This window comes from Neoarius graeffei, chromosome 3 (assembly GCF_027579695.1).
Source record: "Neoarius graeffei isolate fNeoGra1 chromosome 3, fNeoGra1.pri, whole genome shotgun sequence".
Classification (NCBI taxonomy): Eukaryota; Metazoa; Chordata; class Actinopteri; order Siluriformes; family Ariidae; genus Neoarius; species Neoarius graeffei.
In genome coordinates, this window is record NC_083571.1 from 36,951,897 (window position 1) to 37,023,985 (window position 72,089).

The following is a 72,089-nucleotide window of genomic DNA, read 5'->3' on the forward strand; positions in this document are numbered from 1 at the left end:
TAGAGAACTTAGCCTAAAGTAACGTTAGGCAGCTGGGCCATAGAAGGTTCACGCTGCACGCTGCACGTTCACGTGAAGAACCGGACCCTGGGCCATTAAACTTCATGCTTGGATGTTCACGTGTTGCGTCTGTTCTACTTTGACCGAGTAACCAACAATATGGACTCTTCGGATGACGACGATTGCCTCATTCTGCTTTTACTGAGACAGAGGAAGAGAAAAAGGAACAGAATTTGGAGCCGAGAACACTTCCTTCTGAGAGAAACCCGTGGTGAATTTCACCGAACATTCTATAATCTGCTTGACAATCCCGATGAAGAACTATTTTTCAATTATACCATTCAATTATATTTTTTCTGAAGTTTTCCCCTGAAAGCATAGAGTTATCTCCCTAGACCCGTTCTGATTGGCTGGCGCGGCGGTGACCGCATGCATTGACTGGAATTTCCATCTTCACGCCTAGAAAAAAGTGTGCATGTTCATTTCACGCTTCACGCGTGAAGTGTGCAGCGTGCAACGTGAACGCCGTTCTATGGCCCAGAGCAAGTCATGCTACGTTTGTCCACTTTTCTTTACACGCGTGTAGCGTGTAGTGTGCAGCATGCAGCGTGCAGCGTGAACCTTCTATGGCCCAGCTGCCTTAGGCAAGTCACTCCTCCCCGCCCTTCTCGGTGTGTGGGTGTGTGTGTTTATTTTTTAAAGAAGGCTATAGCATTCAGATTGGGCAGAAATACTTGTCCACATGATTGGTGTACTTAGCCGTTTTAATTTAATTTTACAGATAGTGGTGGAGAGACAGACAGTGTTGCGGGGCCAGGAGAAACAGCAGGAGGAGAGACAGAAGGAGGAGAGAGTGAGAGGAGGAAAATAGGGCAAAGAGAGGATCCGAGTTCCGCCGCCGCCACAAAAACCACATCGCCAGGTCTCGCCTCATCTCCATAGCAAACTGCACTGGTGTTTATGCACCTTGAGCCAGCGCTGAGAGAAGTTGCAGAATTCAGCTGGCTATAAACAATCTAAATAAATATTTATAAAAATGTAGAAAAAGTTTATTAATATGACGAAATAAATATGTGCAAATTATTAAGCCTGAATTAAGAGTTTGGTAATACAGCGGCCGTATCCCAAATGACTGCCTACTGAAGCTCGAGTGCACTATATAGAGTTTAAAAATCCATTACTTCCTAGTAACATGTAGTGCACTTATACAGAAATTAGAGAGTCATTTAGGAGTCAACCCTCGTTACCAGGCTACACGTTTTCATTTCAGTTCAGAAACAAAAACACACACGAGACCTCACACTTTAACACTAACCAGATAATTAAACAAACAAAAAAGAAATCATTAAACATGGAGTGCGCTTTTTTTTGTTTACGTATTACGTAGATATGCTTATTACGTGTCAATTTGCGCATACGGGACACTTTTGGGTCGTTTTCCGTTCATATTGGAGATCGCATACAAGTCTCATATAATTGGTAATGTGAACGGCCTAACAAAAAAATCGGATTTCACAACAAATCGGATATGGGTCGTTTCAGGTTGCAGTCTGAACGTAGTGTTATTTAGGGCTTTCACATGAAAGGGGGTTAATACCTATGCACACTCCAGATTTCTGTTTTTTCATCTGAATTATCGTTTGCATCACAATAAAAAACAAAACAAAGAAACAAAAAAAAAACCAATGTGCACCTTTAAAGTGGTAGGCATGTTGTGTAAATCAAATGGTGCTAACCCTCCAAAAATCCATTTTAATTCCAACTTGTAATGCGACAAAACAGGACAAACACCAAGGGGGATGAATACATTTGCAAGACACTACACATTAAACGGTTACTGCAGACGTAATGTAACCCTAACATAAGTAGCTAGCTGGCTAATGTTTGAACATTTATGTAATTATTGTTAATTAACAATTATTTGCTGAAGGTGAAGTGGATATGGGTGAATAATAAACGAGACGAAGTCGAAGTCGAGGTTATTATTCACCCATATTCACTGAGCCTGAGGCGGATAATTGTTTTAGTATAAATATACAGGTGATTATTTAAAAAAAATCATATTTCAAAATCATATTTCAAACTTCAAAAGTGGCATGCAAATGTAATAAAGGTGTGGCACAGACTTGTCACTTATCTATGCCGAGTCACATAAAATACTTTGTTTTGAAATAGATAAAATAAATCACAATTCCACCTGACCTTTGAATAGTTTTAGACCAAACTTCGTAGCATGCTTTTAGGAACAGCATTTTCTTTCATCATTTGTAATTCTTCCTCACTTACGATGACAAAGTGATAGGCCACCATTTTGCCAAGTTGCTCGAGGTGATTATTGAGAAATAGTCTGAGTTTCTCGACCAATCAGCACACACGATTTCCTATCATCACCTGCGTATTTATACTAATAAACTTTTATAAGGAGCCTGGTGATTCAAAACAAACACTAATAAGCTGTGTAATCTGCCATATTTTTGTTGTTTTCTTAAGTGTTATTAGCACTAGCTTGTTTCTTTCAGTGAGATTCAGTCTTAAAGAAGGATGAGTTCATACATCATTCATAAGAGTTTATTAATGCATCAGAAGTCGCCAACAAGAGTCAATAGAATCAAAATCCCATTTAAAGTATGCAAACAGGCACTATATTACAGAGTTCAGAGACTTTTCTTTGGGTATTTGTACATATTCTGTCTCTTGAACTCAAATTTCATCTTTTATTGATGATTTAATTTGTCTTTTGACACTAGAATAATATTGTGAAAGGCTTCTGGTGCATTATTAAGCTCTTATGCAGCGTTTATGGATGTCCACTGCTGAGACTGTATGCAATACTGTATATGTATAATTAGGCCATTAACGTAATATACTACAGAGTCATTATGATATATAATCTTAAACCGTACACTTTCTTTCAAGTCGCAGTGATTCCCTCTCTGTAAATGAGCACAAAAGTCTAATAAGCTAACAGTCATACAAAAACTTAAAAAAAAAAGAAAAAGAAATTCTACAGGATCAGTGTAAAAAAAAGAGAGAGAGAGATTTATCAAAGCAAATAGCATCATTTCCTTCACCCACTGTTCAGCTCGAGTCACATCAGCTTGCTAATTAGCTTAGCTTATTAACTAGCATTCTGCAGAAACAAAATTCCATCATATATAAAGCGATTTTAAATTACTGCTAATCAAAAATAACATTTGTACTGTGTGTGTGTGTGTGTGTGTGTGCGTGTGTGTGTGATATGACCATCAGTCTGAAGAGTGTCCTGCCACTCAGGATGACATCACTCATCTCGCTTCACATTTTATTTTTCTGTGTGTGCAAATTTATCATCGAGCATCAGCACTTCTGTCGTGGTATTTACTGGCTCGTGAAAGACTAGCTCTACACCAGCACTCCACATTTTAAATATAGACCTATAGTTGACCTTTCTTTTTCAATGTGGCTGTGTGTGAGAGCACTGGGCTTTCAAACTGATCTGATTTCTGATTTCAGTTTTATTTTTAAATAAGCTAATCAATCTGATTCATACCACATCTCAAGCTGGACCTAAACATCTTCCATAATTATCTTCCACAGTTAATCGTGCCATTACAAATAAACTTTTACTAGCTCATCAAATATTAATGTTTAGCAAGTTCAGTTAACATGATATTAGCTAGCAAGTAGCCACACTTACTAGCAGGCTAGCTTAATGCTAACAATTACTTTGTGTAGTTAAGCTGAATCACAAGCTAGCTAATTATGTGTAATTACATATATTACAAATATTGTGGACGGCGCGGTGGTGTAGTGGTTAGCGCTGTCGCCTCACAGCAAGAAGGTCCGGGTTCGAGCCCCGTGGCCGGCGAGGGCCTTTCTGTGCGGAGTTTGCATGTTCTCCCCGTGGGTTTCCTCCGGGTGCTCCGGTTTCCCCCACAGTCCAAAGACATACAGGTTAGGTTAACTGGTGACTCTAAATTGACCGTAGGTGTGAATGTGAGTGTGAATGGTTGTCTGTGTCTATGTGTCAGCCCTGTGATGACCTGGCGACTTGTCCAGGGTGTACCCCGCCTTTCGCCCGTAGTCAGCTGGGATAGGCTCCAGCTTGCCTGCGACCGGCCACGGGGCTCGAACCCGGACCTTCTTGCTGTGAGGCGACAGCGCTAACCACTACACCACCGTGCCGCCTAGGCTAGTTGCTATTTTATGTATTTAAAGAATGTGGCTAAGCTCCCTAGCTAATGTTCCCTGAACTGTTAAATTGAGTTATGAACGTCTTTACAATCAGACAGGAAACTGGACAAAAGTTTAAAATCACTCAACATGGTTTTATTTTCATGAAGATTATTTACATCCATACAAAAAAAAGGAAAAAAAAAGATGAAAATACGTTTTCACAATCCGGCTGCACGATATATCGCTGATTAATCGTTATCGCAATCCTGTAATATGCGAATGAGCTTTTTAACAAACCTCAGTGTGTCCCATGTTGTGTGACATTAGATCTGGAGATGTTCTGTTGATATAATCGTAGTTTTTTGTCCGTATCATGCAGCCATATTTCACAAGACACTGTTTTTCAATAAAATGCTAATTTTCCCTCTTTTGCCAACAAAAAAAAAACCTTCATCAACATCTCTGTAAACATCTGGTGTGGTGGAATGGACAGAAAGCGTTTTGTTCCTGAGGAGATCTATAAGCGTCTAGATCAAATAAATAACTCATACCTGTAAATGCGCTATAAGACATTATAAACATAAACACAGTACCACACCAGCTCTGACCACGTTAGCCATTTTTACTAGGTCATGCTAAGTGGCTAACGTGAGATCACACTCGGTGACTGAAGCTATGCTAATTATTAATACGTACCAGTGTAAACTTTGTGGGAAATCCAGGAGGTATAAACATACACTAACTTTTATTACCTTGTCATGAAGATAATTCAGACAAAATCCTGCTAATAGTGTAGCTAAACATAGCATAGCCAGTTGCATCAAAACTTTTGAATTTCCTAGCATTTGTTTATGTTTACACGATTTACATCAACTGACTTGGGTTACATTAGCATTGTTTATGCTAACTTGTACCTTCAACGCTAATTAGCATTGTGTTTTTGAGCTTTTCTACTTTTTTCAAACAGAACACATTCTGCTAATTGTTAGCTTTAGTCTTCCTTTCGCTTTTATTACTCTGATTAGCCAAATTAACTATGTTTTGTTTAATTCTTGTTGAATCTTTTGATTGGTAGTTTTATAAGGTTATGCTGGCTGCTAACTTTTGTCTCTGTTTAGCCTTTAATGCTACTCTCCCCACTGGTATTTTGTGCTAATTATTTAATTGACAGTTAAAGAAAAAAAAAAACATCAAACTTGAGCTAAAGACTCTCATAATAAAGTCCTTACATGCTAAACCCAAAGCCTAGCTTGCTAATAATATTAGCACCCTTGGTTTAACACAATAAAGCTTAATTAAAAAAAAAAAAAATTAGTCACAGGTTTTTGCTTTTCCTTTGGCGGATCGGACCCACACTATTTGCCTTGAGTTTGGTCCTCAGGTCTACCAGCTGTTGTCAAACACTTTCTTACACATATTGGAGTTTTCCTGATGAAGAGGAAACTCGGAGCCGGGGATGAGCTGCTCGCGACTCCTATGCCAGGTGTATGGCTCTCCAGAAGACAACGTCTCCATTTTATACACCGCCTCCCTACAGCACACCACAAGCAACACCACGTTAAACACTAACTCAAGCTAGAAAAAAAGAAAAGGTTTCTGTGAAACAAATGCTAATAATGATATTACATAATTAGCAAGTTGCCAAGCTTCCTTAGCAAACTAGCTATCGTTTGCTACCCAAATTTCACTACCCAGCCAAAGTGAGACAAATTACAAGTGACATGAGGGTGAGGGTGAAGGTACACAGTTTGGGACTGGAGAACCCCGCATGTGGTTTGAGATGTTCACCTGAATGGGAACGTTGATTTATCCATCTGCATGCACACCAGGAAGGGGTACTCTGAGAACTGCACAGTGGTGATGAAGTCAAGCTTCGCCTCTGTCTCAAAGCTCACCTCCATCCCCACGCTCAGAAAGTCTGCATCCACCGTCACGTTGCCCACAACAACCAGAGCACCCCTGAGGGGGAGGTAGAGAACTCAGATAAATACCACAGTTCTCCTGTTCCAGAGTGTTACATAGATCAGGAATGATTTAGAGTACGAGATGAAACCAAAGTTCTCTGTTGGTTCTGCATTGAAATTACTTTATTTCAGCGAAAGTAAGTAGTTATCTATCAAGCTAGCAATTTTACTATTTACATTTAGCTACTGCAGTAGAAAGGAGGTTGAGTTGGGTTGGGAGAGATGGAGGTATGCATTGGAACGAAGAGGAATGAAGGTGAGCAGGAGCAAAACAGAATACATGTGCATCAATGAGAATGGGGATGAGAGTGTAGTGAAGATGCGAGGAGTAGACGTAAAGAAAGTTGGTGAATTCAAGTACCTGGGGACAACTGTGCAGGAAAATGGGGGCTGCGATCATGAGGTGAGAAAGAGAGTGCAGGCAGGGTGGAGCAGTTGGAGAAGGATTTCAGAAGGTCATTTGTGATAGGAAAGTCCCAGCAAAAGTGAAAGGTAAGATGTATAAGACAGTAGTGATGTATGGATTGGAGACCGTACCCTTAACGAAGAGACAAGAGGCAAAGTTGGAGGTGGCGGAGTTGAGGATGTTAAGGTTTGCAATGGGAGTGACAAGGTGGGGCAGGATAAGGAACGAGCACATCAGAGGGACAGCACATGTGGAGAGCTTGGGAATTAAGCTAAAGGCCCGGTCCCACTGGCCGATGGACACAAAACGTATGCAAAAAGGACACAGCGGACGAGCAAAATTTCGGGGGTGGCGCTATCCGTTTTCATCCGCTCCAGAAATGGACAAAATTGGCGAAAATTTGCGAAAACAGAACGGAAAAGAACGGACGTGGGTAGTATATAGCGGGGATGTTAAACGCATGTTCATAGGAAGCCTAGCGGATGAAAGCGGATGGAAGTGGATGACAGCTCCGAAGGGGTTACCGGTGATAACTGAGAAGCGGACGCATAGCAGAAAGAGCGGATGCATAGCGGATGAAGGGGATGCATCACGTACGCCTAACGGAAACAAAGGGGATGTTGCGCGGATGTATATCGGATGCAGACCGTTCACTGCGCATGCGGGGGGTATGAATTGCGTCTGCTCCGCGGATATAAAGGGATGCAGCACGCACGCCGTCAGCATAAAGCGGAAAGACGTGCTGGTGGCTACATCGATACATCTCTACTACTAGATGATTTTCTCCCCCTTTTTATACAAAATATCGATTGTCCGCTAGGTGTCCTTCTACATACTCTAGACATACTCCAGACATCCTAAATATACGAGATACATCCCAGATATAAACGCTTTGTCCGTTTTGAATACTTTATATACGAGATGCATACGCTTACATCCTTTCTATTTCCGTGCTACTAACGATGAATAGACGTTTCATGTACCTTATCTTTCCTCCCTCTTTCCGTTTTCAGCTGCAGCGGATGTGAGTTGCGAGGATGCCCAGAGGATGCAGAGAGGATACAGCAGACGTTTAACGGATGATAACGGACATAGAACGTTTGTTGCTCGTATATGTCGCGGATTTACATCGTACACGGTGGAAAGTTCATCCGTTCTAAAAGTTTTGTGCAGCTCAAAACTTTTTGCGCGGATGAAATCACAGTGGACGGATGCTCGATGGATAGAGCGTATGAAGCACGTATGCAATGAGTACACAACGGATGCATAGCGTTTTCCAATGGATGGCAAAGATTTTTTTACGTTTTACATCCTCTTTGCATCCGTAAGTGCAGTGGGACCGGGCCTTAAGAGAGATGAGACTGGGATGGTATGGGCACATCCTGAGAAGAGATGCAGAGCATGTGGGAAGGAGAATGTTGAGGATGGAGCTGCCAGGCAAACGAAAACGAGGAAGGCCAAAGAGGAGATACATGGATGTGGTGAGAGAGGACATGAAAATGGCAGGTGTGGTAGAGAAGGATGCAGAAGACAGGGAGCAATGGAGACGAAAGATCCGCTGTGGCAACCCCTAATCGGGAGCAGCCAAAAGAAGAAGAAGAAGAAGAAGACACTTAGCTACTGCATTGATGACCTTTTGGTGTAGCATTTGGGACCTAGTTATATTTAGCTACCTTGCTATGTTCATTTATATTTCTACTCTGAAAAATACCTTTTTTTTGTTTTGCTAACTCGCTTATTTATTAGCAAGCTAGCAAAAATCTTAATGAAGTTTTACATTTCGCCTAAAATCTTACATCTTTGTAAGATTTGAGCTCCAACTTCCCAGAGCTTCAGAAGAACTTTGCTGGAAGGTTTCTATCCCAAATCATCTATTTCTCAAGGAACCCTGTGTCCTACAGAATTTTTCCAGCTGCATGTGGCACTTGATTCCAAAGTCGTAAATGGGTTCAGCTTTGGCATGCCGTGCTGTTGGCTGTAGCGATCTGTGGATTTTGTGTCTATACATAGCTCATAGCCTGTTAACGTCTGTGTGTGCTTTTACAAAATAACTGGCACCCAGTTCCCTGAGTCCTACGCCTGTTCATACCTTTAAAAAAAACCCCAGATGATAACTCCATTACTTAGCATAAATTTAAGTCTTAGCATCAAATGCAAGACCATCAAGCAGTGCTAAACATTCAAAATGTTGATATTTTAGGACCAAAACCAATGACCTTCTCCTCTGACGCACAACGGAGGTCTATAATTGGACTCAAAGCCACAACCTGACCTGTCTGCCAGTGCATTTGTTTCCTGGCTAGCACTTAGCCGGCTTAGCCAGCGTTTCCAGGCTAGCAGCCAGAAGCTAAAAGACAAGCACCTGGTGCAGATGCTGCTCATTGGAAGATCTGAAAAGCCAATAATCCTCTTGAAGTATTCTAGTCAATTCAGAGGGTGGCACGCGGGAAAAGAAACACAGAGAGATTTTGGGAATCTGTTGCAAAAGTAGACTGCAGGAAATCGAGCCAGGTGCTGTAAATGTCTGATGATTATTTTTGTACCTGTTGTTGACGCTAGTCTTAGATTCCCGGTACCAAAGGCTAAACTCCATTCCTCCAGAGATATCAATGGCCAAACCGCCCTGGAACTCCACAGTGGCCCGCAGACCAGATTGCAGAGAGATCACCTGAGAGACAGACAGAAAGAGAAATGTGATCACATGGATGCCAACTTTGAGGAGTGGGTGAGAGTGAAATTCTTTAAAGTCCAGAAGGTGGTGCTGATGATGGAAGAATTATTTCAAGCATGATTAGAATGAAAGGCCATGTTTACTTTCATCAAATGATGCAGAGGATGGAAATTATCACGATTGCTAGCTAGTTACCTTTGGTTATGGATTAGAGATTTTGTGATGTGTTCAGAGTTGACTTCAGCATGCAATCAGGAGTTAAAACTAAAATGCTGGTATTCAGGCTTAAGTGCTGTTCAGAAGTTACCAATCAACTGATTGCTAAATGTTGCCATGTCTCACCTGAGAGTGGTCAGTGAGCAGGATGAGACCCTTCACTACGTTTATAGGGTCTCCAGATATAGAGAACATCTTGGACATCAGGTCACTGTAGCCCTTGAAAAAGGTCACGGGCCGAAGCTGAACATCCAGGAGCAGCGCTGACATTCCAGCAAATGACTCCAGGTCCTCCTCACCTTCATCAGCCGTTGCTGCTATCAGAGACTCCAGACCTTGAGCCTCGATGGCCACCTGGAGGAGAGGTGAGGTACAGTTAGTGAAGTTCAGGTAAAAAAAAAGAGTATGATTCTTACAGATGAGAATGTGTACAGGTGGGCAGAGTCATAGGTGAGGTGTTGTACAGGTGGGAGGAGTCATATACAGTTGGATGGAGTCATTTTCATTTTACAGGTGAGGGCATTTTCATGGGGTGGAGTGATACAGTTGAAGGCATATGCAGGTGGGAGGACTGATATTTTCCACTTAAGGTGCAATAATTGTATATTAGGAATGAATGAATGAATGAATGAATGAATGAACCCTTTATTGTCACTAGTCAGTGCCAGCGAAATTAACCATCAACCTGTCCTTACATATATACATACATACAATTGACAGAGGGGGAGTAGACAGGACAGGAAGACAGGGATGAAAAGAAAAAATACATAGTAACATGAGGAGAGGGGAGGAGAAAAAAGCAACCCCCACACTATGCTCCTGTGAGGAGTACAGTGTGGGAACATTAAAAAAAAAAAACACCTCAGCACATAAGCACAAAATAACACAAGTACACTTTACAACATGAAAACTCGGGACTTGGGGGTGGGGGGGGGCGATCAGGGGAGGGGGGGTGGGGGGAGGTAGAGATAACCCAGTGCAAGCAAGCAGCCGTCCGTTCCTGCAGCCATGACGGCGCTGGTTGCGCACCCGCTTGTCACACTGGGGGTAAAAGCGGCGACCGTGGGAATTGGGGGAAGGAATGCAAGAGCATCTCACTGCAGTGACCTTCAGGGGGAGTTGTTGTTCCAGCAACAGCCTTGGCCGAGGCCAGTGCTGTCTGAGGGAGCCGAAAGCAGATAAGATTGGGATTGTTTGGTCTTGGGGCGAGTAGATGCATTATTTTACACGACTACTCTGTTTGTCCATTCTGGTCTCTGAATCAATCCATTTCCTTTTCAAAGCCAAAAGCTTCTTCATGATGTTATCCATGTTGCGGTTCAAGTTCTGAATAGCCACAGTCTGAGTGCCGACAGCTCTGCCCACCACTTCAATCATGTCGGGCAGCTTTATGGGGCTTTGGACAGCTGTCACCGTTTTCTGATTTCCTCGATAAACCAAGGTAATGTTAGGATGGTAGTTATGTTGTGTTGTCTGAGATGTGTGTGTTAAATGTATTGCGTTGTGACCAAATACCAAGAAAAATTCCTAATACATGTAAATGTGTATGGTAAATAAACTGATTCTGATAAAGGTGAAGGTGTGTACAGGTGGGAGGAAACATACAGGCGAGGGCATAGCACATATGCAGGTGGGAGGAGTCATACAGGCGAGGGCGTATGCAGATGGGAGGACTCATACAGGTGAGGGTGCAGCCAGGTGGGAGGAGTCTTACAGGTGAGAGTGTATGCAGGTGGGAGGAGTCATAAAGGTGAGGGTGTATGCAGGCGGGAGGAGTCATACAGGCGAGGGTGTATGCAGGCGGGAGGAGTCATACAGGCAAGGGCATATGCAGCTGGGAGGAGTCATATATCATCTGGCCAGTATTTAGTTCTTTATGATTGAATCTATGATCATTAAGCAATTCTGAGAACTAACTGCATTTATTCTAATATTGGGTTAGAAAAGTGCTACAGACATTATTATTATTATTATTATTATTATTATTATTATTATTATTATTATTATTATGTCTTTGTTCATATCACTTGATCTAAAACCTGCTAGTTGAGTGCCGAAATGAATGAAAAGTTCCTCCATGGCATGGATGTTCCCTCCTCAGCCTCTTGATGTTTCCTGGCTGCTGGAGATCACATACACAATTATCACTTCCATTTTTAAACTTCACTATGTTATGATGTGTAATCAGCTCCACATTTGCTCTCCTGCCAGTCACTGCATGAAATTTAAACCTTTTCTGGCCCGTCCATTTTGGCACTCCAAACCTTCCGTGTTCTCACGTTCATTTATCTTCCTGTACGTGTTAAACGGTTCTGCTGTCGCATATCGTCAACCTTTAGTCCCTTCATCATTCTCAGATGTTCCACTCTCAGGGTTCCTCTTTTTCTCAGTCTTGGTTCCTGATGTTTTTAGGAAGTTAGTTTCTATGAAGCTACATTCTGACCATGTGTTGTAAAAGTTCAACAATCAACAAACTGAAAATTGGAAATGAAATATGGTTTGAAATATATTCAACTCTAACCACCTCAGTGTCACTATTCTGTTGAAGGAAATCGTCAACGTGGTCACTGATGGAGAGTCTCTGGCTGACTGATTAAGATGTCTCATGTTTAGACTGGAGATCTTTGCGTGTGCAGTACCTGAAGGCCGTGCAGGAGGGCGCCGTTGCTCTGGCCGTAAATGTTCATGTTGCTCCTCCTAAGGATTCCTGAACCCGAGTACAGAATGTCCAAGCTGTAGGTGGTGGTCACATCAGCGCCCCCTGCAGGATGACAGTGTAAAACAGCTTTGAGAAATCCAAACTGAACCTAAATAAATAACATTTTGCTAAATCTATGGATCTGGGAAAAATTGCTTTTAAAGGTGCACATACAACAACAAGAACCATCTTAAAGTTTGCATTAATGCTACTCCGTTCACAATTGACTGAAAACTATGCACAGGGTAAAGGTCAGAGGTCAGGACTAGGGGAAGCAGAGGGTCCCTTACGTGTCATGTAGCCGGAGTAGGCGGATGAGGATCCGATCTTTGAGAAACGGTCATAGTTCTGTGTGATCATATCTTTCAGGACTTCCTGTACTATTTTACTGCAGAAAAAAGAAGATCAGAGATAAGCCAAGCTCACCCAAAGCAACAGGTGATACATAATTTTCTATGTCCATATGCACCACAGACCTGCAATTTTATCTAGTCAAGAGCACCTGTGCAGGTAAGGCTCACCTGGAAGGCATGTTGAAGCGCAGGACATCCTCCACTTTGGACAGCATGTATTTGTTCATCTCGTGGGGTAGGTAGCCAATGGAGAGCAGCAGGTTCTTCACCTCCTCGTATGATGGACCACTGCTCAGGATCACATCAGCTGCTGCAGCGCGAACATTCTTCTCATAGACGCGTCGGTTCTGATGGTATACACGATTGAGCGTCTGTTTCACCTGAGAAAACAAAAACAGAGCAAGAGGTGTACTTGAGTCACAGGTCTTTGATATAAACAGCACTTTCTAATTCTTTCCCCATGTGCACTAAATGAGGAAATAATTTGGGACACAGACCTCACGGGTGATGAGCTGAGGCTCGTATCTCTGCAGAGCGGTGATAGCGCTGGTGCTCAGTGCTCCGGTCTCGGACTCGGCGAATCGAGTGAGCAGAGGTATGGCCTCAGGCAGGAGAGCATTCTTCAGTGCCAGTAGGTACATCTGAACCTGGGCCTCATCCTGAGTGCTATCAGGTCCTGCAAGGATCTGCTGCTTCACCTGAACCACAACCTGAAGTCCAAATGGAGAAGTTCATCACTGAAATGACTCTGATTCAAGTGAATCAAACACAAAATCACAGATGAGATGAATCAGCCCAAAGTGATTAGAACAATTACATACTTGATTTGGTTTTATTTGAGTTAATTCAGTATGATTCATCAGTCTGATTCACTTACATTTACTTAAGTTTTAAAAATCTCATGCATTAGATTCTCTTAAATCTGATTCACTTGGAGTTGATTCAACATGATTTGATCCCAGTGTTGATAGAGATGACTCACCGGTAGCTCACATCCTCCTTTCTGACACAATTTTCTCACCAAAGCTCCCATGATGATCACAACTGACTCCTTAATTTCTGTGCTGCCGATCTTCCCGTTCGAGATATCCTACACAGAACACACACTTCAGTGTTCTACTATAGACCCCTTGCACATGACGTCACGCATCACATGATAATTACACCTGGGGGTCAAACAGACACCGTCTTTTGTATAAGCAAGGCTTAATCTGTCTTCAATATGGTTCATGTTTGCGCTGTTTTTGGTTGTTCAAATAGAGAATTAGATAAAAGGTATTACCGTCTCCATACTATCAAGAGAAATGTTGACAAAGAGAAGCAAATGCTTCAAGAACAATGAAGAAATGAGTGGTAAAGAGAATATGATGAAAGGCGCTAAGCCTGAAAACTCCAGAGAAATTTGTGATTGTATTTAAAATGTATTTTTAAAAAAAAATAGAAAGTCGGAAGTGAGTATGGAAGAGTTTGCTTAAGAATCTCGTTTTATTTTTTCTGCTCGCATTCGAGTTAGCATTTGAGTGTTTGATTTTCTTACAGGTGAAGCAGCTTCCTTATTCGACACAGAAAACCCAGATTGGTTTCAAACAACTCGGATATAACTCAGTAAAAACCCAACAAGGAGCAACATGTGCGATATATCCTGAAAGAACAGAAAAGATTAAGAGCAGAGAGCACTGAAGCTTTGTTTCTGTTATCAGAAGAACCCAGTCCTGTGCAAAATATCACCATGGAGCCAGAGTGCAGTAATGAACCTACAGTTCAAAACTGTTCTACACAAACAGACTGAACTTTACAACAGCTGCATGCATGCGAAATGGAAATAAATCGACTAAGGCAGGAAAAGATATCTCATTCTCATCTCCTCTAGCCGCTTTATCCTTCTACAGGGTCACAGGCAAGCTGGAGCCTATCCCAGCTGACTACGGGCGAAAGGCGGGGTACACCCTGGACAAGTCGCCAGGTCATCACAGGGCTGACACATAGACACAGACAACCATTCACACTCACATTCACACCTACGCTCAATTTAGAGTCACCAGTTAACCTAACCTGCATGTCTTTGGACTGTGGGGGAAACCGGAGCACCCGGAGGAAACCCACGCAGACACGGGGAGAACATGCAAACTCCGCACAGAAAGGCCCTCGCCGGCCCCGGGGCTCAAACCCAGGACCTTCTTGCTGTGAGGCGACAGCGCTAACCACTACACCACCGTGCCGCCCCAGGAAAAAATATTTTGGATAAAACTGTTATTGTCCGTTACGCACTTATCAACCTGTGTGACTCAGTCGTGCCTTTTGAATAGAGAATAAATGAAGAGGGAACTAAACATTAACCATTTATTGAAATTATTATTACAAGGGTGATTATAGTTACTATATGACTATAGCTACAACTGGAATGTGCTGATTCTGTTAACGTTTGTAATTATTGTACCGTCCACTATTAGATAAAACTAAAATAAAATTTTAAAATATTGTTTAAAGGTCTAGAGGAAGATATTTTGTTATTTTACAAATAATAACACTTCAGATATTGCTTTAACAATAATAAGTATAAATGTAGGCGGCACGATGGTGTAGTGGTTAGCGCTGTCGCCTCACGGCAAGAAGGTCCGGGTTCGAGCCCCGTGGCCGGCGAGGGCCTTTCTGTGCGGAGTTTGCATGTTCTACCCGTGTCCGCGTGGGTTTCCTCCGGGTGCTCCAGTTTCCCCCACAGTCCAAAGACATGCAGGTTAGGTTAACTGGTGACTCTAAATTGAGCGTAGGTGTGAATGTGAGTGTGAATGGTTGTCTGTGTCTATGTGTCAGCCCTGTGATGACCTGGCGACTTGTCCAGGGTGTACCCCGCCTTTCGCCCGTAGTCAGCTGGGATAGGCTCCAGCTTGCCTGCGACCCTGTAGAACAGGATAAAGCGGCTAGAGATAATGAGATGAGAGGAGAGAAGTATCAATGTATAAATGACAGAGGGCAAATAGCTCTGTAACTAGATGTCCTTGGGGTTGTTGAGACATGGATGGCAGTAATATCATCTAGCCAACAGTTCAGGTCTGTCTATGAAGAAGTCAGGTCACAGTCCTTTGAGAGTAAATGCTTTGGCTTTCGCAGCATTCTGTGCCCAAAAGATGATGCTGGGAAAAAGTCTTGACACAAAGAAGGTTTTCTTGCTTTTGTACTTTTTTAACTGTCCTTCTGTGTCAGGACTCTTCGGGAAAAAGAAAGTATATTTCACCATGTAGCTAATGCTAATGCTAGGCCACAAATCTACACCATCACGCCAGTCATTTTGAGGAATTTTGTATGGCTCATAACTGCTAATACAATCTAATTTCCACGAATATCTATCCTTCGTGGCGGCACGGTGGTGTAGTGGTTAGCGCTGTCACCTCACAGCAAGAAGGTCCGGGTTTGAGCCCCGTGGCTGGTGAGGGCCTTTCTGTGCAGAGTTTGCATGTTCTCCCCTTGTCCGCGTGGGTTTCCTCCGGGTGCTCCGGTTTCCCCCACAGTCCAAAGACATGCAGGTTAGGTTAACTGGTGACTCTAAATTGACTGTAGATGTGAATGTGAGTGTGAATGGTTGTCTGTGTCTATGTGTCAGCCCTGTGATGACCTGGCGACTTGTCCAGGGTGTACCCCGCCTTTCGCCTGTAGTCAGCTGGGATAGGCTCCAGCTTGCCTGCGACCCTGTAGGACAGGATAAAGCGGCTAGAGATAATGAGATGAGATGAGATCTATCCTTCGTCTCTTTCTGACTAAGATTATCCAAGTAATCTGGTAGCAGAACTTTTTTAGCTGTAGTTTTCTTCAGACAACCACGCTGGACATCTTTGCTTGGCTTCAGTATGTGAACAGTATGTAAACAAAGTTCGCTTGTCCCACAGGTACAGGGTAGCGGTGGTTGCTAATGTAAATGTGATGTAGGTGCAAAGGGTCTATACACCTGATACTCCACCACACTATTATTAAACAGACTTATTTAGTGAGAGCTAGTTGGGCTGGGTGAAGTTTAAAGACACAGTTTAGCCAATAATAAAATGTACACAGTGTGTGTGTGAGCGTGTGTGTCTCACCACCAGGGCCTGTAGCATGCTCTCAGTGGGGTGTGAGGCGAAACCACATGCATAGAGGAAACGCTCCTGTAGCAACACACTATCACTTTTTGTTTTACTGAAGTCCAGAAACTCCAAAATGGCTGACAGAGAGGCAGGAGTCTGGGCTGAGGTCACCGCGTCCACCAACTGAGGACTACAGAGAGACAGAGAGACACAAATAAATCAACATAAAATGAATCAGACTAAGATAAATCATATTTGACTCACTGAACTAAACCAAACAAAACTATATCAACATGAATCATTTTCAAATGAATCACATGCGTCTTTCTGCATTGAATCAACCATGATGTGACTCAGATTTAACGAATTAATCAAACGGAATGATGTGAAACATAAAATGGTTCAATTCATGTACTTCAGATTGAATCTAATTAACCGAAAGATGATCTAAATAATTGTACAGAGAATTAGTGGGAGTGTAAATGTAGGGAGCGAGGGAGTGTAAATGTAGGGAGTGAGAGATTGTAAATGTAGGGCATGAGGGATTGTAAATTTAGGGAGTGAGAGATTGTAAATGTAGGGAGCGAGGGAGTCTAAATGTAGGGAGCGAGGGAGTGAAAATGTAGGGAGCAAGGGAGTGAAAATGTAGGGAGTGAAGGAGTGTAAATGTAGGGAGCGAGGGAGTCTAAATGTAGGGAGCGAGGGAGTGAAAATGTAGGGAGCAAGGGAGTGAAAATGTAGGGAGCGAAGGAGTGTAAATGTAGGGAGCGAGGGAGTGTAAATGTAGGGAGCGAGGGAGTGTAAATGTAGGGAGCGAAGGAGTGTAAATGTACAGAGCGAGGGAGTGTAAATGTAGGGAGCGAGGGAGTGTAAATGTAGGGAGCGAGGGAGTGTAAATATAGGGAGTGAAGGAGTGTAAATGTAGGGAACGAGGGAGTGTAAATGTAGGGAGTGAGGGAGTGTAAATGTAGGGAGTGAGGGACTGTAAATGTAGGGAGCAAGGGAGCGTAAATGTAGGGAGTGAAGAAATGTAAATGTAGGGAGTGAAGGAGTGTAAATGTAGGGAGCGAGGGAGTGTAAATGTAGGGAGCGAGGGAGTGTAAATGTAGGGAATGAGGGAGTGTAAATGTAGAAAGTGAGATAGTGTAAATGCAGGGAGCGAGGGAGTGTAAATGTAGGGAGCGAGGGAGTGTAAATGTAGGGAGTGAGGGAGTGTAAATGTAGGGAGCGAAGGAGTGTAAATGTAGGGAGCGAGGGAGTGTAAATGTAGGGAGTGAGGGAGTGTAAATGTAGGGAGCGAGGGAGTGTAAATGTAGGGAGTGAAGGAGTGTAAATGTAGGGAGTGAAGGAGTGAAAATGTAGGGAGCGAGGGAGTGTAAATGTAGGGAGCGAGGGAGTGTAAATGTAGGGAATAAGGGAGTGTAAATGTAGAAAGTGAGGTAGTGTAAATGCAGGGAGCGAGGGAGTGTAAATGTAGGGAACGAGGGAGTGTAAATGTAGAAAGTGAGGTAGTATAAATGTAGGGAGTGAAGAAGTGTAAATGTAGGGAGCGAGGGAGTGTAAATGTAGGGAGCGAGGGAGTGTAAATGTAGGGAGTGAGGGAGTGTAAATGTAGGGAGTGAGGGAGTGTAAATGTAGGGAGCGAGGGAGTGTAAATGTAGGGAGCGAGGGAGTGTAAATGTAGGGAGTGAAGAAGTGTAAATGTAGGGAGTGAAGGAGTGAAAATGTAGGGAGCGAGGGAGTGTAAATGTAGGGAGCAAGGGAGTGTAAATGTAAGGAATGAGGGAGTGTAAATGTAGAAAGTGAGGTAGTGTAAATGCAGGGCGCGAGGGAGTGTAAATGTAGGGAACGAGGGAGTGTAAATGTAGAAAGTGAGGTAGTGTAAATGTAGGGAGTGAAGAAGTGTAAATGTAGGGAGTGAAGGAGTGAAAATGTAGGGAGCGAGGGAGTGTAAATGTAGGGAGCGAGGGAGTGTAAATGTAGGGAATGAGGGAGTGTAAATGTAGGGAATGAGGGAGTGTAAATGTAGAAAGTGAGGTAGTGTAAATGCAGGGAGCGAGGGAGTGTAAATGTAGGGAACGAGGGAGTGTAAATGTAGAAAGTGAGGTAGTGTAAATGTAGGGAGCGAGAGAGTGTAAATGTAGAAAGTGAGGTAGTGTAAATGTAGGGAGTGAGGGAGTGTAAATGCAGGGAGCGAGGGAGTGTAAATGTCGGGAACGAGGCAGTGTAAATGTTGGGAACGAGGGAGCGTAAATGTAGGGAATGAGGTATTGTAAATGTAGGGAGTGAGGGAGTGTAAATGTAGGGATTGAGGGAGTGTAAATGTAGGGAATGAGGGATTGTAAATGTAGGGAATGAGGGATTGTAAATGTTGGGAGAGAGGGAGTGTAAATGTAGGGAATTAGGAAGTGTAAATGTAGGGAACGAGGGAGTGTAAATGTAGGGGATGAGGTATTGTAAATGTAGGGAGTGAGGGATTGTAAATGTAGGGAGTGGAGTGTAAATGTAGAGAATGAGGGAGTGTAAATGTAGGGAGCAAGGGAGTATAAATGTAGAAAGTGAGGTAGTGTAATTGTAGGAAGCGAGGGAGTGTAAATGTAGAAAGTGAGGTTGTGTAATTGTAGGGAGTGAGGGAGTGTAAATGTAGGGAGTGAGGGAGTGTAAATGTAGGGAGCAAGGGAGTGTAAATGTAGGGAGCGAGGGAGTGTAAATGTAGGGAGCGAGGGAGTGTGGGTCTTTTACAGTGCAGTCTTGCTGCAGTTTCGAAGTACGCTCAGGATTTGGTCTTTGCTGGATGAACGCAGGCTGTGGATCAGAGACAGGAAACTGCGAGGAGCCGAAGATTTAGCCAGAGATTGCGGTTCCAACTGAGAACGCACTGCTTTCCACGTGTCCATCAGCTGCACACACACCCACACACACACACACACACACACCAGAATGAATCAGATTTGATTAATTGAACTGAATCAAACACGAAGTGACTATTCCAGGTTTTTATTAATCAGAGAAAGAGCGTACAGTCGGACATGCTTTACAGCGGATCTTGGTTTTCTCCGTTATCACTCCCACAGAGACCAGTTTGGGGTCGAGACTCTTCGCCACGCTCGCTGCATCTTTCCCAGAAACATCTGCAGGTCCGTCTGTCACTGTGAGCAGAGTGAGTGACTGCCTGAGGGACAAACACAGCACTTTAAGAACACACTGAGACTGAAACCGAGACTGAGACTGTACTGCACTGAGGGTGTGTCCTGTCAGACACTCACATCCATATGTAGTGTGTGTGGTCAGTGTGTAGCTAACATAGTATGTAGTTAATTTGCAGTGTCTCTTACTCAGACAGCACTCTGGCAGCTGTGGTGTGACGAGCGTTGACTGACAGGATGTGCATTTCCTTGGTAACAGCAGATTTGATGAAGCTGCCTTGCAGAGTGATGAGTGTCACTGAACTTGACTTCTCACCCACACTCAACACCTGAGAGAGAGCATACACACTGCACTTCACCTGACCTGCTGTGTGTGTGTGTGTGCACACACACGTGTGTGTGTGTGTGTGTGTGTGTGTGTGTGTACCTGGCTGTGTGTGGTGAATCCCGTCTCCTGAGTTTTGCAGCTCTCTGTGTGCTTCATGCGGATCACCTCATCTTTAGAAACCTTGTACTCAACCAGACACTTTCCTGATGCATCAGCCTGAAAACACACACACACACACACACCACACAAAGTGACATTAATGTCTTAGTTTCACACACCACTTCTGCTTATCTCTACAGTTATGTCGTCGTTATCGGCTTTGTCCCAGATCGCACCTTACTGACTACATCGTGCACTATTTCAACAACGTTGCCAGTTTCAAAAGACTAATGATGAAATTTATCCAGTGCACCACAGCAGGTGAATGTAAAAACAGTGCACTTCAGTAGTGTGTAGTTAACAGGGTGTGTGGTTGAGGACACGCCCACACTGGACAGACTGTAACTGTATGATGTAGTGAACCAGATCTAGTGTAGGGAATAGTGAGTAGGTCACAATTTTACCTCCATCATCTTGCCAGACTTGAGCTGCATCATCAGCATACTGGCCACGCCCCTTTTCAGGTTCTTGATGGTCGCAGGTTCCGCCTTGTGTGTGTAAAGACTCCTCACCTGCACAGTGATGATAATCACACAGATAATAATCAGATCAGATAATCAGGAATTTCACCTGAAATCTGAGAAGACATTTCAGAGGCATTTTTAAAGACAGGAAGTGGTGTTTCAGTGACTGAAATTTTGCATCTCACTGACGCACCATTGTAATACAGCAGGGCTATTCAAATACATTTGCAGGGGGGCCAAACTAGAAAATTACAAAATTTGTGAGGGCCAGACAGACAATTGACATAAAATTGATATCAGCTAAAGGCAATTAAAATATACTATACTAAGGTACATAATATATGAAATAAAATAAGGTACATTATTATTTTCCTTTATTATGAAATATAATGAAAAATGGTAGCCTAGTAAACTAGACCCACCCGCCTAGCGGTCAAAAATATTTTTGCCTACGAGTGGGTCTAGCCTCGCACCATATCAACAACACACCCCGGGCATCAAATCGTGCCCGCCAATCACAACGCAAGGTTTTTGTTTGGATTCTTTGGGCGGGCTTTTGTAGGAGTGACGACAAAGCTGCGCGACGCTGGAGAAAGCACAACAGGAAAGATGGCTACGGCTAGTGAACAGCGCGCGTTTGACTCCGCTTTGGAATCAGTTTTAGAAAAATTAGACTTGGAGTTTTCATTGAAACATGAGCAGGAAGAGGCTCTCCGCTCATTCCTTTTCAAGAAGGACGTTTTCGCTGTTTTGCCGACCGGCTATAGCAAAAGTCTGATCTACCAGCTGGCTCCGCTCGTAGCCAAAAGGATGGGGCTAGTTTGTGCAGTACGAAGAATTAATAAACAGCTTTGAAACATTACTTTTTGATTCTTTCTTATTTTCCCATTATTTTAAATTTAAGGGAAATTATTTCACCAAACACCACTAAATAAAAACTCTCAAAAACAGTTTAAGCAAACCCTTGAAAAACACTTGAAAAAAATAAGAGTGTATGTTAAGTATGTGGTACAGACTCCAAACTTGTGGTCATTATCTCCAAACTTCTTAATATCTAGAACCTGTTTATTAATTAATACGCATTTTGAAAAATTATTTATTTCAAGGTCTCCCCCACTGCTTTTTGTCGCTCTGACTACGTCACAGTCACTGTTGCGCTGATTGGTCAGAGCGTTGGCCTATACGCACAGAGACAGTTTGAAAGACAGCGGGTTGTTCCTACCCACACCCTTCGGAAATGTCTACGACCGAGACCAGACTAAATATTCACATTTACTCTGGCTTGCCAGGCTAGAAAAATGGTACTTTTTTTTAATAGATGAGGACACGTTGTCTTTCATTTTTTGGTCAACAATCATTTTATCAACAACCGCCAGCATGCAGTCTTTAATAGTTTCCGACTCGGTGAAGGGTCTTTTTTTTTTTCTTGTCAGTATCCACGCCGCTCGTAGAGATGCAATAAAAGCTCTCTCTTGTTCTGTGCAAAAGCCACCAATTGCACGCTGACTTTGTTCAAAAGAAGTTACCAGTCTGTCTATTCTCCTTCGTCTCTCCTCGGAGCCCTCTCGGTATTGCTCAGAAAATGAAGTATGTTTTGCTGTAAAATGTCTCTTCACGTTGTACTCTTTGGCCACAGCTACAGATTCGTTGCACAATAAGCACACAGGTCTATCGCTTGCAAAGTTGGCAAAGTAAATAAGTACTTTTCAGTCCATTCGCTTTGAAATTTACGGTTTTCTCTGTCAACTTTGCGATGTTGCTTGGACATTGCCATGTTGCCACTGCTGTAGCTGCATGGAGTGTCACATCGTGAGAATCGGCGAGAATGAGTGTTTGTCACCATGGAGACGACCTGTATTCTGGTCTGTGCCAGAGCGGTAGAGAAAACTGTGCACCGCGGCAGATACGCAGATATGTTTTTTGTTTTGTTTTAAAAAATCTGCCGCGGGCCGGATTAAATTTCAATCGGGCCAATTTCGCCCTCGGGCCGCTATTTGAATAGGCCTGTAATACAGTGACTGTAGATCAAATTTCTGGACTTAGAAACTTACAGAAGATGTCTCAACTCCTTTCTCCCAATCTGACCCATCCCTCTATGTTAAAATGACCTACGTCTTTTGAGTTGCCTTTTGCAGAAAAGGGGAGGGGTTGAGAAGGAGATTTCCGGCCCGGAAAAAAGGTAAACAGAAGCTTACTAAATGAAGAAACTCACACGATAATAATGTGAATCTTTTTTTCCAAACTAATTTCTTGAAATGAGATGATTCTTGCAGGTGTAAAAACACTTTTAAACTTTACATACTGCACCTTTTAACAATGTCGTAGTCATTTCCTTATTCTGTACTGTTAATGAATGGTGTGAGTTTTTTTTTTTTTACCTTGCCCATTTTCCAGAGCAACATGAAGGGTCTCTGCAGTGCCTCGTTCTTTTCTCTACCCAGAATTCCCTTTGTGGTGGTGCCGTAGAAGATGTTGTTTTTGCGTGAGCGGTTGGCAACATTTTGGATCTGAACATTAGAAATCTGAGAGAAGGAAAGAGTGAAAGTTCATGAGAAAAAGTTTCAGTGTTCTAATAGGTTATCATTTCTATAGCAACAGCTTGTTTACAGTGACTTGTATAGTGGATGCGCCACAGAAATGGATTAACTTATTAACTTCAACGTTCCACAACAATAAGCATTAAACTGTGAAAAGGATGACGTGTCACTGTTTAATACATAAAATTGTTGGCAACTTGTTGTTGTATAAGAGGAATAAAACTCTTGGAGACATGCTGTCGCTGTGCTCATTCTTCGTTCTTCATTCCTCGTTGTTCTCACCTGGACTCTGAGGAGCTGCTCATCATGGTTCTCCAGGTTCCTCCAGGCCAGACTGATGTCCACATCACTGGAGATCTTAAATCCGACATTTCCTCGACTTGAGCCATTGGGCCGGTTGATGCTGAGCTCTGTTCTGTAGCTGAATTTGTAAAGATGGCTGTTATCGAGCCGCGGGCCTGCACTCGCACCTGAAACAACACACACACACACACACATGCTGAGAACACTGAGTGCTGCTGAGTGACTGCAGGTCTTCTTGTTTATTCAGGATGGACAGGAAATGCCATGATAACTAAATCCTTGTTCTCAAAAAATTCTGAAGGGACAGAATTTATCCCTCAGTGTCCAAAAATAAAAATATCCATCATGAACAAAATACACACATTGTGAAATATTATGATATATCAGATAATTGATTCCCAGGATACACCACACACACACACACACACACACATTCGCTGGATATGAGCAATCACATGCTCTGATTGGCTACTCTACTTCTAGGATATCAGCTCTTATACCATGAGTAGGGAAAAACAAAATGGCAGAGCACATCAAGTCAGATATATCACATTGTTATCAAGTATTTAAAAGAAATAGAAACAGCGAAATAAAAAAAAAAATAGTTGGTTTACCCCCCCCCCATTATCTGCTGATCCACACTCCAGCCCAGTCGGTGGTGGTAATGCAGCTTTAAGTTGGTTTGCCAACCACCAGAAAAAGAAAATGGCGGAACATGTTACTGAACCAACCGAGGATGAAATAAAAACTCTACTCGAAAACAAAAAACCCCAAAATACAAAAAAAAAGCAACAAAATATGGAATGAAAGTATTTGATAGTAACAAAGTATCTTTTTATTTTCAATAATTATTATGATAACATTTTTCATAAATTGCTGCTGTCATTTCGCAGGTTTGTTTACATTCTAAGCAGAAATTATTTTGTCGGATGTTCTGTATAAAGATTTTATTTATCGAATTTGCAAAAAAATAAAATAAAAATGCTCTCTTTCTCAAAATCCAGTGGGTGTAGGTATAATAAAACAGTTATTGTACTCAATCTCGTCATACATGGCGCATAGCCAACTCGGCTCTATGCGCCTTGTCAGCTGTCAGCTCATGTACGACTTGATTTTGTGGAATATATATATATGAGTGATTCCACACTTATGGGTACTGAAATGGGGACATGAACTTATTTTTAAAAATTCACCTAAAACCATTTCTTTTTTTACCATCAGGTCACAAAACATGTAATCTTTAATGAATGATATGTTAAAAGATAACTTTAATTTTCTGAGATGTAATAAAAACATATTTATATGCCAAAGTCAGAACGTAACAGAAGTGTTGTGGACATATATATTCTCAATTTTAACAATGTAGAATTACTTTCTGAAACATAGGAAGGTGATGTTTTAGCAAATATAATTAATAAACATGTGTAGTAGAATAAACATACACATTCTTTCAATAAGATTAACATGGTATATAGCTAGATTGTAATTAATTTGTCACAGACGCGAGATGGACAATCGTAACAGAAGTAATGGAACAGACATCATTTTGGAACTCATAGGCTTGACTTTGGCATATAAATATGTTTTTATTACATCTCAGAAAATTAAAGTTATCTTTTAACGTATCATTCATTAAAGATTACATGTTTTGTGACCTGATGGTAAAAAAAGAAATGGTTTTAGGTGAATTTTTAAAAATAAGTTCATGTCCCCATTTCAGTACCCATAAGCGTGGAATCACACACACACACACACACACACACACACACACATACATATATATATATATATATATATATATATATATATATATATATATATATATATATATATAAACTGATCAGGGCCTTTTTTTTTAAAAAAATAGGGAGTTTCTTTTACTTTTCTTTCTGTGTAAATGTTTGTCACCATCACGAGAAACTTTCTCCTGGAAATGTTCTGTTTTAAGAGTCAAGATTCCAATCAATTTGACTCTCTCTCTCTCTCTCTCTCTCTCTCTCTTTTACCCAGTACAGTTTGACCTCATCTCTATTGACGTGTCCCTCTGACATTTCATCATCACTCACATTCTTGTGCATGACATCATCACATTTTGACACGACTCCTGACCTGTCGTCTGCTCAGATGATTCGGTTCTGTCCTTCAAGTGCACTAGATATGCTGTGAAGTCGTGCACATATGCACAAAAACGTCCTAAAACAGTTCCTTTTAAGAACATAGTAACCTTTTTTTAATATCCTAAGATCTCATTTAGGATTCAGCTCCCTAATCTGTATCTGTAGGCTACACACTAATAGTATCTTCACTCAATAAAGTGCACTGACTATGTAGGGTATTATAAAGTGGCCTAAAGACCCTAAGTAATGCACAAGATGTTCTATAGGGATTCATTAGGATTATGTTGCTGATTCCCTATATCCTTGTGCTATGTAGGATATGTTATAATAGCTTAAGCGCCCTATGTAGTGCACTAGGTGATATATAGGGACAGTGTAGTGTTATGATCGCACCCTGTGTAGTGCATGAGATGTTCCACATAGACTCACTACAAACACATCTGTACAGCATGAAAACCCCTGTCTTACTTCCTGCATAGTGAGCAGAAGGTTATGAGTTCAAATCCCAGTCAGGTTGTACACTCAGGTTTATCTTCTTATTTCTCAACCCGGCTTTTAATCATTAACTCACTGCGGGGAGCGGAATGAATGAACCCTGAGTGTCAGGAACAGATTTACAAAGCAAAATCAGTTTCGATAAATATATTTCTCTCACACTGAGAACATGTTGTCACACCCAAAAACCTCTCAGTATCCTATCAGAGGTCAGAAGAGTTGATATCTTTAATCCTGACAACATGACTCAATCTCTCTCTACTCTCAGCCTTCCTTATTTCTTTATCTTTAGGAGGAATTAAAAGTGTCCTTACCATGACAGGAGGATGTGAGACAGGCAGAGATGCTGAGTAGAAACAATAAAAGTCCTCGCATGGTGAAGGGAAGACAGACAGAAAGAGAGACAGAGGGAGACAGAGAGACAGAGAGAGGACAGTGTCTATGCTTCAGCTCTGTTTATCTGACTGGGGGTCAGACTCCAAACTCCACACTTCTGTACTGAGTACCAAGTACTCCACAGCTACTCATTAACCTGGTTGCCAGATCACATCACAACTTCTAAATGTGGCTTAAATCCCTCCCAAAACAGGACAGATGTGGGGGAATGGGCTTGGCAGGGTCAGGAAACTACTCCTCCCCCTCCTCCTCTTCCCTCTGTATGTCTGAAAGCAGGGATTTAACATCTGTCAATTTAACAGCGGTCAATTATTTCCAATGAATGATCAGTTACTAATGAAAGCTCATTGTTGTGTTTGTTATGAAAACGTTGCCTGGCCATCACTAATGAGCAGAAGATAATTTCACAGTGTTTTATTGATTTACAAGACATTTTACTCTTTTGTCTCTCATCTGTAAGCTAACTTTTATCTTTTTAATGATGTTTTAGCTCAAATCTTCAATCTTAATCCACTAAGTTTGTTTTTAATGTTGTTTCTGTATTTGTTACTTGAGTGCTCGAATCCAAGCGTCACATTTTCATTTTCTAAATGATGTTTGTTTGATTTAGTTAATTTTAAAACTAAGTTATCTAAAGTTAAGGTTTAAAAAAGAAAAATCAACATGGGAAAAGGCAAATCTCTCTCTCTCTCTCTCTCTCTCTCTCTCTCTCTGTTTGTTTTTTGTCTGTTCAAGGATCGTTACTCAACATTTGATGAAAACACTTCAGGCTTTAATCACCACTATGTCTCTGATTAAAAGCCTCTCTCGTTGTTTAATTTACAAAATCTCAGAGTCACCATCATGGCCGTAACTACCATTGAGGACACCGAGGTCATGTCCTCGGTATTTTTTCCAGAAATTTAAAATTGGTCTACGCTGAATTCGAGCAGTGATCAATGTAAAACGCAGTGTCCACATCCACATGTCATCTGTATTTCCCCCCAATAAAATTCACATTTGTCTAATGTCATCTGAAATCTCTCAGCCTCTATCTCTATCGTTGCCGTGTCTAACGCAGCGTCACGCGACGTAGCCTATAGACCCTTTTCAGTCACGTGACCTTCGTAAACGCGACCGCCATTTTGGACATGTAGTGGACTTTGGCTCGAATCAGTTTGAATGCGAGGAAGGCGACAAATGAAAAGCATAAAAGAAAAAGGAGCGAGATGCAGAAAACACCTTCACTATCCAGCGACGTAGGGCATTTACAGGGCGAGCAGAGGGAGAGGTATTTGCAAAAATTGAGGTTAGCAGGCTTAGAGAACGACATTTATCTGCTTCCACCAGGATTGTTCACTGACGTACGGAAGTACACCAAGCCCTCGTCTTTACCTGACTTCGGCCCACATGATCTGTATACCTATGTCGTTAAAAACCCATCGCCATACACAGGTATTGATCTGAAAGCGTATAAGAGTTTGGATGCCTACAAATATTTTGTGTCAGGCTGGGTCACATGCCTACATCAGCGGGTCATCCCTGGAGCCGGTGGTTGCCATCTTATTACAGCTAAGGTTTGTTCACATTTTCATTTACTTTCGGTCCTCAGGATAAACAAAATGTTATTAAATGTCATTGAAATAACTTCTTAGTCTGTTGAGACATGGCCCGTTATAAATTTGCTGTTACCAGGCAATGATGAAGAACTGTATTATTAGGGTCGGTGTCTGTGTTGTAGCAGTGTACTAGCAGCTAGCTGTTAGCACTAGCTAATGTCAACAACATAGTAGCTAGTATGTTACTGTAGCAATGTTTACGTTCAGTCATTTGAATGACTGTTAAAACCTTTCAGTCTCAAGTTTTTCCCTTTACTGTATTTACTAGTTTACTGTAATTATGATCCGGCAGCTATTTACACCGGATCCAGTGTAAATAGCTGCCGGAGCCAACGTCCGAGGTTCCGGAGCGCGCTCCGGCTTGCTCTCCCTCAAATTAAGCCCTGTACAGGTAAATAGCTGCCGGAGCCGACGTCCGAGGTTCCGGAGCGCGCTCTGGCTTGCTCTCCCTCAAATTAAGCCCTGTACAGGTAAATAGCTGCCGGAGCCGACGTCCGAGGTTCCGGAGCGCGCTCCGGAACCTCAGACGTCGGCTCCGGCAGCTATTTACACTGGATCCGGTGTAAATAGCTGCCGGATCATAATTACAGTAAACTAGTAAATACAGTAAAGGAAAAACTTGAGACTGAAAGGTTTTAACATTCATCCAAATGACTGAACGTAAACATTGCTACAGTAACATACTAGCTACTATGTTGTTGACATTAGCTAGTCAACAATAGCTACTACAGAAGAACAAAGAGGTTACAATGGGTTATTTTAGCCTATTTGGTTACACACTCGCCGCCACAGAATGTTAACAGCAATGTAATGCCTTTTCTGGCTAATTTTATTCGTCTTACCTCCAACAAAGTGGTCACTACACAAGCGTTGGTATGCCGAGGGCTGCCAATCTTTCCTGTTAATGGCTGCTATCCATCTTCTCCGTCAGGATCCGATAAAATGATAAACCTTGCCTTGTTTGTTGATGGTTACTACATCCAGGTGCATAACAATATAGTGGCATGATGGAAGTCTTGCTGAAAGTAAAAACTTTCTTTGCTGCCGTTCCTCAATGTTGGCTGTGGTAAACTACTGGTAGTACATGTCCAAAATGGCGGCCACGTTTGTCGTGACGTCACGTGAAAAGGGTCTATACTAGTGTCGGCCGGGGAAGTTGGGTTTTGGATAAAACAGGCAGGGTGTAGTCTACGCTCTATCACATATGCCTACCTAACCTAACGTAAGCTAATAGTCACATAGAGCTTTACCTGAGTGCAAAATGAAAACGTTGCAACAAACTAAATTAAGGTTTGGACAGCCAACAGAAGAGCAGGGAAAGAGAAGGAGGGAAGGTGAGAAAATATTGTCAGTGCAGTGGCAGACCGTTCAGCGGTGTCATGTCAACTTTCCAAGGGGAAACGTTTCATTGTCATTGACTATTACATTTTAGTTAGCATTTCGAATCGAGAAACATTCAAAACTACGTTGTCACAGGCAGCCCTGTGCAGGGCTGAGTAAACGGGCTTGTTCGAGTAACTCTCTCTCTCTCTCTCTCTTTCTCTCATAACTCTCTCTTTCTCTCTCAATCACTCACAGAGACACACACACACACAAATAATACACTCTCACACACTCTCTCTAATACATAGTCTTCACACAGAACTAATAGCCCTACATTCTAATGTAATTTAAGATAATGAAATGTAAATAATGCCAATACTTCAGGTAGCTGAGCAATACACTCAGTTCAGTTCAGTTTTGACTTTTATGTCAGACAAAACTCCACAGTTATGATGGCACAGTTTTAGAATTGTTGAAGTAAATGTGTTATGAGCCAAACTTACAATACAGGCAATGGCGAGAACACTCTGTTTCAGAGAATGCCTGCAAATGGATCTCAGTTCAAGACAGCCAGATAGACTGATGCCTTTACATTACTGCTCAGAATGTCTCTGTTAGGTTTATATAAGTATTATTCTTGACCACGAAGGCAGTAATTTATTAAAATGGTGACAAAATTAAGGATTAACTTAAGGTCCAGATAAAAATGACCTTCTGTCTCGGCTGGACATTGTTTGGGAACATTTTGTTTATTTTGATATGAAATGTGTATTTTTGATCAGAGATGTGTCTGAACGACGCCAAGGTCTGTTTTGATGTCAGATCGACCCACACACACTTTAATGTTGGATGTAATGGTAGCCTTATTGCTGAACAAAGAGTTAAGACTTTATATTTTTGGATTATTGCATATACTATGGCAGATTTAAATTTAATTGTTAGATCTAAGATGTATTCAATGGTTTAAGTTAGTTTTATAGTTTTAAGTTAGTTTTATAATTACAGAATATAATTTAGGGTTGTTAAGACCTTATGATTCTAATGTTAAGACTTCATGAGTTTAATCCTGAATCCTGTTTGACCTTTCTCTGGTGAAGTAGCATTTCCAGACATATTCTTATTTTTCGTATGACTGTCTTTTAGGTTTGTTCTTATTTACTTATAACATATCTTTGTTGAAGGGCGGCACGGTGGTGTAGTGGTTAGCGCTGTCGCCTCACAGCAAGAAGGTCCGGGTTCGAGCCCCGTGGCCGGCGAGGGCCTTTCTGTGCGGAGTTTGCATGTTCTCCCCGTGTCCGCGTGGGTTTCCTCCGGGTGCTCCGGTTTCCCCCACAGTCCAAAGACATGCAGGTTAGGTTAACTGGTGACTCTAAATTGACCGTAGGTGTGAATGTGAGTGTGAATGGTTGTCTGTGTCTATGTGTCAGCCCTGTGATGACCTGGCGACTTGTCCAGGGTGTACCCCGCCTTTCACCCGTAGTCAGCTGGGATAGGCTCCAGCTTGCCTGCGACCCTGTAGAAGGATAAAGTGGCTAGAGATAATGAGATGAGATGAGATATCTTTGTTGAAAGATTCCGTATGTGCGTAAGCAATGACCTTGTTATGATTATTTGGCCTGCCCCAAGATCAAGCTGCTCACTTGCTCGCAAGTCAACCACACACACATACATCTGAACACTCCATCAGAACAGTGATGTAATTAAGATGTGACCTGCTCACACACACACACATACACATAGACACAGATATCAAAATGATGTCACTCACTCACACCCTCCCATAGACACACACACACACCCCTCTCTGAGGTCACATACAAACACACACACATTTGACAGACACAATAGCCGTTTGGAGAGATTATGATTTGTTATAAAAGGTGTTTGTAATCTTTCATCTTTGGCGAGAATACTGTGAGTAAACAGTAGTTAAACCGATCTCTGGTTCTCTGTTTTTTTGCGGTGTTCCATCCCAGAATTCTGCAGGTGGTACGAGGGCGGGGGTCCCGAGAAATAAGTTGACCGATTGACCGTTTCAGACTGGGTTGAATCCCAACAATTTGGTGGCCCGTACGGGGACCTCCCAATCAGGTAAGGAGTAAATTATTTTAATTGATTAGTTTGATTGGTTGGACTTCTGCCTGGTTGGAGGTCTCAGAAAAAAAAAAAACCAGTTGTTTATTATTTTGGTTATGTTATTGGTAATCCTCGTGTAGAGGCACGGGACGTTTTTATCGTAGAATTTGTTTACGGGATGTTTTTTGGTGACCCTCGTGGAAGAGCCACGGGAAGATTGGTTAAACCTTGTGTAAAAACGCGGGAAGGCTATCCTCGTAATTTGTTTACAGGAAGGTGACCCTCGTGAAGTGAAGGAGCTGTCACGGGAAGAGCGCGCTTTTTATGTTAAACCCATAATAATTACCCTAATTAATCTCGGGACTGATTCCTTCGTGCCACCATGGGGGGAAAATTTGTATTATATTAATTGTATTATGGCGGCACGGTGGTGTAGCGGTTAGCGCTGTCGCCTCACAGCAAGAAGGTCCTGGGTTCGAGCCCCGGGGCCGGCGAGGGCCTTTCTGTGCGGAGTTTGCATGTTCTCCCCGTGTCCGCGTGGGTTTCCTCCGGGTGCTCCGGTTTCCCCCACAGTCCAAAGACATGCAGGTTAGGTTAACTGGTGACTCTAAATTGACCGTAGGTGTGAATGTGAGTGTGAATGGTTGTCTGTGTCTATGTGTCAGCCCTGTGATGACCTGGCGACTTGTCCAGGGTGTACCCCGCCTTTCGCCCGTAGTCAGCTGGGATAGGCTCCAGCTTGCCTGCGACCCTGTAGAAGGATAAAGCGGCTAGAGATAATGAATGAATGAATAATTGTATTATTGTATTAAGGTACCCCCCTTACGAAAATTAACCATGGTTTTACTATGAAAACTAACCATGGTTTTACCATGGTTTATAGTTCTTCATGGTTTTCATGTTTTTTTGGGTAACCATGAAAACCATGGTTCATGACTATGGTTTAACCATGATTTAACCATGGTTTCACTATGGTAAATGTTAATGTATCTGGGCTGTTAATCGAGATCCTTCTCTACAGCATTGACTGTTGGACGAAAGCATGGTAATACTACAGTTAGTGCATCCTTTTAAAAACCATACTATCCCTTTTTAAACTAATTTCATAGTTACTATGACCTATTACACATACAACTATGATGCTACCACAGCTACTGCAGTACTATGGATAAACCACAGTAATGCTATGGTTGGTTCATAGTACTTAGAATCACCATGAAATACCGTAGTAGAACCATGGTTACTACCATGGATAAACCATAGTAATACTATGGTTGGTTCATAGTACTTAGAATCACCATGAGATACCATGGTAGAATCATGGTTACTACATAAAAACCATGGTAGATTTTCTTAAGGGCCGGACCCCGAGAAAAAACCCACGGGATTGGATGAATTGCTGTGGTTTAGCATTCTACACAAATTCTAGACAGTTTGGCTGGCTCAGTTTTGATTTATCCTCATTCAGGTATTTGCAATCTCTGGGAGCTGTGTAATGTAACTTTAATTGTTTTAGCATTTATATAAGGCATTACTGGAGATGCACAACATAATGAAACAACAAATCAGTACTCTGGACATGAACAGTCAGAACTGTGTTCCTGGTGTGCATAAATGTCAAACCTTTGGTCAATCAAACCTGTATAACCAACTTCCAAAGTCCTTATTTCCTTTATAAAATCCTTATAAGATGCAAATTAAAATGATTTACCTAAAATTTGAATGATAATTAACAATGATATATCCCAGGTACTTTTTAATAATAATAAACTTTAAGAATGAATACAAAGCTTCAATGTTTGACAAAAAAAACCCCACAAAGTGTAAATGTTATGCGCTCTTTTATCATCGTGGGAATTGATTATAGCTCTAAATAAATATTGAAGGTTTTTTTTGTTAAAAATAATCCGTATAACTTTATTCGTACGCCCGTATACTATGTTTATTGAATCAAATCCGTATAAAATACGGACATTCTGTATATTGTGCATTATGATCTCAACGAAAGCTTCACTGAATCGATTCTTTAGAACAAACTCGCATGCGTGTGAATCAATTCACTCTTGATTCTTGACTCAGAAACTACGGAAACCTTATTTGTATTCCTGTTTTCAAATTGTAAACAATAATCACACTCTCATGCTGCATGAAATTAAAGTATGAACTATCCTCAACCCATTACGTGTGCATGAACTCAACAAATGCAGTCCATGCGTCTGTATCGATTCGCTCGATCGAGTCATTTATGTTTCGTCCCGAAGAAGATCCGAATCGTTTGTGAATCTCATCACTGTTAGAAATCCAAGAGAAGAGATCCTCTTCCCTTAACATCATCAGAGAAAAAATCTGCTTCTTAATCAATTAGTTTCAGCGTTTGGTGAGTAGATCATCTGTATTTTATTTTATATTCATTGTGTGTTGATAGTCCGAAACTTGTAACTGGAAGGTTATCAGGAAAGTCACGAGTGGTCCGCGAGCACTCTACAAGACTATTAATGCGTTTTAATAATTAATAGTGCAGCTATTAATGCAGTTTCATGTCTAGATCTTATAAATGATGAATACGAAGTTTTCAAAATTATGAGAACTCCAGTTCCCATGATGCTTGTGAACTGGGCATGCGCACTGGATAAAAGAAAAAACAGCTCTTTAGGGCAAAACTCTCGTCTCATCAGATTTGGGCTGTAATTCCTTAAATAATGAAATAACTGTACAAGCAAATACAACACAAAAACCATTTTTAAAACATTCACTTAAATTAAACAGACATGGTAAAACCAGAAGAAATATATTTAAGGCTTAGAGTTTGATTAATTCAGCCAAATCAAATATCACTTTCAGATTTGAAGATATTTATCAGGAATCATTTTTAAAATATTGAGTATTATACCACTTCCTGTTTAAAGGCATAATAAAAGGCATCAAATATATTTACCCTACGTGTGAATGGAAATGCCGAAAAGTTTAATGTTTAACCTAATGTTTAATGTTCACTCTAAAAAATAAAGGTGCTTCAGTGGTTCTTCAAATCTCTGGATGGTTCCATGGAGAGTCAAAAGTCTGTGATGAACCATTACATTATGCGAAAGGTTCTTCACATTGGAAATGGTTCTTCAGAGCCTGGCATTCTCTTACCATTTGCTGGTCAATGCACATCGGCTATGTTTACACAAATCTGTCTTCACTGCTCAAACAAATGGTTTAAATGGTTCTTTAAAGAACTGTTGCATGAACGGTTCTTTGAAGCCCTGAAAAAGGTTCCTCTATGGCATTGCCCTGAAGAACCGGTACTGGCCCCATTATTTTTTAGAGTGTTGATCTAAAACAGGGGTGGCACGGTGGTGTAGTGGTTAGTGCTGTCGCCTCACAGCAAGAAGGTCCTGGGTTCAAGCCCCGGGGCCGGCGAGGGCCTTTCTGTGCGGAGTTTGCATGTTCTCCCCGTGTCTGCGTGGGTTTCCTCCGGGTGCTCCGGTTTCCCCCACAGTCCAAAGACATGCAGGTTAGGTTAACTGGTGACTCTAAATTGACCGTAGGTGTGAATGTGAGTGTGAATGGTTGTCTGTGTCTATGTGTCAGCCCTGTGATGACCTGGCGACTTGTCCAGGGTGTACCCCGCCTTTCGCCCATAGTCAGCTGGGATAGGCTCCAGCTTGCCTGCGACCCTGTAGAACAGGATAAAGCAGCTAGAGATAATGAGATGAGATGATCTAAAACATTTTAAAACTGATCGTGTGGTGGTCTAGTGGTTAGGATTCGGCGCTCTCACCGCCGCTGGTGTAGTGGTATTTTTATTAATCATATGTAATTCTAACCTTTAAATATCCTATATACTCCTGTTTCTAACGCGTTTTAGCGAAATGTGGACTTGTCTTGTCTGGGAAGCATGAAATTAGTTCAACAGCGAGCTAACCCGCTTTTTACTTCATTTTTGACATTTTTTGAATAATTGTCGTCCTATTATAAATAATATTTTGAATAATTGTTCCGTCTCTATAGTCTCTCTGTCTCTTTCTCAGTCAGCATTGAGATAAGGGCTCCCAGACTGTTACAGATAGCTATAATATAAACAAACAACTCATGCAAGAACAGCAGGCAAGGACAGCCACAGAAATCTGCAATGGGCAGAGAAAATCATTATTTTTGGCACTTTCTCACAATAATAAATTTAATAAGTAATCTCTTTATATTATTAGGTAAATTCCATATACATAAAGTCAAAATGTCCAAGACAGACAACCAATTCTCATTAATACTGTTAATTGAATTAAAAATGTATTTTGAGTCTCTGTCACATATCGAATCCAACAAAGAGTGCTTATCAGCTATTCAATTTTATTCAAATTACGTTCAGTGAAATTGTTTGTCATTTCAATTTGCCCCGTTTTTTTTTTTATCTCCTTTTCTTTCTTTAAACTTATTGCTACTTATGAGGCTAAGCTTAAACATGTTCCTCCTAATTTCGAACTATTGATATGAAATGCTTTGATTAACTGCTTGCTGAGTTTTAAACCTCCATACTTTTGCCTTTAAAAACCACAGAGGATATGGAATGGATAGGCTTTTAATGTATTTAGTTAACCATCATTTTTTTCAGCAAGAAACAGTTAACAAACGTTTACTTGAATAACTTTTTGTTTATAAATCGGAGACTTGGGTTTATCTTTGTTTAACCATTAAGAAAAAAACTTCATAAATTATCATGATTATGATACATTGGCTTGTATAAGTATTCATTGTCCTTGAACCTAACAGTCTCTACACATACAGACACCCACAAATAACACACAAACTCTGTCTCTCTCTCTCTCTCTCTCTCTCTCTCTCTCACACACACACACACTCACACTCACACTATTATTATAAGGTGTAATACTAAAGCTTACAATTCAGCAGTTCACACTCTGTCATGTGTATGCTGCAATGTAAATAATGCCAATACTTTAGGTAACTGGTACTTTAGGTATGTATACTCAGTTCAAGAGTTCACTATTTCTACTTTTATGTCAGATAAAACACCACAGTTATGGTGCCACAGTTGTAGAATTGTTAAAATAAATGTGTCCACCACCTGACTCTAAATTGACCGTAGGTGTGAATGGTTGTCTGTGTCTATGTGTCAGCCCTGTGATGACCTGGCGACTTGTCCAGGGTGTACCCCGCCTTTCGCCCGTAGTCAGCTGGGATAGGCTCCAGCTTGCCTGCGACCCTGTAGAACAGGATAAAGCGGCTAGAGATAATGAGATGAGATGAGATGTGTCCACCACCAAATCTATCCTTGGTTTGTTATTTATTTATTTAAGTTGTGCCCGGGGGGGGGGGAAGCTTCGGTGCTGTCAGCCATGCTTGACCTCGGTATTTGAAAAATTCTGGTTACGGCCCTGGTCACCATTGAAATATTTCATCATTATATTAATTATTCTCTCTGCCAGGTTGCCAAATCGGACTGATTTCATTCTCCTTATAGTTCTCTATACATGTTCCTTGTGCTTTAATGTAAACTCGTGGAAGAAACTGTTATCCCAGTGTTTAATTCCCTTTGGATTCATACCATTTATTCAGTGAAAATCTCGATTATTGATATTTTAATTACTGCTTCCAGGCCATTTTTTTGCATTTGGGACATTTTTGAACCAAATTCCAAATGCCGTTAAAAACAAATGCAGTAGCTTAATGTTTGATGGAAAAAAAAAACTTCAATCAGTTATAATACCAGTGAAATAATGATTGGTGTTTTATCTTAATGTTGAATTTCATTCTCTTGCATTAATGAATTGTTGCTGTAAAATGATCCTGCTTCCAACTAGTTTAGGTGTGTTTTTCATTTCAGTTTATCCAGCCATTATCCACAACTGCTTGTACAGGGTCGCAGTCAAGCTGGAGCCTATCCCAGCCGACTATGGGCAAGAGGCGTAGTACACCCTGGACAAGTCACCAGGTCATTGTAGGGCTTACACATAGAGACAAACAACCATTCACACTCACATTCACACCTACAGTCAATTTAGAGCCACCAATTAGCCTAACTGGAGCACCCAGAGGAAACCCACACAGACGCAGGGAGGACATGCAACCACCACACAGAAAGGCCCTCGCTGGCCACTGGGCTCGAACCCAGAACCTTCTTGCTGTGAGGCAACAGTGCTAACCACTACACCGCCATGCTGCCTCATTCCAGTTCTGTTTTATTTAAATAGAACTTTTAACAGTCGACATCGTCAGGAAGCAGCATTACATAATATAGATTTATTTATTTATCACTAATAGGGGAGAGCGGTGAGGAATTTAAATCTTTCTAAATGAACATGATCGCTATCATATCAACATTTTTTCAGGCCAACACTACTGTTTCTTTCATACATTTTGACAAAGACAAGACAAATTAAGATTCAGTCCATGATATGATTGATCCACGCTCGCTATATTATTAAACATGTTAATATCTCATCTCATCTCATTATCTCTAGCTGCTTTATCCTGTTCTACAGGGTCGCAGGCAAGCTGGAGCCTATCCCAGCTGACTACGGGCGAAAGGCGGGGTACACCCTGGACAAGTCGCCAGGTCATCACAGGGCTGACACATAGGCACAGACAACCATTCACACTCACATTCACACCTATGGTCAATTTAGAGTCACCAGTTAACCTAACCTGCATGTCTTTGGACTGTGGGGGAAACCGGAGCACCCGGAGGAAACCCACGCGGACACGGGGAGAACATGCAAACTCCACACAGAAAGGCCCTCGCCGGCCACGGGGCTCGAACCCGGACCTTCTTGCTGTGAGGCGACAGCGCTAACCACTACACCACCGTGCCGCACACATGTTAATATAATACACACAATGACTATATTCCTAAACACTGAAATTCTTATATCCAGTTAGAAAAAGTCTGATTAAAAGCACACACCCAGTCTGGATCGACCTGTGACTTTACCAAAGACGTCTTCATTCCATCAGGACTCTCACACAGAATTCATACAAAACAGTCCATACAGAACTTTAATGTAAAATAAATGACGTCTTGAACCATTAAAAAAACAGCTAAGGAAGGTAATATTTTATTTACAAAACAAATTATTTCTTCCCAATATGGCTTAAAAAAGAAAAGAAAAGAACCCCTCATTGGACGTAAACGCTCTAATCTGGCAACCCATCCTGCCTGTGATTGCTGTACCTGTACTGCCATGTTGGCACTTGATGCCATTTACAGCACTATCAGGGCACTAGGTCAAAAATGCCTCAGGAGACACACACACACACACACACACACACACACACACACACACACACACACACACACACACACACAGAGTAGTTCATCACCTTTTACCTCAATTCAGCTTTGGGGACAAAAGGAATCTCAAACACTGAAATGTGCTTCAGTCTTCACAAAACTGTCATCAGAAACATAAACATGAGCTCAACTTTATAACTTCAACACTGTCACTATAACACTGCTAAGATAAACACAAGATAACACACTGGCTACTTTCAGTTACGCTTAGCTTCATGCTAGCACATATCAGAATCGCCCACTGATGTTTTAGGAGATGGAAAATTATTGGTTCATTATTTATAGCATATTTCTTCACCATATCAGTGTCTGTTATTACAGTTTTGCTCATAAGTTTACATACCCTGGCAGAATCTATGATTCTTTGACCATTTTTCAGAGAATATGAATGATAACACAAAAACATCTTTTCCACTCATGCTTAGTGGTTGGGTGAAACCATTTATTGTCAAACGACTGTGTTTTCTCTTTTTAAATCATAATGACAATAGAAACTACCCAAATGACCCTGATCAAAAGTTCACATACCCTGGTGATTTTGGCCTGATAACATGCGCAGAAGTTGACACAAATGGGTTTGAATGGCTACAAAAGGTAACATCCTCACCTGTGATCTGTTTGCTTGTAATCAGTGTGTGTGCATAAAAGCTGCGTGAGTTTCTGGGATCCAGACAGACTCTTGCATCTTTCATCCAGCCACTGACGTTTCTGGATTCTGAGTCATGGGGAAAGCAAAAGAATTGTCAACGGATCTATGGGAAAAGGTAGTTGAACTGTATAAAACAGGAAAGGGATACAAAAAGATCTCATCTCATCTCCTCTAGCCGCTTTATCCTTCTACAGGGTCGCAGGCAAGCTGGAGCCTATCCCAGCTGACTACGGGCGAAAGGCGGGGTACACCCTGGACAAGTCGCCAGGTCATCACAGGGCTGACACATAGACACAGACAACCATTCACACTCACATTCACACCTACGGTCAATTTAGAGTCACCAGTTAACCTAACCTGCATGTCTTTGGACTGTGGGGGAAACCGGAGCACGCGGAGGAAACCCACGCGGACACGGGGAGAACATGCAAGCTCCACACAGAAAGGCCCTCGCCGGCCCCGGGGCTCGAACCCAGGACCTTCTTGCTGTGAGGCGACAGCGCTAACCACTACACCACCGTGCCGCCCGATACAAAAAGATATCCAAGGAATTGATAATGCCAGTCAGCAGTGTTCAAACTGTGATTAACAAATGGAAAATCAGGGGCTCTGTTAAAACCAAGCAAATGCCACAAAGTATCTCGTCTACAATACGCCAAACAGCACAGAGACAAGCCTCAAAACTTCTGGAACAAGGTAATTTGGAGTGATGAGACCAAAATTGAACTTTTTGGCCATAACCATAAGCATAACATTCGGAGAGGTGTTAACAAGGCCTATGATGAAAGGAACACCATTCCTACTGTAAAGCACGGAGGTGGATCGCTGATGTTTTGGGGATATGTGTGCTACAAAGGCACAGGAAACTTGGTCAAAGTTGAAGGAAAGATGACTGCAGCACGTTATCAGCAAATACTGGAGGCAAATTTGCACTCATCAGCCCAGAAGCTGCGCATGGGACGCACTTGGACGTTCCAACATGACAACGATCCAAAACACGAGGCCAAGTCGACCTGTCATTGGCTACAGCAGAACAAAGTGAAGGTTCTGGAGTGGCCATCTCAGTCCCCTGACCTCAGTATCATTGAGCCACTCTGGGGAGATCTCAAGCACGCAGTTCATGCAAGACAGTCCAGGAATTTACAGGAACTGGAGGCTTTTTGCCAAGAAGAATGGGCAGCTTTACCATCTGAGAAAATAAAGAGCCTCATCCACAACTACCACAAAAGACTTCAGGCTGTCATTGATGTTAGAGGGGGCAATACACGGTATTAAGTACTGGGGTAATAGACATGGCATACATTTAGAAAATCAGCAATTTAACCACTATAACCCTTTGAAAAACTCTCTAAATATCAGCTAAAACTATCAAAGTTCTTAAATAATATTTAGGATGGCTATTGTTTTGCTGTTTTGTGGATTTTAGCATACATTTCTGTGGCTTGTGGCAATAATATAGAATTGTACATGATCAAAGTTGATTTTAGCTTGGGTTTTACATTATAAGAAAGAAAGACTGACATATTAAGGCGAAGGGAACAATTCTTGTGACAGATTGGTTCAACTTATTCACATCTGTAAAATACAGGCCTAGGTGATATCTCTGGGAGTGGTTTTGATGTATTACATGTTGCTTTATTCTTGCATGGTGAGGTTGACATTTACATGGAATTGCCCGTATGTAAAATTTTGATCAGGGTCATTTGGATGTTTTTTGTTGTCATTATGATTTAAAAATAGAAAACACAGTTGTTTATCAATAAATGGCTTCACCCAACCACTAACCATGAGTGGGAAAAAAGTTTGTGTGTTATCATTCATATTCTCTGAAAAAAGGCCAAGAAAGCAAAAATTCTGCCAGGGTATGTAAACTTATGAGCACAACTGTACTAACTCTAGAAACAGGGGTAGATTAGCTTTAAAAAATATTAATAAAACATTTAGCACAGCAAACCTGACAACAATAATATAATGCACTAATAATGTCTAAAGTTTCATATTAATTAATAGTTTTAAATAATTATTCTCGCACATTATTTAAATAATTATAATGGTTCGACGGAAACAGGTTATCACTAAATCTGAGCAAGACAAAAATAATGTTGTTTGGTAGTTGTACACTGAATACACAGGTACTAATAAAAATAGATGGAGTTGAAATAGAAAGAGTTCACGAAATTAAATTTTTGGGGGTAACCATTGATGACAGAATCAATTGGAAATCACATATCAAACATGTACAAACTAAAGTCTCAAGAAGCATTGCAATAATAAACAAGGCAAAAAAGGTTTTGGATCAGAAATCACTCCACACTCTTTACTGTTCCCTAGTCTCACCATACTTTAAAATACTGTGCTGAGATTTGGGGCAACAACTACAAAACATCACTACGGCCAATAACCATCATTCAAAAAAGAGCAATACGGATCATTCACAACGTTTGGCTATCAGGAACACACAAACTCATTATTTCTACAGTCCAAATTACTAAAATTTACAGACATCGTGGATTATCAAACAGCTCAAATAATGTTCAAAGCTAAAAATAATCTATTACCAATAAATATACAGAAATTATTCGGTATCCATGAGGGGAGTTATAATTTAAGGGGGAAAATTAACTTTAATTTAACTTTATTTCGTACAAACAGGAAAAGTTTTTGTGTTTCAGTTAGCGGGGTGAGACTATGGAACAGGTTCACCATGGAGTTGAAGCAGTGTCCAAACATGAAACAATTTAAAATGAGGTTCAAAGACACTATTTTCAAGAGGTACAGGGATGAGGGAGGTGATGGGTAGCACTAAGTGTTATGCGAACACTTTTCTGTTACTTTTCGTGTCTGTGTGCGTGTGTTGTGCATGCGTACTGTATGTGGAGGTGTATGCTTATAATAGATATATTTTATATGGGTATATGTATGTAGGTACTGTATGTATGTATGTATGTATGTATGTATGTATGTATGGGAAGGTGTGTGTATATAGGGATGTATATGTAGATATGTATGTATGTGTGTATATACAACCCCGATTCCAAAAAAGTTGGGACAAAGTACAAATTGTAAATAAAAACGGAATGCAATAATTTACAAATCTCAAAAACTGATATTGTATTCACAGTAGAACACAGGCAACATATCAAATGTCGAAAGTGAGACATTTTGAAATTTCATGCCAAATATCGGCTCATTTGAAATTTCATGACAGCAACACATCTCAAAAAAGTTGGGACGGGGCAATAAGAGGCTGGAAAAGTTAAAGGTACAAAAAAGGAACAGCTGGAGGACCAAATTGCAACTCATTAGGTCAATTGGCAATAGGTCATTAACATGACGGTATAAAAAGAGCATCTTGGAGTGGCAGCGGCTCTCAGAAGTAAAGATGGGAAGAGGATCACCAATCCCCCTAATTCTGCACCGACAAATAGTGGAGTGTGGCAGCGGGGGCGTGGTCAAGCATCGGTCTGTGACAGGAGGGTGGAGCCGGGGAAGGTGAGTGGCAGATTCGCTACACCTGACGGTAATTAACCTGTGTTTTGTGTGTGTTTTCCCAGTAAACCGCTCCCTATTTTAAGAGGCTGAGAGAGAGCAGAGGGAGCGCGACCCGGGAGTGGAGGCTGAGAGTGTGTCTGTGTACTGCGAGTTCTTTTTTAGACTGAAAAGTTTATTAATAAAATACGCTGTTACTACCTCCAAACGTTGTCCTGCCGTCCTCTGTGCTCCACCCACGCATTGTCCGCGCTACAGTGGTGCCGAAACCCGGGAAAAGGTGGAGCACCAGTGCTACAGCTCCATGGAATCCTCCCCGTTCGCGGACTTGGTCCACGCCCTCGCCACGGCTCAGCAGAGCCAGCACCAGGCACTCGTCACGCTCCGAACGGAGCAGGAGCGCCGCTTCGAAGCCCTGGTGCTGGCTCAACAGGAAGATCGAGAGGCGTTCCGGCGGCTCCTCGCGTCGGCGGGGTCCACCAGCGCCCCGGCCGCGGGCCCGTCTCCCCTCACTGTGACCAAGATGGGCCCGCAGGACGACCCCGAGGCTTTCATCACCTTGTTCGAGCAGGTCGCCGAAGCCTCGGGGTGGCCGATGGAGCAGCGCGCGGCGCGCCTCCTCCCCCCTCCTGACTGGAGAGGCGCAGCTGGCCGCATTACAGCTCCCCGCCGACCGCCGGCTGGCCTACGCTGACCTTCGCCGGGCCGTCCTCCAGCGCGTGGGGCGCACGCCGGAGCAGCAGCGCCAGCGCTTCCGCGCGCTGCGGATGGAGGAAGCCGGCAGCCCGTTCGCGTTTGGCCAGCAGCTCCGGGACGCCTGCTGGCGGTGGCTGAGGGCCGAAGATCGCGACGCCGAGGGAATCATCGACCAGGTGGCGCTGGAACAGTTCGTTGCCCGCTTACCAGCCGGAACCGCGGAGTGGGTCCAGTGCCACCGCCCGGCGTCGCTGGATCAGGCCGTAGGACTGGCGGAGGATCATCTGGCGGCTGTACCGGCGGCAGGACAATGGATGACATCGTCTTCTGTCTCCTCTTCTCTCTCTCTGTCTTCCCCCCCTCCTCCCGTGTCCCGTCCTCGCCCCATTCCCCCACCACGGAGGCGGGGGCCGGCCCCACCCCAGCCGGCCCGCCGCACCCGTGGTGCCCTCCCGTTTCTCCCTTCTGTGTCTGTCTCCCCCCCCCCTCAGGTGAGTGAGCCCCAGAACACAGTTGCAGAGGGGAGGCCCGGGCCGGTTTGCTGGCGCTGCGGGGAACCGGGCCACCTGCAGCAACAATGTGCAGCGATGGAGGTGGGGGCGGTGGTGCGGATCCCCGACGCGCCAGAGGCTGCCCTCGATCGGGCCGGAGCGTATCGCATACCGGTAAGTGTACAAGGGGCTACATATCAGGCGTTGGTGGATTCAGGCTGCAATCAGACCTCGATCCGCCAAAGCCTGGTGCAAGACGAGGCATTGGGGGGAGCACAAGGGGTGAAGGTGTTGTGTGTGCACGGGGATATTCACAGCTACCCGTTGGTGTCGGTCCACATATATTTTAGAGGGGAAAAATCTATAGTGAAGGTGGCGGTTAATCCTCGCCTTACCCACTCTTTGATCTTGGGGACCGATTGGCCGGGATTTCGGGGTTTAATGGCACGCCTAGTAAAGAGTGGGTCCTGCCGGTTGACGGGGGAGGGTCCCGGTGTCGCTTTGGCTGGAGCGGCGGTCGCAGAGCCGTCTACGTCACCTCCGCGACAGGGTGAGGAGCCGCCGGCCCCTCCTCTTTCTATTGGGGAATCCCTCGTGGATTTCCCACTGGAACAATCGCGAGACGAGACTCTGCGACACGCGTTTGACCAAGTGAGAGTAATCGATGGTCAAACGCTCCAGCCGAACGCCACCCCGTCCTTCCCCTATTTTTCCATTTTGAAGGATAGATTATATCGAGTGACGCAGGACACTCAGACGAAAGAGCGAGTCACCCAGTTATTAATTCCAAAGAGCCGCCGGGAATTGGTATTCCAGGCGGCCCACTTTAATCCCATGGCCGGACACCGCGGGCAGGATAAGACACTCGCCCGGATAATGGCCCGATTCTATTGGCCGGGGATTCGCGGCGACGTCCGTAAGTGGTGTACGGCGTGCCGCGAATGCCAGTTAGTAAATCCAGCGGCCATTCCAAAAGCGCCCTTGCGCCCCCTACCATTAATCGAGACCCCGTTCGAAAGAATTGGGATGGATCTCGTTGGGCCATTAGATCGGTCAACACGAGGGTACCGCTTTATATTAGTCCTGGTGGACTATGCAACGCGATACCCGGAAGCGGTGCCTCTTCGCAATATCTCAGCACGCAGTATTGCAGAGGCCCTCTTCCACGTCATCTCCCGGGTTGGAATCCCGAAAGAGATTCTGACTGACCAAGGCACCTCGTTTATGTCACGAACACTGAGCGAACTGTATGGGCTACTAGGTATTAAGCCGATCCGCACCAGCGTTTATCACCCACAGACGGACGGTTTAGTTGAACGGTTCAATCGCACCCTCAAGAATATTATTAAAAAATTCGTAAGTGAGGACGCACGTAACTGGGATAAGTGGCTCGAACCCTTGTTGTTTGCAGTGCGAGAGGTCCCCCAAGCCTCCACGGGGTTTTCCCCGTTTGAATTATTATACGGGCGTAAGCCGCGCGGCATCTTAGATGTACTGCGGGAAAATTGGGAGGAGGGACCTTCACAGAGCAAAAACGAAATTCAGTACGTTATGGATCTGCGCGCAAAACTCCACACGCTCACCCACCTAACTCAGGAGAATTTGCGGCAGGCCCAGGAACGGCAAGTCCGCCTGTACAACAAGGGCACGCGCCTTAGAGAGTTCACTCCGGGAGAGAAGGTACTCGTCCTGTTGCCCACGTCGAGCTCCAAATTAATCGCCAAGTGGCAAGGACCCTTTGAGGTCACACGGCGAGTCGGGGACGTCGACTACGAGGTTAGGCGAACGGACAGGGAGGGGGCGCTACAGATCTACCACCTCAATCTGCTGAAACTCTGGAATGAGGAGGTCCCCGTGGCGTTGGTGTCGGTAGTTCCGGAGAAGGCGGAGCTGGGGCCGGAGGTCCCCAAAGGGTCATTGGCATCACGTACCTCTCCGGTCCCCTGTGGAGACCACCTCTCCCCGACCCAACTCGCGGAGGTCGCCCAGTTGCAGGCCGAGTTTTCGGATGTGTTCTCGCCCCTGCCCGGTCGCACGAACCTCATAGAACACCACATAGAGACGCCCCCGGGGGTGGTAGTGCGTAGCCGCCCTTATAGACTACCCGAACACAAAAAAAAGGTGGTTCGGGAAGAACTTCAGGCCATGCTCGAAATGGGCATCGTCGAGGAGTCCCACAGTGACTGGAGCAGCCCAGTGGTCTTGGTTCCCAAGGCCGACGGGTCGGTCCGGTTCTGTGTGGACTATAGAAAAGTCAACGCGGTGTCTAAATTCGACGCATACCCAATGCCTCGTATTGATGAGCTGCTCGATCGACTAGGCACGGCTCGCTTTTACTCGACACTGGATTTGACGAAGGGATATTGGCAGATCCCCTTGACTCCATTATCCCGAGAGAAAACGGCCTTTTCCACACCGTTCGGCTTACACCAGTTCGTCACACTTCCGTTTGGGCTGTTTGGGGCGCCCGCTACGTTTCAGCGGCTGATGGACCGGGTCCTCCGGCCGCACGCCACCTATGCGGCCGCGTACCTAGACGACATCATCATTTATAGCAATGACTGGCAGCGGCACCTGCAACACCTGAGGGCCGTCCTTAGGTCGCTGAGGCGGGCGGGACTCACTGCCAACCCGAAGAAGTGTGCGATTGGGCGGGTGGAAGTACGGTATCTGGGCTTCCACTTGGGCAACGGGCAGGTGCGTCCCCAAATTAATAAGACTGCAGCGATTGCGGCCTGCCCGAGGCCCAAGACCAAAAAGGGGGTGAGACAGTTCCTGGGGCTGGCTGGCTACTATCGTAGGTTTATACCTAATTATTCGGACGTCACCAGCCCGCTGACTGACCTCACTAAAAAGGGGGCACCAGATCCGGTCCAGTGGACGGAGCAGTGCCAGCGGGCTTTCTCTGAGGTAAAGGCTGCACTGTGTGGTGGGCCACTCTTACACTCCCCTGACTTCTCTCTCCCTTTTTTGTTGCAGACGGATGCGTCGGACAGAGGGCTGGGGGCCGTTTTGTCCCAGCAGGTGGAGGGGGAGGACCGCCCAGTCCTATACATCAGCCGCAAGCTGTCAGTGCGTGAGGGGCGCTACAGCACCATTGAGAAGGAGTGCCTGGCGATCAAGTGGGCGGTCCTCGCCCTCCGTTACTACCTGCTGGGGCGCTCTTTCACCCTCTGTTCGGACCACGCGCCCCTCCAGTGGCTCCACCGCATGAAGGATGCCAACGCGCGGATCACCCGTTGGTATCTGGCACTCCAACCCTTCAACTTCAAGGTGGTCCACAGGCCGGGGGCGCAGATGGTCGTGGCGGACTTCCTCTCCCGTCAAGGGGGGGGGGAGTCGGCTGCGGGCCGGACGGGCGCCCGGCCTGAGTCGGGCGGTGGGGGTATGTGGCAGCGGGGGCGTGGTCAAGCATCGGTCTGTGACAGGAGGGTGGAGCCGGGGAAGGTGAGTGGCAGATTCGCTACACCTGACGGTAATTAACCTGTGTTTTGTGTGTGTTTTCCCAGTAAACCGCTCCCTATTTTAAGAGGCTGAGAGAGAGCAGAGGGAGCGCGACCCGGGAGTGGAGGCTGAGAGTGTGTCTGTGTACTGCGAGTTCTTTTTTAGACTGAAAAGTTTATTAATAAAATACGCTGTTACTACCTCCAAACGTTGTCCTGCCGTCCTCTGTGCTCCACCCACGCATTGTCCGCGCTACATGGAGCAATATCAGAAAGGAGTTCGACAGTGTAAAATTGCAAAGAGTTTGAGCATATCATCATCTACAGTGCATAATATCATCAAAAGATTCAGAGAATCTGGAAGAATCTCTGTGCGTAAGGGTCAAGGCCAGAAAACCATACTGGGTGCCTGTGATCTTCGGGCCCTTAGACGGCACCGCATCACATACAGGCATGCTTCTGTATTGGAAATCACAAAATGGGCTCAGGAATATTTCCAGAGAACATTATCTGTGAACACAATTCACCGTGCCATCCGCCGTTGCCAGCTAAAACTCTATAGTTCAAAGAAGAAGCCGTATCTAAACACGATCCAGAAGCGCAGACGTCTTCTCTGGGCCAAGGCTCATTTAAAATGGACTGTGGCAAAGTGGAAAACTGTTCTGTGGTCAGACGAATCAAAATTTGAAGTTCTTTATGGAAATCAGGGACGCCGTGTCATTCGGACTAAAGAGGAGAAGGACGGCCCAAGTTGTTATCAGCGCTCAGTTCAGAAGCCTGCATCTCTGATGGTATGGGGTTGCATTAGTGCGTGTGGCATGGGCAGCTTACACATCTGGAAAGACACAATCAATGCTGAAAGGTATATCCAGGTCACCCACGTGCAATGAACCGGTGCTACAGGTGCTCTAGCCCCTGCCCCTTTTCTGTTTGCTGTCCAAAGTGCCCTTTTCATAGGGACTGTTTTGTTGTTGTTGTTTTTTTATATTTGTAAAAGATAAGTTAGCTCCAACATCAATATTCTCTACAATTTGACAATAATATATGAAATTATAGATTTATAAAATAACGTTTTTCTATGTAAATGCGGGCATCAATCCGTGACGTCATGCATTCAGTGACCCTCCGTGCAGAAAGCGCATGTAGGCGGTTGACAGTGGGAGACAGTGCGAGGAACGGCATGGCATGGGCGTCGCCACCATTGAATGTGAAGGGGACAATCCCCCTCACATTTCATAATTCTTCGTTTGGACCCCCCCACACACACACACACACATTTAACCAGTGGTGTAGTGGAGATTTTTAAAGTGGGGGTACGCGATTCGTGACGTCATAGATTTGATATCATGTCAGAAGCGGTAGCCTTTGTTTGGTCGCCTATGTTTGGTATGAATGATTTGTATAAATGTTACGTTCTTTTAACAACACAAGAGGGCACAAGAAGACACTTTTTTTCAGACATTTTTATGTGTGCAATTTTCATTCGTGTTTGTCAGTACAGCCCAACTGTTATGGCGAAAAGCCGCGGTTTATTTTCTCATTCTCTAGCCGCTTTATCCTTCTACAGGGTCGCAGGCAAGCTGGAGCCTATCCCAGCTGACTACGGGCGAAAGGCGGGGTACACCCTGGACAAGTCGCCAGGTCATCACAGGGCTGACACATAGACAACCATTCACACTCACATTCACACCTACGGTCAATTTAGAGTCACCAGTTAACCTAACCTGCATGTCTTTGGACTGTGGGGGAAACCGGAGCACCCGGAGGAAACCCACGCGGACACGGGGAGAACATGCAAACTCCGCACAGAAAGGCCCTCGCCGGCCACGGGGCTCGAACCCAGACCTTCTTGCTGTGAGGCGACAGCACTAACCACTACACCACCGTGCCGCCACGGTTTATTTTGTCTCTAATAAATATGCCGAAATGGCTAAAGAGGAACAAATTCGCCTTCTCCTTCCGAATGCATCGTCGTAGACAGCACCACTCTGCTGCTGGAACTCAACATAAACCTTGCATAGGTTTAACATGGACTATCAGGCGTGAAGCCAAAATATTGGAAATTATGATACACAAACACCTTTGTTCATGTTCGATTCATGTTCATTTGAGCCGAGCTGCATTCGGAATTCGATATTTTTACTAGCCTACTTACTGCCGTGGCAACAGCTACAGCATGTGTCCAGAAGTTCAAAAAAAAGTCACGTCACTCACTCACATCGCATACAAACCAGCAATGGGCTGAAATTTATTATAAAAGGCACCAATCGAATAAATCAAGCATTTAGTCTGGCGCGATTGAGGCACCTGCGTATACAAAATACATGACACGCAGCCATTGGGTTAAGCCCTACCATGCACTCCTTCTTAAAGACTTGAGTATTTCTTTAAATTTATTGTCATTTCACATTTTTGGATGTACAACAAAACACTAAACAGGAAGGCCACAAAGATTATGAATTTCAAATCATATATATAATACAGTATGTGGTGAAGTTATCTGCGTAAGGATGACCAGGCAGGCGATTATATCAGTTCTGTTGCCCTCTCGGTGCTGCTACCATGAACGCCCGGAAATCACACACACACACACACACACACACACACACACACACACACACACACAGAGAGAGAGAGAGACCCTACTGTTATTATTAGGCTATTCAAAATCATAGGCCCATACTGAGCAAAAATCGCATTAGAACTTCAAAGATCATAAAGCATTAAACCGACAGATGGCGGAGTCAACCGTTTACATAATTCTAATATCTCGGCTGCGGGGCGGCACGGTGGTGTAGTGGTTAGCGCTGTCGCCTCACAGCAAGAAGGTCTGGGTTCGAGCCCCGTGGCCGGCGAGGGCCTTTCTGTGTGGAGTTTGCATGTTCTCCCCGTGTCCGCGTGGGTTTCCTCCGGGTGCTCCGGTTTCCCCCACAGTCCAAAGACATGCAGGTTAGGTTAACTGGTGACTCTAAATTGACCGTAGGTGCGAATGTGAGTGTGAATGGTTGTCTGTGTCTATGTGTCAGCCCTGTGATGACCTGGCGACTTGTCCAGGGTGTACCCCGCCTTTCACCCGTAGTCAGCTGGGATAGGCTCCAGCTTGCCTGCGACCCTGTAGAACAGGATAAAGCAGCTAGAGATAATGAGATGAGATGAGATGAGATGAGGTCCTGCTAAAGATTTCAATAAATCTGTAGTTTTGTAAATTCTCCTTACTTAAACAAACAACCCCCACACACAACCCCTCCCCCCACAAAAACAAGCAAACAAACAATATACACATCATTTTCTAGGATCATATTATAGTATTAGGTATTTATTCATTTGTTTTTAATAAAATATGATTTTCCTACCTCTAAAATGTGTTTAGAGGTTGTTAGCATTCCAGAACTAGTTTTAGCTTAGTGGTAATACTTCAGAAAGTTGCTGAGTCAGTAGTGATTACAATTAATTCATCTCATCTCATCTCATCTCATCATCTCTAGCCGCTTTATCCTTCTACAGGGTCGCAGGCAAGCTGGAGCCTATCCCAGCTGACTACGGGCGAAAGGCGGGGTACACCCTGGACAAGTCGCCAGGTCATCACAGGGCTGACACATAGACACAGACAACCATTCACACTCACATTCACACCTACGGTCAATTTAGAGTCACCAGTTAACCTAACCTGCATGTCTTTGGACTGTGGGGGAAACCGGAGCACCCGGAGGAAACCCACGCGGACACGGGGAGAACATGCAAACTCCACACAGAAAGGCCCTCGCCGGCCACGGGGCTCGAACCCGGACCTTCTTGCTGTGAGGCGACAGCGCTAACCACTACACCACCATGCCGCCTATTACTATTATAGTGCATATGATGCACTGCTCCATGCTGACCAGCAGGGGGAGACAAACACTGTAACGGCACAGAGCCGGGTTGCCAGATCACGTTTAATTACAGTATAATGAGTGGTTTTGAGTGACTTTTACTGTCTTTTTATTATTTTTGTCAGTCATACGTTCTGAATGTAAGACATAAATGATAAAACAAACAAACAACCTATTGAATAGTTTCAGATTTTAGGTGCTTAATATGTCTGGAATTTTATTCACAGCTGATGAATTTTTGTTACTCAATAAACTTATTGACAAAATGTAATTATTAAATTTAAAAAAAGATTTAAAAATTATCAACTAAATATAATGGATATAAAAATAAATATCCTGCATTTACACTATCTATCTATCTATCTATCTATCTATCTATCTATCTATCTATCTATCTATCTATCTATCTATCTATCTATCTAATCATAAATATACTGTATGTACTTCAATTAAAAAAAATTACTTTGCATCTATTTATTTATTTATTTTTAATTATAAATATATTGAACGCACTTAAATGAAAAAATAAAATTTACTTTGCACTTATTTATTTGTTTGTTTGTTTATATCTAATTATAAAAATACTGTATGTACTTAATTTTCAAAAGTTAAAATTACATAGCCCTTATCTATCTATCTATCTATCTATCTATCTATCTATCTATCTATCTATCTATCTATCTATCTATCTATAATGTCCTGAAAATACTCACTTTATATATAAACTGATAAATTAACTGAATAAATAAAATAACTCAGAAAATAAACTAATAGAATAAACTTTTCTTTTTGTTCTCATCCAAAAACACTGATCTGGTTGTGAGTTTGTTAAAGTTGTGATGAGGGAAGTTAGCTTGTGAACATAGGTGACTGTAGCTACATTATTAGCTCAGTTCACTGAATCAGCCACTGATTTTTGATTCATTTTTTCAGTGAGTGACTCTGTGACTTTATTAATGATGGTGGATTTTACAAAAGAAAAGGTTTATAACACTTTCAGCTTTGAGGGAATAAATCGGGGACCAGAAGTGACATCAGGGAAAGTTGCGGTTATTCAGAGTCGGGTTCCACACCTGCTCCAGGGCCACAGTCAGGTTATTAAAATGAGCTGTGTGATAAATCGAGGTCATGAAATGGTAACGCGTGAGCGGGACGTAGCTGATTTGATCGCATTTTGAAGTTGATATTCTGAATTGATGAGTGAATAAAGCGATGCGGTTGTTAATTCCATGCAGTTTTCCTATAAAGTGATGACATGTTGAAGCTGCAGCTGTACTGTGGTCATCAAACTGTCACACAGTGAATGCTGGACTTAACGCTGCTCCTCACTCAAGCTGATATCACACAAGAAACATCATGTGCTTAAACAGAAGGCCAGGATCGCATGCAACTAAGACACGCCTTTGTTTTATACCAACTCTGCTGGAGACACTCACACCTGAGAACACAGTATTATACAAATATCTGTTAATAATTAACGCTTCATCTACTTATCAGTGAGCATAGTGATGAGTTCAGTGTGTGTGTGTGTGTGTGTGTGTTTGTGTGTGTACAGGTGTGTGTTTTCCCACCATGCACCATATTTCCCTCTCTGTGAGTGATATGTGGCACCCACTCTCTCTCAGAATGTCTGTTCTTCTTTTCTCCGTGTTAATCCTACTAGCTACAGGTAAACACACACACACACACACACACACACACACACAAAATTAATTCTTATTGTGCTTCTAATCTGAAGTTGTTTGACTGGTTTTTATGTCAGGATCAGAGGGATCTTCTGAAACTTACAGGAAGGTGGGTGTTACAAAATCTGAGTGTCACAAACGTTTTGGCACTGCTGGTTAGAAAACTTGCATCAAATCCTATTAACATTTTTTTTCTATGTTCACTCTGTGTGTGTGTGTGTGTGTGTGTGTGTGTGTGTCAGCCCTACTGCAGTGAAATGGCAGAAATCATGGCGTGTCCTATGAACCTGGCTCCAGTGTGTGGCACAGATCAAATCACTTATGCCAACGAGTGCGCCCTGTGTGTGCAGAGACTGTGAGTAACACACACACACACACTGCAAATTTGTATTTTGCATTACATTGGAATTTTATTGACATTTCAATGACAATCTGCTGAATTAATTAAGATCCTTATTTATTAAAGGTTTTGTATTTATACAAACACATACGCACCTGGCCCCGGCCTACGCCACACCCATAAAATACCTGTGCTGATTTACTGACAGACTCGGTGTCTTTCACATGAACAGAATAACATCATGTCTTTAGTACGATTCGCACGGGATAAGTATTACCTATGGACCTCTGGTAATTCGCAATTACCCCCGCACCTCTGTGTTATTGTGTGGCGCATTCGGACGGGATAAGCAAAAGTCTGTAATTCACTGAATTTACAGACATTGTGACCGGATGTGTCGTAAGTTCACGACATTCTGTTTCGTCTTGTAGAGATGGGATTTATGGCTCTTTGATGGGATCCGCATCTTTGTGATCCGTTCTTTGAAAAGAGCCGTTCAAAAGACTGGCTCATTTGGCTCTTTTTTAAAATATTTATTCAGTTTTAAGAAGACAGTGTCTAAAGAAGCCAGATCCCTCTGCTTAGACAGTGACATCAATATTTCTGGACATACCTTTTATATAAAGCAACCTAGACTTACATTATTGTAACCCCTAAACGCTCATAAATAACCATTAAAAAACAATGAGGGCTTCAATGAATGTCCATGCAGAACGGCTTTTCTGTAAAAAAAAAAAAAGAACCCACTCAAGAACATAGTTATCAAGACGCAAGAATATTTCATAGAAAAACACTTGTTTTACAAAAATATTTAAGTCTGAGATACAAAATAGATACAACTACAATAAATATAACACAAGAACTAGTTATCACACAAGAACATTTTAATAGAAAAAAACAAACTTTCTATATTAAAAATATTGAAATTGTAACAAAAATAGATACAACTAAACAGTCAGATAAATAGATAAAGTTAGAACAAGAACACAAGATTATTTTAATGGGAAAAAACAAACTATTAATGCAAAAAGTATATTATTATTAGAAAAATAGATACAACTAGACAAACAGATAAATAAAATACACAAAAATAGAACAAACAAAATGACGCTAGAATAAATTAAATGAACGTCCGTGCAAAGTAGTTTTCCCACAATATTATCATTAATATCACACATTATAAACTATATACGGGCGGCACGGTGGTGTAGTGGTTAGCGCTGTCGCCTCACAGCAAGAAGGTCCTGGGTTTGAGCCCCGTGGCCGGCGAGGGCCTTTCTGTGTGGAGTTTGCATGTTCTCCCCGTGTCCGCGTGGGTTTCCTCCGGGTGCTCCGGTTTCCCCCACAGTCCAAAGACATGCAGGTTAGGTTAACTGGTGACTCTAAATTGACCGTAGGTGTGAATGTGAGTGTGAATGGTTGTCTGTGTCTATGTGTCAGCCCTGTGATGACCTGGCGACTTGTCCAGGGTGTACCCCGCCTTTCGCCCGTAGTCAGCTGGGATAGGCTCCAGCTTGCCTGCGACCCTGTAGAAGGATAAAGCGGCTACAGATAATGAGATGAGATGAGATAAACTATATACAAAACAACTTGAACTATTAGGCAAACAGATAAAACTTGAATAAATAAAAGGCAAATGCTGTTTAGCCTACTTCTTGTCCTTGGGCAAAAGCTTTTTCATCTGAAACAGTACAGAAAAAGAACGACAGAAAGAACGGCTCCCCCAGCTCGAGACTCGGTTCTCATCGTTCATGCCTAGGAGCCGTTCAGAAGAATCGGTTCGTTCGCGAACGTCACAACACTAGTAGACAGGAGTTCAAAATGCTTATCTGGTTCAAATACGGGATAGGCCTACTACCGCTTGCCCCTGAAATGCTGTTTATCAAAATTTTGCCCGTATCCTCCATTATTCACTCCAGAAAAGTACAAGAGACGCGCGTTTAATAATTACAAACACAGACATGCGCATTCACACGGGACTTGTATTACCACTGGATGTCTGTGTTTTGCCGAAACACAGTAGGTAATTCGCGGCGGAATTATTACTCGGCAAATTACGGACATGGCGCATTCGCACGGGACTAAGAACTCAGACATTCTCTGCAATTATTCCGAATTACCAGAGGTCCACAGGTAATACTTATCCCGTGCGAATAGGGCTTTTGTTGCATGTTTGCTTTTTTGAATATGTAAATTTCATTTATTTCAATGTAAATGCTTAAAATAAGGTGTGGAGTCAATGCAAATCAGAATTAACTAACTATATATATAAATTAGTCACTCTGGGCCAGAGTTTATGTGTAAATGAATACCGCTGAAGAGCATGTAATACATTTGCATAAACCTATTTATGTTAAAGATAAAAATAAAACCATTAATTCAGTGTAAGTAATGAAGAAATTTCGCAAAATGATGTCAGAACATGTCATAAAATCACAACATTATTATTATTATTACAACTATACTGTTTTGATGATGATAGAGATTTGAGGCTTTTATACACCATTTGGGAATTTTTCAAACTTCATGTCGTTAATTTTGTCCTAAATTTATTTTCTCAAATTTTACTTTTTGTGCCGTTTCATGTTCAAGTTGTAGTTTTGCGTCTCAGTTTTCTGCGGCGCTGAAATCAACGCAGATTTATTTCCGTTCACGTGAATATTTTACACAGATCAGCTTCTCCAAACTAATCACCTTCAGGAAATGCTCATCATAACTTCCTGTTTAGCAAACCGTCAGTAACTGTGACACAGAATAAACTGTAATACTCCTGTCTTCTCTGTTTCTCTCTGCAGGAAAAGCAAGACGGCTATCTTAATCGCCAAAGATGGCAGCTGCTAATTTCCTTTAACGATGCAGCGTTGCTACAAAAAAAAACAAACGAATCTCATTAAAGCATTGAAATGGTTCTGTGACTTGATCATTCTTTCAGTTTAAAAAGGTTCAAGAGTTTCTCTCAGTATGACTCACTGAACAGTGAGGGTTTTTGAGACACGCCCATACTTACTAATTAGACACATAATTTCCAGGTGTGTTTAGAAAATGTATTTAATTAAATCACAAACACAAAGCCTCAAATGACTCAGTGGTGGAGATCAGACACAGAGAGGCAAATAGAGGGAGTCGAGAACAATTTCACCTTTAATCCCGATACAGCAGGTCATGAGATTCAGACCATATTGCTCAGATTCTTACACTGCATAGAAAAACACACAATTGTCCTGTTTTAATGTATATCTGTGTATCTATGTGGTGAACAGAAGGTTGTGAGTTTAAATCCCAGCACTGACAAAGAATCACTGCTGAGCCCCTCAGAAAGGACCCTTCATCCATAAACATTTTAAAACATCTTTAAAATTAAAGCTTTGTTCAAGTGATCATAAGGTTGTGAGTGCAAATCCTAACCCTGACAAAGAGGCAACACTGGGTCTCTAAGTAAAGGCCCTTAAGCCATAACTGCTTTGCTTTTTATGTATGTATTTTTTTTTTTATTATGGCTCTGTTCTAATGACCAGAAGGTTATGAATTCGAATTCCAACACTGACAGACAGCCACTGTTAGGCCCCTGAGAAACAGTGCTTAATCCATGCTGAGCCCATAAGCAAAGTCCTGGTACAAATTCAGCTGTAATATATAGATTTAGGCACTGCCTAAAAGCGAAGCTCCCATCTGTTTCTGGGTTGAAGAATTTTCTTATAACCAGCCTGGGTGGCATGATGGTGTAGTGGTTAGCACTGTTACCTCACAGCAAGAAGGTCCGGGTTCGAGCCCTGTGGCCGGCGAGGGCCTTTCTGTGCAGAGTTTGCATGTTCTCCCTGTGTGTTTCCTCCGGGTGCTCCGGTTTCCCCCACAGTCCAAAGACATGCAGGTTAGGTTAACTGGTGACTCTAAATTGAGCGTAGGTGTGAATGTGAGTGTGAATGGTTGTCTGTGTCTATGTGCAGCCCTGTGTTGACTTGTCCAGGATGTACCCCGCCTTTCACCTGTAGTCAGCTGGGATAAGCTCCAGCTTGCCTGTGACCCTGTAGAACAGGATAAAGCGGCTAGAGGTAATGAGATGAATGACATAATCAGCCTCTTTTGTTTTATTTCTTTACCGGCTAAGGGCCTCTGCATGCTCTTGCGACAAGGCTTTCGCAGATAGCTTTTCGCAGACAGTTGTAATTTATCGTTGAGCGGGGAGTAATAGGCATGCGCGATGTTATTCACCGCCACAACGCAAGGGGGCGCGAAGTCGCAAAATCGCTAGGAGTAGTTGGTGGGTGTGGTTAGTGGAGTGTTTATCCTCCGGTTACTTATAATGACTAGAACTGGAGTCGTATAGATATACGTACTTCCTCACTTCCTCGATCAACTGCTCTTCGTGCTGCTCCATCTTCGCTCGTGTTTTTAAAAATGGCGGCTGTGAAAACAAACCAAACCGGGAAAGTAGGGAAGCGGAAGTGCGTGTACAGCGGATGTAGAGTGGACCAATCAGAGCCCTCTTGTCTGCGATGCTGTCTGCGAGGCTTCTGTGGTGGTCACAATTTTTGGGAGGTGCGCGCAGAGCGTCTGCGAAGGTGGGGGGGCTACGCAGACACTATCTGTGACGCCGTCTGCGAGGACTGGGTAGTCAGCATAAATTGGCCTTAACACTGGCCACTAGGCGGTGTGTGTGACTGGTAATTACTAACACTGGCCACTAGGCAGTGTGTGTGATTGGTAATTACTAACACTGGCCACTAGGCAGTGTGTGTGATTGGTAATTACTAACACTGGCCACTAGGCAGTGTGTGTGATTGGTAATTACTAACACTGGCCACTAGGCGGTGTGTATGACTGGTAATTACTAACACTGGCCACTAGGCAGTGTGTATGACTGGTAATTACTAACACTGGCCACTAGGCAGTGTGTATGACTGGTAATTACTAACACTGGCCACTAGGCAGTGTGTATGACTGGTAATTACTAACACTGGCCACTAGGCGGTGTGTGTGACTGGTAATTGCTAACACTGGCCACTAGGCGGCGTGTATGACTGGTAATTACTAACACTGGCCACTAGGCGGTGTGTGTGACTGGCAATTACTAACACTGGCCACTAGGCGGCGTGTGTGACTGGTAATTACTAACACTGGCCACTAGGAGGTGTGTCTTATCTCATATCATCTGTAGCCGCTTTATCCGGTTCTACAGGGTCGCAGGCAAGCTGGAGCCTATCCCAGCTGACTACGGGCGAAAGGCAGGGTACACCCTGGACAAGTCGCCAGGTCATCACAGGGCTGACACATAGACACAGACAACCATTCACACTCACATTCACACCTACGGTCAATTTAGAGTCACCAGTTAACCTAACCTGCATGTCTTTGGACTGTGGGGGAAACCGGAGCACCCGGAGGAAACCCACGCGGACACGGGGAGAACATGCAAACTCCACACAGAAAGGCCCTAGCCGGCCACGGGGCTCAAACCCGGACCTTCTTGCTGTGAGGCGACAGCGCTAACCACTACACCACCGTGCCGCCTTCGGCGGTGTGTGTGACTGGTAATTGCTAACACTGGTATGGTAGAAGTCACGCACAGGAAAACCATCAGAAAACCACTTGATGGGTTTCTTTATGTATCCACACTATTCCTATGGGCTCCGCTCGCGTAGGCCGAGCTCCGCTATAATGGCCAGGGTTCCTGCTGGCGCTCGTCACACTTGTCAGTGACGAACATAATCCGTCAGTGACGAAGAGAAAATTACTAGCAGTCATCACGGTGACGAATGTGTGTCATTATCATAAGTCATGTTTTATAGAAATCCCTCGGTTTGCTGAAATCCAACTCCAGTGAAGAGAATTTGGAAGCCAGAGTGGAAACAATGAGCACGTGCTTGTGACCAATAAAAATCAACGACACATAAATGCCACACGAGCGCCAAACTTTTGACCAATCACAATGCGTCTTAATCGGCCTGGAGTGGTGATGTAATCATCTCTGCGTGAACCAAACAATGGCGCAGTCTAAACTGGGGATTTATTCGGGCCCGAGCGCCATTCGGTGTGAAGACCCTATTGTTTTTTTAAGGATTATTATTATTATTAGGGCCCGAGCCCTATGGGCGAAGGCCCTATTGTTCTTGTAAGAGTTCACTATTTAGGGCCCGAGCCCTATAGGGCGAAGGCCCTATTGTTCTTGTAAGAGTTCACTATTATTAGGGCCCGAGCCCTATGGGCGAAGGCCCTATTGTTCTTGTAAGAGTTCACTATTATTATTCTTCCGTCTTCTTCTTCTTCTTCTTCCGTCTTCTTCTTCTTCTTTATTTTTCTCCGCTGTTGGGCCATTTTCGGGGTGCTTAGGGCCCGAGCCCTATGGGCGAAGGCCCTATTGTTCTTGTAAGAGTTCACTATTATTAGGGCCCGAGCCCTATGGGCGAAGGCCCTATTGTTCTTGTAAGAGTTCACTATTATTAGGGCCCGAGCCCTATGGGCGAAGGCCCTATTGTTCTTGTAAGAGTTCACTATTATTATTCTTCCGTCTTCTTCTTCTTCTTCTTCTTCTTCTTCTTCCGTCTTCTTCTTCTTCTTTATTTTTCTCCGCTGTTGGGCCATTTTCGGGGCATTTGCCATGGGCGAAAACGCACGAAATTTGGCGCCAGTTCCGAGAATTGCCACCGCTACTCAGAACCAGAAGCCCAAACTTGGCCGGGGCTCAGGGCCTCCATAGCGCCCCCTAAGTCGTTGTGATTTTGGCCTCCCGCATTAAGGTGCCTGGGTGCCATGTAGTTTGTAGTAGTGGCATGCCATTTGGTACGCATATGTATCTCACTAAGCCGGACAAAAATGTAATGCCAATGCATTAGCCACGCCCAACAGGAAGTGAGGTAATTTCACTTTTGTGCGAAATGCATGGCCATGAAGACGGCGCAACTCCTCCTAGACCGTTCATAGGAATGTCACCAAAATTGATACACATCATCTACAGACATGGCTGACAAAAGTTACTAAATACGTTTCATGTAGGATAAAGCGTTCAGACGTTATACGTCAATCAATTTTCGATGGAAAATTTTACATGCTTTAAAATTCATAACAAATCTTCTGATTGCTCAAAACTGCTCATACTTCACACGCAAATCACTCATTGGGCTTCTGACATGTTACCCAATTTCTGTGATATTTCGCCACTGGGGGCGCTATTTTTGGGCAAAAATTCCAATCTTTCCTCAAATTTGGTCAAACTTCATGGCCACCCTCTTTCTACCTCCCATGTCATGTATACCACATTTTGGAAATTTTCGTCCATGGGGGGCGCTGTTTTTGGCCGACGCAATTGCTCCAAAACGGGTTTTTGGTTAATAATTGCATGATGCTTTTCGTTCACACCACTACCTTGTGATAGTACGTTGCTGTTGTAGACACTTATTTTTCCTACTCATAATCGCTCATGTACAGCATAGCGCCACCTACTGACATGGGAAAAACCAAAAAATTTATTCGTCAAAAATCTATATCTCATCTTCTATTTACTCAATTGTCATCAAACTTCATACGCAAACTCTTCATAGCTCACCTGACATATTCGCCAAATTTTGTGCACTTTCGCCACTGGGCGCGCTATTTTTGGGCAAAAAATCCAATCTTTCCTCAAATTTGGTCAAACTTCACGGCCACCCTCTTACTACCTCCCATGTCATGTATACCACATTTTGGGAATTTTCGTCCATGGGGGGCGCTGTTTTTGGCCGACGCAATTGCTCCAAAACGGGTTTTTGGGAAATAATTCCATAATGCTTTTCCTTCACACCACTACCTTGTGATAGTACGTTGCTGTTGTAGACACTTATTTCTCCAACTCATAATCGCTCATGTACAGCATAGCGCCACCTACTGACATGGGAAAAACCAAAAAATTTATTCTTCAAAAATCTATATCTCATCTTCTATTTACTCAATTGTCATCAAACTTCATACGCAAACTCTTCATAGCTCACCTGACATATACGCCAAATTTTGTGCACTTTCGCTATTATTATTAGGCCCCGAGCACCGTTCAGTGCGAGACCCTATTGTTGCCATGTGTCCAATTCTGTGCTTTGTCGCAATTGTGGGAGTAATGTCTCTTGCCGAGGACGCTGTGGAAGGTTTTTCGCGGGGACGCATGCCCCCGCCCCCCTTGGCCACTGGCGCGAGGGCCTGTCGAGGCCGCTTGCGGCTTTAATTATTCTTCCGTCTTCTTCTTCTTCTTCTTCTTCTTCTTCTTCTTCTTCTTCTTCTTTATTTTTCTCCGCTGTTGGGCCATTTTCGGGGCGCTTGCCATGGGCGAAAACGCACGAAATTTGGCACCACTTCCGAGAATTGCCACCGCTACTCAGAACCAAAAGCCCAAACTTGGCCAGGGCTCAGGGCCTCTATAGCGCCCCCTAAGTCGTTGTGATTTTGGCCTCCCGCATTAAGGTGCCTGGTTGCCATATAGTTTGTAGTCCTGGCATGCCATTTGGTACGCATATGTATCTCACTAAGCCGGACAAAAATGTAATGCCAATGCATTAGCCACGCCCAACAGGAAGTGAGGTAATTTCACTTTTGTGCGAAATGCATGGCCACGAAGATGGCGCAACTCCTCCTAGACCATTCATAGGAATGTCACCACAATTGATACACATCATCTACAGACATGGCTGACAAAAGTTACTAAATACGTTTCACGTAGGATAAACCGTTCAGAAGTTATACGTCAATCAATTTTCACTTCAAAATTTTACATGCTAAAAAATTCATAACAAATCTTCTAATTGCTCAAAACTGCTCATACTTCACACGCTAATCACTCATTGGGCTTCTGACATGTTACCCAATTTCTGTGATATTTCGCCACTGGGGGCGCTATTTTTGGGCAAAAAATCCAATCTTTCCTCAAATTTGGTCAAACTTCACGGCCACCCTCTTACTACCTCCCATGTCATGTATACCACATTTTGGGAATTTTCGTCCATGGGGGGCGCTGTTTTTGGCCGACGCAATTTCTCCAAAATGGGTTTTTGGTTAATAATTCCATAATGCTTTTCCTTCACACCACTACCTTGTGATAGTACGTTGCTGTTGTAGACACTTATTTTTCCAACTCATAATCGCTCATGTACAGCATAGCGCCACCTACTGACATGGGAAAAACCAAAAAATTTATTCTTCAAAAATCTATATCTCATCTTCTACTTACTCAATTTTCATCACACTTCATACGCAAACTCTTCATAGCTCACCTGACATGTACGCCAAATTTTGTGCACTTTCGCCCCTGGGGGTGCTGGTTATGGCAGAAATGATATTGCAGCTTCTGATTTGTCAACCTTGGCAAGCAAACTCTTTACAAGACCCTTATTGGGGCGCTTGCCATGGTCGACAACGCTCGAAATTTGGCTCCTTTTTCTTAGACTGCCACCGCTACTGAGAACCAGAAGCCCAGATCCAGGCGGGCCTCAGGGCCTCTATAGCGCCCCCTAACGTGTTGTGATTTTTGCCTCTCGCATTAAGGTGCCTGGTTGCCATGTAGTTTGTAGTAGTGGCATGCCCTTTGGTAAGCATATGTATCTCACCAAGCCGGTCAAAAATGTAATGCCAATGCATTAGCCACGCCCTACAGGAAGTGAGGTAATTTCACTTTTGTGCGAAATGCATGGCCACGAACACGGCGCAACTCCTCCTAGACCGTTCATAGGAACGTCACCAAAATTGATACACATCATCTACAGACATGGCTGACAAAAGTTACTAAATACGTTTCACGTAGGGTAAACCGTTCAGAAGTTATACGTCAATCATTTTTCAATGCAGAATTTCACATGCTTAAAAATTCATAACAAATCTTCTAATTGCTCAACACTGCTCATACTTCACACGCAAATCACTCATTGGGCTTCTGACATGTGACCCAATTTCTGTGATGTTTCGCCACTGGGGGCGCTATTTTTGGGCAAAAACTCCAATCTTTCCTCAAATTTGGTCAAACTTCACGGCCACCCTCTTACTACCTCCCATGTCATGTATACCACATTTTGGGAATTTTCGTCCATGGGGGGCGCTGTTTTTGGCCCACGCTATTGCTCCAAAACGGGTTTTCGGTAAATAATTCCATTCTGCTTTTCCTTCACACCACTACCTTGTGATTGTAGGTTGCTGTTGTAGACACTTATTTTTCCAACTCTTAATCGCTCATGTACAGCATAGCGCCACCTACTGACATGGGAAAAACCAAAAAATTTATTCTTCAAAAATCTATATCTCATCTTCTATTTACTCAATTGTCATCAAACTTCATACGCAAACTCTTCATAGCTCACCTGACATATATGCCAAATTTTGTGCACTTGCGCCCCAGGGGGTGCTGATTATGGCAAAAATGATATTGCAGCTTCTGATTTGTCAAACTTGGCAAGCAAACTCTTTTCAAGACCCTTATTGAGGCGCTTGCCATGGTCGACAACGCACGAAGTACGAGACCCTATTGTTGCCATGTGTCCTATTCTGTGCTTTGTCGCCATTGTGGGAGTAATGTCTCTTGCCGCAGAAGCTGTGGAAGGTTTTTCGCAGGGACGCATGCCCCCGCCCCCCTTGGCCGCTGGCGCGAGGGCCCGTCGAGGCCGCTTGCGGCTTTAATTATTCTTCCGTCTTCTTCTTCTTCTTCTTCCGTCTTCTTCTTCTTCTTTATTTTTCTCCGCTGTTGGGCCATTTTCGGGGTGCTTGCCATGGGCGAAAACGCACGAAATTTGGCACCACTTCCGAGAATTGCCACCGCTACTCAGAACCAAAAGCCCAAACTTGGCCGGGGCTCAGGGCCTCTATAGCGCCCCCAAAGTCGTTGTGATTTTGGCCTCCCGCATTAAGGTGCCTGGTTGCCATATAGTTTGTAGTACTGGCATGCCATTTGGTACGCATATGTAGCTCACTAAGCCGGACAAAAATGTAATGCCAATGCATTAGCCACGCCCAACAGGAAGTGAGGTAATTTCACTTTTGTGCGAAATGCATGGCCACGAAGACGGCGCAACTCCTCCTAGACCGTTCATAGGAATGTCACCAAAATTGATACACATCATCTACAGACATGGCTGACAAAAGTTACTAAATACGTTTCACGTAGGATAAACCGTTCAGAAGTTATACGTCAATCAATTTTCACTTCAAAATTATACATGCTAAAAAATTCATAACAAATCTTCTGATTGCTCATAACTGCTCATACTTCACACGCTCATCACTCATTGGGCTTCTGACATGTTACCCAATGTCTGTGATATTTCGCCACTGGGGGCGCTATTTTTGGGCAAAAAATCCAATCTTTCCTCAAATTTGGTCAAACTTCACGGCCACCCTCTTACTACCTCCCATGTCATGTATACCACATTTTGGGAATTTTCTTCCATGGGGGGCGCTGTTTTTGGCTGACGCAATTGCTCCAAAACGGGTTTTTGGTTAATAAATCCATAATGCTTTTCCTTCACACCACTACCTTGTGACAGTACGTTGCTGTTGTAGACACTTATTTTTCCAACTCATAATCGCTCATGTACAGCATAGCGCCACCTACTGACATGGGAAAAACAAAAAAATTTATTCTTCAAAAATCTCCATCTCATCTTCTATTTACTCAATTTTCATCACACTTCATACGCACACTCTTCATAGCTCACCTGACATATACGCCAAATTTTGTGCACTTTCGCCCCTGGGGGTGCTGGTTATGGCAGAAATGATATTGCAGCTTCTGATTTGTCAACCTTGGCAAGCAAACTCTTTACAAGACCCTTATTGGGGCGCTTGCCTTGGTCGACAACGCTCGAAATTTGGCTCCTTTTTCTTAGACTGCCACCCCTACTGAGAACCAGAAGCCCAGATCCAGGCGGGCCTCAGGGCCTCTATAGCGCCCCCTAACGTGTTGTGATTTTTGCCTCTCGCATTAAGGTGCCTGGTTGCCATGTAGTTTGTAGTAGTGGCATGCCCTTTGGTACGCTTATGTATCTCACCAAGCCGGACAAATATGTAATGCCAATGCATTAGCCACGCCCTACAGGAAGTGAGGTAATTTCACTTTTGTGCGAAATGCATGGCCACGAAGACGGCGCAACTCCTCCTAGACCGTTCATTGGAACGTCACCAAAATTGATACACATCATCTACAGATATGGCTGACAAAAGTTGCTAAATACGTTTCACGTAGGATAAACCGTTCAGAAGTTATACGTCAATCATTTTTCAATGCAGAATTTTACATGCTTAAAAATTCATAACAAATCTTCTAATTGCTCAACACTGCTCATACTTCACACGCAAATCACTCATTGGGCTTCTGACATGTGACCCAATTTCTGTGATGTTTCGCCACTGGGGGCGCTATTTTTGGGCAAAACATCCAATCTTTCCTCAAATTTGGTCAAACTTCACGGCCACCCTCTTACTACCTCCCATGTCATGTATACCACATTTTCGGAATTTTCGTCCATGGGGGGCGCTGTTTTTGGCCCATGCAATTGCTCCAAAACGGGTTTTTGGTAAATAATTCCATAATGCTTTTCCTTCACACCACTACCTTGTGATTGTACGTTGCTGTTGTAGATACTTATTTTTCCAACTCATAATCGCTCATGTACAGCATAGCGCCACCTACTGACATGGGAAAAACAAAAAAATTTATTCTTCAAAAATCTATATCTCATCTTCTATTTACTCAATTGTCATCAAACTTCATACGCAAACTCTTCATAGCTCACCTGACATATACGCCAAATTTTGTGCACTTTCGCCCCTGGGGGTGCTGATTATGGCAAAAATGATATTGCAGCTTCTGATTTGTCAAACTTGGCAAGCAAACTCTTTTCAAGACCCTTATTGAGGCGCTTGCCATGGTCGACAACGCACGAAGTGCGAGACCCTATTGTTGCCATGTGTCCAATTCTGTGCTTTGTCGCCATTGTGGGAGTAATGTCTCTTGCCGCAGAAGCTGTGGAAGGTTTTTCGCAGGGACGCATGCCCCCGCCCCCCTTGGCCGCTGGCGCGAGGGCCCGTCGAGGCCGCTTGCGGCTTTAATTATTCTTCCGTCTTCTTCTTCTTCTTCTTCTTTATTTTTCTCCGCTGTTGGGCCATTTTCGGGGCGCTTGCCATGGGCGAAAACGCACGAAATTTGGCACCACTTCCGAGAATTGCCACCGCTACTCAGAACCAGAAGCCCAAACTTGGCCGGGGCTCAGGGCCTCTATAGCGCCCCCTAAGTCGTTGTGATTTTGGTCTCCCGCATTAAGGTGCCTGGTTGCCATGTAGTTTGTAGTAGTCACATGCCATTTGGTACGCATATGTATCTCACTAAGCCGGACAAAAATGTAATGCCAATGCATTAGCCACGCCCAACAGGAAGTGAGGTAATTTCACTTTTGTGCGAAATGCATGGCCACGAAGACGGCGCAACTCCTCCTAGACCGTTCATAGGAATGTCACCAAAATTGATACACATCATCTACAGACATGGCTGACATAAGTTACTAAATACGTTTCACGTAGGATAAACCGTTCAGAAGTTATGCGTCAATCAATTTTTGATGCAAAATTTTACATGCTTAAAAATTCATAACAAATCTTCTGATTGCTCAAAACTGCTCATACTTCACACGCAAATCACTCATTGGGCTTCTGACATGTTACCCAATTTCTGTGATATTTCGCCACTGGGGGCGCTATTTTTGGGCAAAAATTCCAATCTTTCCTCAAATTTGGTCAAACTTCACGGCCACCCTCTTACTACCTCCCATGTCATGTATACCACGTTTTGGAAATTTTCGTCCATGGGGGGCGCTGTTTTTGGCCGACGCAATTGCTCCAAAACGGGTTTTTGGTAAATAATTCCATAATGCTTTTCCTTCACACCACTACCTTGTGATAGTACGTTGCTGTTGTAGACACTTATTTTTCCAACTCATAATCGCTCATGTACAGCATAGCGCCACCTACTGACATGGGAAAAACCAAAAAATTTATTCTTCAAAAATCTATATCTCATCTTCTATTTACTCAATTGTCATCAAACTTCATAAGCAAACTATTCATAGCTCACCTGACGTCTACGCCAAATTTTGTGCACTTTCGCCCCTGGGGGTGCTGGTTATGGCAAAAATGATATTGCAGCTTCTGATTTGTCAAACTTGGCAAGCAAACTCTTTACAAGACCCTTATTAGGGCGCTTGCCATGGTCGACAACGCACGAAATTTGGCTCCTTTTTCTTAGACTGCCACCGCTACTGAGAACCAGAAGCCCAGATCCAGGCGGGCCTCAGGGCCTCTATAGCGCCCCCTAACTCGTTGTTATTTTGGCCTCCCGCATTAAGGTGCCTGGTTGCCATGTAGTTTGTAGTAGTGGCATGCCATTTGGTACGCATATGTATCTCACTAAGCCGGACAAAAATGTAATGCCAATGCATTAGCCACGCCCAACAGGAAGTGAGGTAATTTCACTTTTGTGCGAAATGCATGGCCACGAAGACGGCGCAACTCCTCCTAGACTGTTCATTGGAATGTCACCAAAATTGATACACATCATCTACAGACATGGCTGACAAAAGTTACTAAATACGTTTCACGTAGCATAAACCGTTCAGAAGTTATGCGTCAATCAATTTTCAATGCAAAATTTTACATGCTTAAAAATTCATAACAAATCTTCTAATTGCTCAAAACTGCTCATACTTCACACGCAAATCACTCATTGGGCTTCTGACATGTTACCCAATTTCTGTGATATTTCGCCACTGGGGGCGCTATTTTTGGGCAAAAAATCCAATCTTTCCTCAAATTTGGTCAAACTTCACGGCCACCCTCTTACTACCTCCCATGTCATGTATACCACATTTTGGGAATTTTCGTCCATGGGGGGCGCTGTTTTTGGCCGACGCAATTGCTCCAAAACGGGTTTTTGGTAAATAATTCCATAATGCTTTTCCTTCACACCACTTCCTTGTGATAGTGCGTTGCTGTTGTAGACACTTATTTCTCCAACTCATAATCGCTCATGTACAGCATAGCGCCACCTACTGACATGGGAAAAACCAAAAAATTTATTCTTCAAAAATCTATATCTCATCTTCTCTTTACTCAATTGTCATCAAACTTCATACGCAAACTCTTCATAGCTCACCTGACATGTACGCCAAATTTTGTGCACTTTCACCCCTGGGGGTTATTATTATTATTTTTCTGTCGCATTTGACCTTATTTGAGGCATTTCCCCATGCACGAAAACTCATGAAATTTGATACACACATCAGTCATTGTAACCGCTTCTCAGCCACAGACGTTTGGCCCCGGGCGTGGCCCAGGGACTTCATAGCGCCCCCTAATTGAAACAAATCTCTTCAGAACTTATGGCCAGAACCTTACTCAGAACCCTTAGATCAGTTCAAGAATGACATGAATCATGACAGTTGTCCTAGCAACACACACACACACACACTGCAAACACAGGGAAGCTAAGATGACTTAAGATTACAGCGTGAGATGGAGATAAGGAGGAGACACATGTATAGTTTTGTACATATATAAATGTACATTTTCACACCACAGAAACACACACACACACACACACACACACATACTTTAGTGTTTGTCTGTCTGTCTCTCATCCGTCAAGCAGTCATGGCATTTGCAACATGCACATCACCTTTGAACATTTGATGAATATATGACATGTGACTGTTTTGTTGGGTGGCGGAATGTCCTGGGTTGCGGAACCACATGGGCGAGGGCCCGTCAAGGCCGCTAGCGGCTTTAATATTATTCTTCCGTCTTCTTCTTCTTCTTCTTCTTCTTTATTTTTCTCCGCTGTTGGGCCATTTTCGGGGCGCTTGCCATGGGCGAAAACGCTTGAAATTTGGCACCAGTTCCGAGAATTGCCACCGCTACTCAGAACCAAAAGCCCAAACTTGGCCGGGGCTCAGGGCCTCTATAGCGCCCCCTAAGTCGTTGTGATTTTGGCCTCCCGCATTAAGGTGCCTGGTTGCCATGTAGTTTGTAGAAGTGGCATGCAATTTGGTACGCATATGTATCTCACTAAGCCGGACAAAAATGTAATGCCAATGCATTAGCCACGCCCAACAGGAAGTGAGGTAATTTCACTTTTGTGCAAAATGCATGGCCACGAAGACGGCGCAACTCCTCCTAGACCGTTCATAGGAATGTCACCAAAATTGAAACACATCATCTTCAGACACGGCTGACAAAAGTTACTAAATACGTTTCACGTTGGATAAACCGTTCAGAAGTTATACGTCAATCACTTTTCAATGCAAAATTTTACATGCTTAAAAATTCATAACAAATCTTCTAATTGCTCAAAACTGCTCATACTTCGCACGCACATCACTCATTGGGCTTCTGACATGTTCCCCAATTTCTGTGATATTTCGCCACTGGGGGCGCTATTTTTGGGCAAAAAAAATCCAATCTTTCCTCAAATTTGGTCAAACTTCACGGCCACCCTCTTACTACCTCCCATGTCATGTATACCACATTTTGGGAGTTTTCGTCCATGGGGGGCGCTGTTTTTGGCCGACGCAATTGCTCCAAAACGGGTTTTTGGTAAGCTTGCCATGGTCGACAACGCACGAAATTTGGCTCCTTTTTCTTAGACTGCCACCGCTACTGAGAACCAGAAGCCCAGATCCAGGCGGGCCTCAGGGCCTCTATAGCGCCCCCTAACTCGTAGTGATTTTGGCCTCCCGCATTAAAGTGCCTGGTTGCCATGTAGTTTGTAGTAGTGGCATGCCATTTGGTAGGCATATGTATCTCTCTAAGCCGGACAAAAATGTAATGCCAATGCATTAGCCACGCCCAACAGGAAGTGAGGTAATTTCACTTTGGTGCGAAATGCATGGCCACGAAGACGGCGCAACTCCTCCTAGACCGTTCATAGGAATGTCACCAAAATTGAAAGACATCATCTACAGACATGGCTGACAAAAGTTACTAAATACGTTTCACGTGGCATAAACCGTTCAGAAGTTATACGTCAATCAATTTTCAATGCAAAATTTTACATGCTTAAAAATTCATAACAAATCTTCTAATTGCTCAAAAGTGCTCAAACTTCACAAGCAAATCACTCATTGTGCTTCTGACATGTTACCCAATTTCTGTGATATTTCGCCACTGGGGGCGCTATTTTTGGGCAAAAATTCCAATCTTTCCTCAAATTTGGTCAAACTTCACGGCCACCCTCTTCCTACCTCCCATGTCATGTATACCACATTTTGGGAATTTTCGTCCATGGGGGGCGCTGTTTTTGGCCGACGCAATTGCTCCAAAACGGGTTTTTGGTAAATAATTCCATAATGCTTTTCCTTCACTCCACTACCTTGTGATAGTGCGTTGCTGTTGTAGACACTTATTTTTCCAACTCGTAATCGCTCATGTACAGCATAGCGCCACCTACTGACATGGGAAAAACCAAAAAATTTATTCTTCAAAAATCTATATCTCATCTTCTATTTACTCAATTGTCTTCAAACTTCATACGCAAACTCTTCATAGCTCACCTGACATATAGGCCAAATTTTCTGCACTTTCGCCCCTGGGGGTGCTGGTTATGGCAAAAATGATATTGCAGCTTCTGATTTGTCAAACTTGGCAAGCAAACTCTTTACGGTATTTCGCGGGGACGCATGCCCCCGCCCCCCTTGGCCGCTGGCGCGAGGGCCCGTCGAGGCCGCTTGCGGCTTTAATTATTATTATTATTATTATTTTTCTGTTGCGTTAGGCTTTTTTTGAGCCATTTCCCATGCACGAAAAGTCATGAAATTTGATACACACATCAGTCATTGTAACTGCTTCTCAGCCACAGACGTTTGGCCCCGGGCGTGGCCCAGGGACTTCATAGCGCCCCCTAATGTCATGGAGTCCTTGGATTGGCATATAGTTTCAGCTACGTATACCAAATTCAGTATGTATGCAGTGCCGTATTAAGCCAATGCGGTGCCCCTGGGCACTATACCTCAAGTGCCCCCCACCACCACCCTGCGCGCACGCGTTCAGTAACCTCCTGCACACACTCACAAACCTTGCCCTTTGCTGTCAAAAATAGTAGCATATACATAAACAATAGTACACACAAACAAGGTCATTCTTCCTCATTGAAAATTTATTAAGTAGGCTACATCAGCCCATCAAATTCACTGAAAACAACCAACGATATGCATGTAGGCATATTGAAATGTCTTATTCAAAAATGAGCAGCATATATTTGTATGTCTCAATAAAAACCTTCAAAGCATCCATACTCTATTCTATTCTATTCAGTTGAAATAGAGAAGTGTTCTACTGGCGTTGGCTGTGCTGGGTTGACATCCATAACACCCTCGTCTTCCTTCTCGTCACTATGGTGTGAACTGATCTCTACCTGGCTTAAAGTGGCTTCGCACATATCCTCCTCCCCGGGGTCTCCCTCGCTCCCATCTTCCTCAATGGGATCCTCGTCGTCGCCGACCCCTCGGCTAACACTGGCTGTGGTTGTAGCATCTCCCTGGCTAGTGCTAGCAGGGCCATCTCCCTCACTAGCATCGCTGATTTCACTAGCTTCGGCTTCAACGCTGGTAGTGACAGCAGTTGTCGATGTTTTTATAAAAAAACAATCTAACACTGGAACATTTTTAATTGCAGCTACACGCCTGGA

The 72,089-nt window shown here is 43.3% G+C and overlaps 2 protein-coding genes across 3 annotated transcripts; one reads left to right on the plus strand and one right to left on the minus strand.

The window, feature by feature from the left end:
• Positions 1–5,538: 5,538 nt before the first annotated feature.
• mttp (microsomal triglyceride transfer protein) lies at positions 5,539–26,442 on the minus strand. The gene is made up of 18 exons (XM_060915890.1): positions 26,382–26,442; positions 23,435–23,622; positions 22,994–23,137; positions 20,556–20,663; positions 20,092–20,208; positions 19,854–19,993; positions 19,540–19,690; positions 19,261–19,418; positions 16,534–16,708; positions 13,446–13,553; positions 12,961–13,173; positions 12,632–12,843; positions 12,401–12,498; positions 12,052–12,173; positions 9,539–9,766; positions 9,069–9,193; positions 5,944–6,114; positions 5,539–5,686 (listed from the first exon to the last, which is right to left on the minus strand). The coding sequence occupies exons 1-18, from the start codon at positions 26,440–26,442 to the stop codon at positions 5,539–5,541; spliced, it is 2,667 nt and encodes an 888-aa protein (XP_060771873.1).
• Positions 26,443–52,769: 26,327 nt separating this feature from the next.
• On the plus strand, positions 52,770–56,324 carry spink4 (serine peptidase inhibitor, Kazal type 4). 2 transcript variants are annotated; one of them, XM_060916775.1, is made up of 5 exons: positions 52,770–52,840; positions 52,947–53,060; positions 53,154–53,185; positions 53,319–53,431; positions 56,212–56,324. In XM_060916775.1, exons 2-5 carry the CDS (start codon positions 52,964–52,966, stop codon positions 56,255–56,257), a joined length of 288 nt encoding a protein of 95 aa, XP_060772758.1. In that variant the 5' UTR covers positions 52,770–52,840; positions 52,947–52,963; the 3' UTR covers positions 56,258–56,324. The 2 variants fall into 2 exon arrangements, with proteins under 2 accessions (XP_060772758.1, XP_060772757.1); XM_060916774.1 differs by lacking the exon at positions 52,770–52,840 and having other exon boundaries at positions 52,867–53,060.
• The last annotated feature ends 15,765 nt before the right edge of the window (positions 56,325–72,089 follow it).

Excerpts from the sequence above, each read along its gene's own strand:
- spink4 (XM_060916775.1), top strand. The coding sequence starts at position 52,964 with ATGCACCATATTTCCCTCTCTGTGAGTGATATGTGGCACCCACTCTCT. Across the intron at positions 53,186-53,318 it reads CTTCTGAAACTTACAGGAAG|CCCTACTGCAGTGAAATGGC; the intron begins GTGGGTGTTACA and ends TGTGTGTGTCAG. Across the intron at positions 53,432-56,211 it reads GCCCTGTGTGTGCAGAGACT|GAAAAGCAAGACGGCTATCT; the intron begins GTGAGTAACACA and ends TTCTCTCTGCAG.
- mttp (XM_060915890.1), bottom strand. The coding sequence starts at position 26,442 with ATGCGAGGACTTTTATTGTTTCTACTCAGCATCTCTGCCTGTCTCACA. Across the intron at positions 23,623-26,381 it reads TCTCACATCCTCCTGTCATG|GTGCGAGTGCAGGCCCGCGG; the intron begins GTAAGGACACTT and ends GTGTTGTTTCAG. Across the intron at positions 9,767-12,051 it reads CCCTCCTGCACGGCCTTCAG|GTGGCCATCGAGGCTCAAGG; the intron begins GTACTGCACACG and ends CCTCTCCTCCAG.